The sequence below is a fragment of the Elaeis guineensis genome, chromosome 12, assembly GCF_000442705.2.
Source record: "Elaeis guineensis isolate ETL-2024a chromosome 12, EG11, whole genome shotgun sequence".
In the NCBI taxonomy this organism is placed as follows: Eukaryota; Viridiplantae; Streptophyta; class Magnoliopsida; order Arecales; family Arecaceae; genus Elaeis; species Elaeis guineensis.
In genome coordinates this window covers 53,100,911-53,172,999 of record NC_026004.2, presented here as the reverse complement: position 1 = coordinate 53,172,999, position 72,089 = coordinate 53,100,911, and the positions used below count along the sequence as shown (strand labels likewise).

Genomic DNA, 72,089 nt, shown 5'->3' with positions numbered 1-72,089 from the left:
TAGAATTTTCTCAGAATTGATTTCAGACTTTTATTTTTTTTTAGTGTTGACTTTGTCGGATAATTGTTTTTCTTTTGGACACTGAGTTTGATTTGTTATTTGAACTAAGGTTTGATTTGTTAATAATTTAAAAAATAATTTAACTTTATGTGTAAGATATCATGATGAGATGCCTTGCATGCTTATGAAAAAAGTTTTCTATGAGTATGCGGCGGTTATCATGACCCTCGATTCAAATTTCAGATCGGGGGTGTGACAATTAATATGGTATCAGAGCATAAGTAGATAGATAAAGACATGTAGAATAGAGTGAGCGAGTGATGGGTAGATATTAGGAAATTGAAAGGTTAGTTATGATGATTATGATCTGACATGTCTCAAGTAAGTTTATAACTTTATTAAGGATAAGTTATTATCTCAAATTTATCATAGGTCAATATGCCTCCACGACGAACGAAGAAAACTCAAGGAGTAGTAGGAGGGACATCAAATCCACTTGGCGATAACACTCCCTAATTAAATAGCGGCACAACTCAGCAGGAAGGAATCCTTGATCCTACCGAAAATACTCCGACAGTACAAGAGGAGCCGAATATGACTTAACTAATGCAAACCTTGATCGGAGTAGTTCAAACACAGCAACAGTTACTTCAACAACAACATGCACAGCCACGTCAGTATTTTTCACCGACACCTCGACATGGAGAACACCCGATGTAGAGAAACAATATCGTCGAGTTTAAGAAGCTAGCCCCTTCAGCCTTCAAAGGGACCATCGAGCCACTGGAAGCAGATAATTGGATTATGGAAATGGAGAAGGCATTCACCGTGCAAGAATGCCACGATGAAGAGAAGATCCGCTTCACAGCATATCTATTACAAGGCGAGGCATACAACTGGTGGCGTATACTGGAACAAAAATATGAGCACGATAGGATACCACTCACTTGGGAGAGATTTCGAGATGAATTCTTTGACAAGTACTTTCCTCGAAGTGTCAGAATACAGAAAAAATAGGAGTTCATTCATCTGAAACAGGGAAACAGATCCGTTGCAGAATATGAAGCTAAATTCATGGAGTTAGCTAAGTTTGTTCTAAGATTAGTTGAGATTGAACAAGACAGAGTCTATAAATTTGAAATGGGACTGAAGACAGAAATCAGAAAATAAGTTGTATCCTATGAGCTAACTACTTATGCCTCAGTTGTAAATAAAGCTCTAATAATTAAGAGGGAAGTTAATGAAGCTCATGCGGAGAGAGAAAAAAATCAGAAGAAGAGAAATAAGTTTGGTGAAACTCAAGGACGAAATCAGAACAATAAGGATCCAGCAAAGAAGCCAGCAATTGATAAGAATCGTGAGAATGAGGCAGCTAGATGTTCGAGATGTTGCCGAAGAGAGCATGAGTCTTCTAATTGCCCATGGAATACTAGTTCGTGTTTTAGATGTGGACAGAAAGGACACAAGATTGCAGATTACCCCCAGATGGATGAAAATAGACCCACACAAACAAAGGATGGAGGTCAAAGGCCGAAAACTCAAGGAAGGATCTATGCACTCACACAACAGGATGCTCAGGCCTCTAATACTGTGGTGACAGGTATCATTCCTGTATCTGGTATTCATGCTTCAGTTTTGTTTGATTCTGGTGCTACACACTCCTTTATATCCACTACTTTTATTAGACAACATGATATAGTATGTGAACCTATGAAAACCAAATTATATATTGAGACACCAGTAGGTGGTATTTTGAGTACTGAAAGTGTGTGCAAGTCATGTAATATCAGAATAGGAGAAAGAGAATTACCGACAGATTTGGTGGTCCTGGATATGCATGATTTCGATGTCATTCTAGGAATGGATTGGCTGGCTACTTATCATGCCTCTGTGGATTGTCATGGAAAGAGAGTGAACTTTCACATACTGAAAGAATTAACTTTAAGTTTTGATGGAAGTACAGGAACCACCCCTCCACGTATTATTTCATTTGTGCAAGCTAGACAGATGCTAAGAAAGGGATGTAGAGGTTACTTAGTATCAATAAAAAATAAAGAACATGATGAATTGAAGTTACAGGATATTTCTATCGTAAATGAATTTTCGGATGTATTCATTGATGATTTAACCAGACTACCACCAGATAGAAAAATTGAATTTACCATTGAGTTGGCACCCAATACCAGTCCGATTTCTAAAGCTCCTTACCGAATAGCCCCTATGGAGTTGAAGGAGTTAAAAGATCAATTACAGGATTTGTTGGATAAAGGTTTTATAAGGCCTAGTGTATCTCCTTGGGGAGCTCCAGTCTTATTTGTGAAGAAGAGGATAGTAATATGAGACTTTGTATCGACTATAGAGAGTTGAATAAGAATACTATTAGAAATAAGTATCCTCTACCTCGGATCGATGATTTGTTTGATCAGCTGCAAGGTGCACAAGTCTTTTCTAAAATTGATCTTCGTTCAGGATATCATCAGTTAAAAATCAAAATAGAGGACATACCAAAGACTGCATTTAGAACCCGTTATGGACATTATGAATTTTTAGTGATGCCATTTGGGTTTACCAATGCTCCAGCGGCCTTTATGGATTTAATGAACAGAATATTCAGATCCTATCTTGATAAGTTTGTTATCATATTTATTGACGATATCTTGATATATTCAAGAAGCAAATTGGAGCATGAAGAATATTTATGGTGTGTACTACAAATATTGAGGAAAGAAAAGCTTTATGCCAAATTTATGAAGTGTGAATTTTGGTTGGATAAAATAGTCTTTTTAGGACACATCGTATCTAAAGATGGAATTTCTGTGGATCCATCAAAAGTGAAAGCTGTGATGCAGTGGAACAGACCTACAAATATTTTTGAGATTCGAAGTTTTCTGAGAATGGCAGGATATTACAGACGATTTGTAGAAGGATTCTCCCGCATAGCTGCACCTTTAACTCGTCTTACTCAAAAAGGGGTTAAATTCGAGTGGATCAAAGATTATGAACAGAGTTTTCAAGAGTTAAAATAACGATTAGTTTCAGTCCCTATCCTTACTATACCAACAGGAGATGAAGGATTCACAATATATAGTGATGCATCTAAAAAGGGACTCGGCTGTGTATTGATGTAACATGGTAATGTAGTGACCTACGCCTCAAGGCAATTGAAACCATATGAACAGAATTATCTGACACATGATTTGAAATTAGCTGTAGTGATTTTTGCCCTAAAAATTTAGAGACATCACTTATACGGTGCGCAGTGTGAAGTGTTTACTGATCATAAGAGTTTGAAGTACATTTTTACGCAGAAAGAATTAAACATGAGACAGAGAAGGTGGTTAGAACTGTTGAAAGATTATGATTTAACAATCCATTATCATCCCGAAAAAGCTAATGTTGTTGCTGATGCCCTTAGTAGAAAATCTATGGAAAATTTGACGGTTTTAATCACACATCAAAGTCAATTATTGAAGGATATAAGAAAACTAGAATTAGACATCCGAATATATGACACAACAGTATGATTAGCCAACATGAGGGTTCAGCCAACACTCATTGAAAGAATTACAGTTGCCCAGAATGATGATCCACAACTAATGAAAATAAGAAATTCAGTGGAAGCTGGTGTTCAATCTGAATTTAAGATATATGAAGATGGTTCGTTGAGGTTCGAAAATAGGATTTGCATACCCAATGATTCAGTACTCAAGCATGAAATACTTCAGGAGGCACATCAGACCGGTTATACAGTTCATCCGGGGAGGTACTAAGATGTATAAAAACTTAAAGAAAATATACTGGTGGAATAATATGAAGAGAGAGATCGCTCAATTCGTGGCTCAATGTTTGGTGTGTCAATAAGTTAAAGCTAAACATCAGAGACCTGCGGGACTACTTCAACCTCTTGATATCCCAGTATGGAAGTGGAAACATATCACTATGGATTTTGTAACTGGACTACCTAAGACTTTAAGAAAAATGATGCAGCCTGGGTGATTGTGGACCGATTGACAAAGTCTGCACACTTTCTATCAATTAGAGTTAGATTTATTTTGGAAAGACTAGCAAAGTTATATATGAAAGAAATTGTAAGGCTACATGGAATTCCAGTGACCATCGTATCGGATCGAGACACCAGATTTGTATCACAATTTTGGAAGAGCTTACACAAGGCATTAGGAACAAAATTGAACTTCAGTACAGCTTTTCATCCACAGACTGATGGTCAGTCAGAGAGAACTATTCAGATCTTAGAAGATATGTTGAGAACCTGTATTTTGGATATGAAAAATTCATGGGATGAGCATCTATCTTTGATTGAGTTCGTCTACAATAACAGTTATCAGGCCAGTATTAGTATGGCACCTTATGAAGTATTATATGGTAAAAGATGTCGATCACCGATTCACTGGGATGATGTTGGTGAGCGAAGAATATTGGGTCCCGAACTTGTTCAACAAACAGTCGAAAAGATTCAATTAATTAAAGAATGACTTCGGACAGCACAAAGCAGACAGAAAAGTTATGCAGATAACAGAAGACGGAAATTAGAATTTCAAGTCGGTGATCATGTATTTCTCAAAGTATCTCCTTCAAAAAGAATCTCAAGATTTGACATTCATGGCAAATTGAATCCTAGATATGTGAGTCCGTTTCAAATTTTGAAAAGAATTGGTGAGGTGGCTTATAGACTTGCCTTACCACCTTTACTTGCAGGAGTACATAATGTTTTTCATATTTCTATGTTAAAGAAATATTTACCAGACCCAAGTCACATCGTGGAACTTGAACCAGTGTAAGTCAGAAAAGATCTATCATATGAAGAATATCCGATACGGATCGTGGACCGTAAAGAATGAGTGCTGAGACGTCGCAACATTCCTTATGTCAAGATACAGTGGAGTCGACATTCGGAAAGAGAAGCTACTTAAGAACTAGAGGAAGAAATGAAGCAAAAATATCCCCAGCTCTTCGAGACTCCAGGTATGAAAAATTTTGAGGACGAAATTTTTTTAGGGGTGAAGAATGTTATAGCCCAAAGCCCAAGCCCATCTAGCAAGACCCAATCCCAGGAAAAAAAAAAAGAAGAAACAGGGGATCGGGAAGAAGACTCCCGGTAGGAGTCTTCTTCTCCGATCAAACCTCGGAGATCGGAGTCCTAGGACCTCTCGAAGACCTAGGGCTCTCTATAAAAAGACCCTCTCCCTCCTTAGAAACCGATCACCGGACCGCTACCCCTCTCTTTCTCCCTGATTTCTCGATTGGAGCCGCAGACACTCATCTTGTTCTTGCCGTGATTGCTCGCCGGTGGGGTCACCGGAGGCCGAAGTGAGTTTCCCTTCTCTTCCTCTCTTCTTTACCCTTCTTCCCGTGCCTTTGTGTGTGACTGCTGGCGACAGGTGTCACCGATTCTTGATCGAAAAAGAGACCCCGATTTTGGCCTCTTTTCTTTGGATTTTTCGACACCGGTGATCGCAATCGACCGCCGGTCATGTCTCTCCGTAACCGGGGGAGTGGCCCCCCTCTGCCGTCGGCCTCCACCATGGCGGCCATGGCCTGAACGGCCCGGCCAAGGAAGGGCCCTGCCGTCCCCTGTTTCGGCCTAGAAGGAGCCCGAGAAGAAAACAGAAGAAAAAGAAGAAAAAGAAGAAAAGAAAAAGAAGAAAAAAAAAGAAGAAAAAGAAGAAAAAGAAAAAAAAAAGAGAGAGAAAAAGAAAAGGGAGAGAGAAACTTTCTCTCTCTTAGATTTTTTTAGGATTTATGGAATTAAAAAATATATAATAAATAATAATAATAATATAATAATAATTGTTGGTGCAAAAATCTGCTTGCGCCGGAGAAGCTGGAGTCGAGGAAGCCGCGGTCGCCGTCGGGACCTGCAAGGGAAGTCTAAATCGGAGGTGGGGTTGCTCCGGCAAGATCCTTCGATGCTCAAGTCAGTTCTCTGCCTCAACAAGAATGGAGTGCTCGAACGGAGAATTTAGCAGAGTTTTGAGATAAGAAATGAGCTTAGAGAATAACGTATCTGGATCCCCCTTTTTATAGGCGGAGGAGGTAACGGATTGATGGCGACGTTTGTAACCGTCTGGTAGTGGGCCGCCCATAGTCAGAGAGAATTTATTGCGAAGGGTAGTGGAGCGGAATCGTGGCTATCGCCGTAGCTCGCCACGTGGAATCAGTCGCGAGGAGTGGAGCAGCGTCCGTTGTCGTGACTTGCCAGCGGATAGGAGAATCGCCCGGTATCCATCGTAGGAAGTGGAGCAGGATCGTGGCCGTTATTACGGCCTACCATGGAGTAGTGGAGCTGCACGAAATCCATTGTAGGAAGTGGAGCAGAGCTGCGACTGTTACTGCGGCCCGTCAGGAAGTGATGGAGCTGTGCAGAATCCACCATAGGAAGTGGAGCAGGATCACGGTTGTTATTGTGGCCTGCCAGGGGGTGATGGAGCTGCGCAGAATCCGCCACAAGAAGTGAAGCAGGATCGTGGCCGTTATTGCGGCCTGCCAGGGGGTGTAGATCCATCGGTTGAAGTTCGGCAGCGGTCGGAGTCCGGCCACCGTAGGGGTCCGGACGAAGTCTGCTTGCAGCCGTTGGAGTCGAGGACGAAGCCCGGCTCCCGTAGGAGTCCGGACGGAGTCTTCCTGCAATCAAAGTTAAAGGCGAAGTCCGGCTCCCGTAGGAGTCCGGACAAGGCTTACCGGTAGCTGATGTTGAGGACGGAGCCCGGCTCCCGTAGGAGTCCGGGCGGAGTCTGCTTGCGGTGGGAATTGTCGGTGGAGTCTGGCTCCCGTAGGAGTCCGGACGAAGACTGTCTGCAGCCGTTGGAGTCGACGACGAAGCCCGGCTCCCATAGGAGTCCGGGCGGAGTCTTCCTGCAATTAAAGTTAAAGGCGAAGTCCGGCTCCCGTAGGAGTCCCGACAAGGCTTACCAGCAGTCATCGTTGAGGACGGAGCCCGGCTCCCGTAGGAGTCCGGGCGGAGTCTGCTTGCGGTGGGAATTATCGACGGAGTCCGGCTCCCGTAGGAGTTCGGACGAAGACTGTCTGCAGCCGTTGGAGTCGAGGACGAAGCCCGGCTCCCGTAGGAGTCCGGGCGGAGTCTTCCTGCAATTAAAGTTAAAGGCGAAGTCCGGCTCCCGTAGGAGTCCGGACAAGGCTTACCAGCAGTCGTCGTTGAGGACGGAGCCCGGCTCCCGTAGGAGTCCGGGCGGAGTCTGCTTGCGGTGGGAATTGTCGGCGGAGTCCGGCTCCCGTAGGAGTCCGGACGAAGACTGTCGGCAGCCGTTGGAGTCGAGGACAAAGCCTGGCTCCCGTAGGAGTCCGGGCGGAACTGTCATGTAGTCGATGTTGATGACGGAGCCCGGCTCCCGTAGGAGTCCGGGCGGAGTTGTCATGTAGTCGATTCTGCTGAGGACTTCGGCTGTGGGTATTTTATACCCAACATCAGTCTCCCTACTTTCGAGTTTGAATTTCGAACGAAGGGAGTACAGAGAGATGGGCACAGTCGAAGCCATCCCCTCAAATCCCGCACACTGCCGCCCCAGATATTTTGGGCATTAATTGCGCGCGTGCCGGAGTCTTTTCGAATTGGGGCGGTATGAAGGGACGCTTTAAAATTTCTGCAGGTACACAGGCCTAGGTACGGTGCAATTATAATCCTGCCAACCGTCAGCCGCTTTTAGCCGCCTGCCAGGGGGAGTGGGACACGTGTCGGATGCGGACTGGCCTGGGAGGATTCGCGATCATTATGGCGCCGGATCCCAGGGTCTATTTAAACCCGTCCTCCCACCTTTAGGCGTCCTACTCCGTTCCTGAGTTCTTACCAGCGTCTGCCTTCTCTTCGAGAGCCCTGTTTCAGTGGACGTCTTCTCGAGCCGTAGGCGTCTCCTGTTTTTGTCCCTCAGGTCCCTCAGAGTGATATAGGTTAGTTCCAGCACCGCCAACCTTCTTTTCACCACCTAGGGACTTCTTTTCTGTCATTATCTTTTTGCATCCCTCGGAGTTAGCTTCCTGTGACCTCTCGCTCCCCCTTCTGTCCGTCTTCTTAGGGTCCTTTAGAGACCTCCTTCGAAACTACTCGAAATGTCTTCTGGCTCTTCTGCTCCCTGCAGTTCTGGGAGCTCTTCTACCTCAAACCCCCAGGTCCCCATCTCTGTAGACGAACCTGCGTCTGGGGCTGGGCCCCGCCCGATTTTCGCACCGGACGCTATTCCGTGTTCCTTGACCTCGAAGAAACTCCTTCTGATAAGGGTTCAGTATGGAGTTCCTCCGGAGTACGATTTGGAGCTGCCAGGCCCTTCTGACCGGGCCAGCACTCCTCCTCCCGGTCGCTTTTGTTTGTACCAGGAAGCGTTCCGTGCCGGACTCCGACTTCCGCTTCCTTCCTTTGTCGTTGCCCTCTTCCGTTTCTTGGACATCTCCTTGGCGTCCGTGGCCCCGAATTCTTTTAGATTTTTGATAGGGTTTCTCTCCCTCTGCCACGTAGTCGAGGTCCAGCCGTCCCTCTCCTTGTTTAGGCACTTCTATACCTTTAAGCGCCATCCTTCGACGAAGGACTGGTGGTACTTCTCCCCCCAGTTCGGCAAGAAGGGGTTGCTGAAAGGTGCCCCTTCTTCGATCCACAATTGGAAAAAGAAATACCTCTTCGTCCACTGCCCGACCCTGAAATTGGGCCTGCCCCCTTGGGGCTCTCTGAGGGATTCTGTCCGCCGGGCTCCCAGCCTGGGGGAGGACGACCTCCAGGCCGCCCAGAAGCTTCTAGCTTATTCCGCTCCTTCCCTTCCCAATCTTCTGAGGGAGCAGTTTTTTTTCAACATCGGCCTGAGTCCCCAGGATCCAGCGAGTATTCATCTTTTACCTTATCTTTTGTTTTCATGCCTTCCTCCTCCTCTTCCTTCCCTCTCTCTTTCCCCTCTGTTTCTTTCTTTCTCTCTTCTTTCTTTTCTCTTTTCTTTTTTTTTTTTTTTTTGACTGATTGATTTGCTTCTTTTTCTTCTTTCCTTTTATTTATTATTTTTTTTTTTTAGGAATGGACGCCGAAGCAGTGCGGATGCTCGCCAGGGGCATGAGGGCCCACAAGAGAAAGGGTGCTGCGACCTCCGGATCGGCGAAGAGGGCCAGGGCGGAGGAGACGAGCTTAGCTGCACCCGTCCAGACGGCCCCGGCCATCGACATTCCCTCGGATGCCGAACCAACGGCTCCCCGGGCCTCCTCGAGGAGTCCACCGGTCGGGGCCCCTGTTCCGGGGGTTCGCTCTTCGGAGGCGCCCGCCGCGGGGAAGAGAAAGAAGTCGGTGGCCCGCAGAGCGAGTAGCCGCCGAAATGCCGCGGACGAGTCCCTCTGCTCCGAGGAGGGATCGGAGAATCCCTTCAATGATAGGGATTTGATCAGGCGGCTGATCGACGGCTGCATTCTGTCTGACGTCGTGGAGAGGATCGACCGCGCCGATCCTGAGCAGCGGGCTTGGGACTCTTTGGGGTCCTTCCTTGAGGTAAGTGGATCTTTATCTACACGGCTACTTGGCCTTTGTTCTAATTCCCTAACCGCCCCTGCAGATTGGGCACCAGCTCTTCGCCTATATCGAGGCGGTGAGCCGCATGAGGAGGGACATCCTCCAGGCGGAGGAACGCTGCCAGGCCGAGGTTGCTCACCTCCAAGCGAAGATGGCGGAAGTAGCCACCCTCCAGGAGGCTCTGGAAAGGGAGAAGCAATCCCGGGAGGAGGAGAGGCAGATCTTGGAGGAATCGACGAGGAAGGCGGAGGCTGAGGTCGCCAACTTGGTCGAGCAAACTTCGGTCCTGGTCTCGGAGGCCAGAGCCCTTGCGGTGGAGGAATTCAAGGCCTCCGCAGAGATGAGGGACCTGAATGTCCAGTTCGGCCAGGAAGCATTCATTAAGGGGTTCGAGCTCTGCCAAGAGAAGGTGGCCAGAAAATTCCCAGAGCTCGACCTCGGCTTCCTAGGCGAGGAGTCTGAGGACGAGGCCGGCCCCTCGTCAGCCGCCACTGCTGTCGCAGCCCCCGCGTCGAGTTCTCCACCCCCCGCCCCTGAGGTCTGAGACCTCCGATCTTGTACCTTTACTTCGTCATAATTTTTCTTTTTCATTTGTCTTTAAAAACCATTCAATCAATAAAGTCGAATTCCTTGTTGCGGACGGCTTCTCCTTCCCCCTCCCTCCTTCTCTCTGCTTTTCTTCTTGCAATAAGTCGTGCTTTGACGCTTTTGCCTTCCGATGGCAGTGCCCTGCAGAAGCGCTCCCTCTGCCCCTGGGGGTTCCGCTGAAATCGACGATCCAGCGGTTGAAGAAGAAAGTCCTTCACCTGACAAAGAAGTTGAAGAAGACGGAAGGCGAGCTCCGCAAATCGAGAGAAGGTCACTCTGAAGCCACCGCTGAGGCCACCCACTTTCGGAGTCTCCATGTGAAGGGGATCATGGAGTATAGCCGGAGGAAGGTGAACTTCACAAAGGAACTCGAGGAATGTAAGAAGAGCGCCAGCGATCGAATTTGGGCCCAGGCCGCCAGGATCAGCGCCCTCAAGGTGGAACTGTCAGCTGCGAAGGGGAAGATTGGCCAGCTGGAAGGAAATTCATCCCGGCTCTTGGCCCGGGTCGATGATGAACAGAGGTGGTCGCAGAAGGTCTCTGACCTTCAGCAGCAGCTTCAGGACGCCGAGGTGAGCCACGACGTGCAGCGGGCTAGCTGGCGCAGGCAGGTGGAAGAGTATAAAGGAAGATTCAGGATGGTGACCGACGAAGTCGTCCGTCTCCAGAGGCAGCTGGCTAATAGGGCACAGCTTACTTCCACCTAAGATTCTGAAGAGCTCCAAGCCCTAAGAGGCACCGTTGAGGGGATTTCTGTCTCCCTCGGGGAAAAGACAGCCGAGCTGCAACAAGTGAAGATCCAACTGGCACTCGAGCGGCGAACCGTCGCGGATGCGGAGGCGGAATCCAAGGTCTTGAGGAAGAGGCGTCGAGAGGCGGAGGCTGAGAGCCAGCAACTTCGTCGGGCGCTCCAGGATGCGCTGCGAAAGAGGGAAGAGCTAGAAGAAGAAATTGAGAATCTGAGACAGTCCTGGTTAAGAGACGGAGTAGATAATCCTAGGTCAGAGGGAGCAGGGCCTCCTTAGAGATCTTTTGTCTTTCTATCTTTTCATGTTTTTACTTTCTTTTTGTCGTTTTGCCTTTCTTTCCTTGGCCTTTCGAGCTTTGTAGTGTGTATATCGAAAAAGGAATAAAAAGGGTGTCTTGTGTTACCTCGTCCGCACGTTGCACTAAATTGCTGTCCGCCGAACCTTTCTTGTCGTTTGACTTGTCTGATGTAGATGTCGTCAGGGGGCACCCGGTCGTCGATGCGTTAGCTCGCCTTTCTCGTCGTGCGTGGCCACAAGCCCGAGCTTGGCCGTCCGGGCCCCACATTATTTCGGGGATGTCGTTGTCTTCCTAATCGGTGCCGAAAGTCTTCCTTGGCGTCGTGGACGGAACCCAGCTCCCGTAGGAGTCCGGGTGAAGTCTTCCTTGTGGACGAAACCCGGCTCCCGTAGGAGTCCGGGTGAAGTCCTCCTTTGCGTCGTGGACGGAACCCGGCTCCCGTAGGAGTCCGAGTGAAGTCTTCCTTGGCATCGTGGACGAAACCCGGCTCCCGTAGAAGTCCGGGTGAAGTCTTCCTTGGCATCGTGGATGGAACCCGGCTCCCGTAGGAGTCCGGGTGAAGTCTTCCTTTGCGTCGTGGCCGGAACCCGGCTCCCGTAGGAGTCCGGGCCTTCCATTTTGCTCGAGCCAGTGTGAGGTTCTCCTCCCGTTACCAGCTTGGCTGTGGGGGCGCGTTAGGGCGCTGTAAGGCCTCTCCCCCCATCCGGTCTAAAAGAACCGGGCCTTCGACTTTGCTCATGTCAGGACGAGGTTCTCCTCCTGTTCCTGACATGGCTGTGGGGGCACATTAGGACGTTGTAAGGCCTCTCCCCTCATCCGGTCTAAAAGAACCGGGCCTTTGACTTTGCTCATGTCAGGACGAGGTTCTCCTCCTGTTCCTGATATGGCAGTGGGGGCACATTAGGGCGTTGTAAGGCCTCTCCCCCCATCTGGTCTAAAAGAACCGGGCCTTTGACTTTGCTCATGTCAGGATGAGGTTCTCCTCCTGTTCCTGACATGGCTGTGGGGGCACATTAGGGCGTTGTAAGGCCTCTCCCCCCATCCGGTCTAAAAGAATCGGGCCTTTGACTTTGCTCATGTCAGGATGAGGTTCTCCTCCTGTTCCTGACATGGCTTTATTTTTGGAGGGGTCATATCCAGTCATAATAAATCCACGCTAGGTGGGAAGAGTACGTTAAGTAGAAAGGAATTTAGATTCAAGGTGAAATCATAAGTGATACATTTACAGGTTCCCCGCTCCTCCTTGAGGCCCTCCGGTGATGGAGTCGATGGTCCCGATGGGAGGCCGGTCCCCGGGTTGCTCTTTCCTTCTTGGCGGTTCAGGCTGCGGAAGGGCTCTCGGTCGGTCTCCTCTACCCTCAGGCCTGCGGCGGATGAACCTGTCGAGTCGATCTCGCCGAATGAGCTCCTCGATCTCATCCTGGAGCTGGATGCATTCCTCTGTGTCGTGGCCGTGGTCGCGGTGGTAGAGGCAGAACTTGTTGGGGTTGCGTTCTCGGGGTGTGTGCGCATCCTCTCCGGCCTAGGGAGCTGCTTTCTGACCTCCATCAATACCTGGGCCTTCGAGGCGTTGAGGGGGGCGTAGTTGCGGAATCTCCCTGGTGGGGAACCCCGCCGAACCCTGCGATCCGGGCTTCTCTGCCTGCGCACCCGGGGTGGAGTATGGGTGCGCTTATGCCCGAGAGGGGATCGAGAGCGCAGCTGGGCTTCCTTTGGCCTTTTCTCAACTGCGGGTCTACTCGAGTCTCCCGCTTGCCGCTCCCTCGCCGTCTCTTCATCCTTCATTTTGAAGGCTTCTTCCGCTCGGGCGTATCCTTCAGCTCGAGCCAGTAAATCAGCAAAGTCCCTGAGATACTTCTTCTCTAGGGAGAACAAAAGATCATTCTTCTGAAGGCCGTCTTTCAGGGCGGCCATGGTGACTGATTGGTCCAAGTTCCGGACCTCCAGCGCCGCGATGTTGAAGCGGTTGATGTAGGCCCGTATGGACTCTCCTTCCCTCTGCTTGATGTTGATGAGGGACTCTGAACCCTTCCGGGGGCGCTGGCTGCTGACAAAATGGGCCACAAATTGGTGGCTTATTTGATCGAAGAAAAAGATGGTACCCAGTTTCAAAGTCGAGTACCAGTTCCTTGCCGCTCCCTTCAAGGTAGACGGGAAAGCCCGGCACAAGATGGCGTCAGGAGCATCGTGAAGCAGCATCATTGTCCGGAAGGCCTCCAGATGATCAACCGGGTCCGAAGTCCCGTCGTAGCTTTCGAACTGGGGAAGCTTGAAGTTTGACGGAATCGGTTCCTGCATGATCATTTGGGAGAAGGGAGGGTCAGTACAAATATCCTCACCGTAAGCGGGAGGTGCATGGCGGAGTTCTTCAATCCGCCGGTTCATCTCCTGGAGCCTCCGGTCTAGGAAATCCTCTCGACTTCGAGTCTCGAGGGTCCTCTGGCAAAATGGGGGCAGGGATCTTCCAGGGGTGGAGTCGTGGTCCGATTGAGGGCTCTCTACCCTCGGGTTTGTTTTCCCAGGGAGGACGGGGCGGCTGGCCCAGGTGGCCCGCCCCGCAGCCGGGTTCTGGCATTCCGGAGACGCCCTTTCCGGATGCGCTGACGTCTGCGGCTACTGCTGCTGCATTATTTGCACAGCTTCGACGAGGCCTCTGACCTGCTGTGCCAGCAAGTCAAACTGCTCCGTGTCGATCGCCGCCGTCGGAGGAGGAGGAGGAGGAGGTTGAGAAACAGGAGGGGAGGTCGGAGCCTGAGATCTGGCCGCGGAGGCCGTGGACCATCGCGTGGACGCCTTGCGTGGAGGCATCGAGTGTGGATCCCGCGGGGAAAAATAAGGAGTGGATGTCGAAGAGGCGATCGGAGGTGGCTCCGTTGAACGCTCCTTTAAGAACAAGGGTACTGCGAAGACACAACCCCTTCCTCTAGCGCCAATCCTGTTGGTGCAAAAATCTGCTTGCGCCGGAGAAGCTGGAGTCGAAGAAGCCGCGGTCGCCGCCAGGACCTGCAAGGGAAGTCTAAACCGGAGGTGGGGTTGCTCCGGCAAGACCCTCCGACGCTCAAGTCAGTTCTCTGCCTCAACAAGAATGGAGTGCTCGAACGGAGAATTTAGCAGAGTTTTGAGATAAGAAATGAGCTTAGAGAATAACGTATCTGGGTCCCCCTTTTTATAGACGGAGGAGGTAACGGATTGATGACGATGTTTGTAACCGTCTGGTAGTGGGCCGCCCATAGTCAGAGGAAATTTATTGCGAAGGGTAGTGGAGCGGAATCGTGGCTATCACCGTAGCTCGCCACGTGGAATCAGTCGCGAGGAGTGGAGCAGCGTCCGTTGTCGTGACTTGCCAGCGGATAGGAGAATCATCCGATATCCGTCGTAGGAAGTGGAGCAGGATCGTGGTCGTTATTGCGGCCTGCCATGGAGTAGTGGAGCTGCGTAGAATCCGTTGTAGGAAGTGGAGCAGAGCTACGACTGTTACTGCGGCCCGTCAGGAAGTGATGGAGCTGCGCGGAATCCGCCACAGGAAGTGGAGCAGGATCACGGTTGTTATTGTGGCCTGCCAAGGGGTGATGGAGCTGCGCGGAATCCGCCACAGGAAGTGGAGCAGGATCGTGGCCGTTATTGCGGCCTGTCAGGGGGTGCAGATCCATCGGTTGAAGTTCGACAGCGATCGGAGTCCGGCCACCGTAGGGGTCCGGACGAAGTCTGCTTGCAACTGTTGGAGTCGAGGAGGAAGCCCGGCTCCCGTAGGAGTCCGGGCGGAGTCTTCCTGCAATCAAAGTTAAAGGTGAAGTCCGGCTCCCGTAGGAGTCCGGACAAGGCTTACCGGTAGCTGATGTTGAGGACGGAGCCCGGCTCCCGTAGGAGTCCGGGCGGAGTTTGCTTGCGGTGGGAATTGTCGGCGGAGTCCGGCTCCCGTAGGAGTCCGGACGAAGACTGTCTGCAACTGTTGGAGTCGAGGATGAAGCCCGGCTCCCGTAGGAGTCCGGGTGGAGTCTTCCTGCAATTAAAGTTAAAGGCGAAGTTCGGCTCCCGTAGGAGTTCGGACAAGGCTTACCAGCAGTCGTCGTTGAGGATGGAGCCCGGCTCCCGTAGGAGTTCGGGTGGAGTCTGCTTGCGGTGGGAATTGTCGGTGGAGTCCGACTCCCGTAGGAGTCCGGACGAAGACTGTCTGCAGCCGTTGGAGTCGAGGACGAAGCCCGGCTCCCGTAGGAGTCCGGGCGGAGTCTTCCTGCAATTAAAGTTAAAGGCGAAGTCCGGCTCCCGTAGGAGTCCGGACAAGGCTTACCAGCAGTCGTCGTTGAGGACGGAGCCCGGCTCCCGTAGGAGTCCGGGCGGAGTCTGCTTGCGGTGGGAATTGTCGGCGGAGTCTGGCTCTCGTAGGAGTCCGGACGAAGACTGTCTGCAGCCGTTGGAGTCGAGGACGAAGCCCAGCTCCCGTAGGAGTCCGGGCGGAGCTGTCATGTAGTCGATGTTGATGACGGAGCCCGACTCCCGTAGGAGTCCGGGCGGAGTTGTCATGTAGTCGATTCTGCTGAGGACTTCGGTTGTGGGTATTTTATACCCAACAATAATAATTAAAAGAAATATAAGGAGAATTTTCATGGATTAGTCTGAAAATCCTGGATGCTGTCGTCAAGTTGATTTATGTGGGGACATTAGATTTTAACAAATTTTAATTATTTTTAATTCGATGAAGTTTTGATTAAAAATATGATATTTGACATATCAGGTTCAGAGAAGGATTTTCGAGATTTCTAAAATTCTTAGTTTGAATTTTCTTTTTATTAAATTTATCTGATAAATTATAAATTCTGAATTAAATAAATTTATGCATGCTTGTGATTGAAATTATTTATTGAAATAATTACTGAAATTATTTATGATTAAAGTTAATGGTAGAAATTATTTATGATTGAAGTTATTTATTGAAAAATTATTATGATGATGTATAATCATAAAGAATGATATGATTGATTTGACTCGAATATCATTTATTTATATTATTTTTAAAAATAATATATGAATTGAAAGACAATATGAAATTGACAACCTGACTGTGTTAAGAACCCCGCCAATGGGGGCATATCCATTGGTAATTGACTGTCTTGAGGATTTATGTCGCCAGCGAGACCAGCGACATGTCGCCAGAGAGACCAGCGACAAACCGCCAGCGAGACCAACGATTCCAAAGAACTTGACTGCCAGATGATTCGCAGTCCACCGCAAGTAGATACGCGGTATTATGATCCTGTCACAGGGATAATGTGGTCATAGTCATGGTTGGTAAGAAGAACTTAAGAAATTGATGAATTTAAGATGATAAGCATAATTTGAAATTATGATGAATTGAATTTTATATATGATTGATAGTATGATTATGATTTCATGAAATTACATATTGATTTTGTTATTATCAGTAAATCGATATGTATAGTATTATTTGCCTGGTTTATTCAGTTAAAGGTATACACTACTTACTGGGCTGTTTAGCTCATGATGAGTTTTTATATTTTTCTTACAGATCTAGAAAATTAGCGTGATATGAGATTTCGATTGGGAGAGCGATTAGAAATGGAGTTAGCTCATTGATTTAGGATTTTCTCAGAATTGATTCAAGACTTTTATTTTTTTTAGTGTTGACTTTGTCGGACAATTATTTTTCTTTTGGACACTGAGTTTGATTTGTTATTTGAACTAAGATTTGGTTTGTTAATAATTTAAAAAATGATTTAACTTTGTGTAAGATATCATGATGAGATGCCTTGCATACTTATGGGAAAAGTTTTCTATGAGTATGCGGCGGTTGCCATGACCCTCGATTCAAATTTCAGATCGAGGACGTGACAATACTGCTAGGTGTCACTGATGGATTATGAAAGCTCACTAGGATTGCTTAGGATCGACAATCTTTGATTAGTTAGAGTGGAATCGTTCCGATCCATTGAAAAGAGTTTCACGATACTATAATAGAGATTATTATATATTTCACTACCAGATGAATTAAACCTATGGAGTCACACAATAAAGGAATTAGATCTGGAATAAGTAATTAGACTTATGAAGTCTCAATTGGGTTTAGAGAAATCTTATTGGATTCAAGGTAACCTTGCTAGTACATGGTTGAGCTTAATTTTCTCTTTGTACTTGAATTTCTTATTTAATAAGATTAATTTGAATTAATTATCTACTAATAATCTTAATGAATTAGATTCATTAGGCTCCAATTATTGGTAGCCTAAGATTTTGGATCATATGAATTAAGGGTTCAAATCTTTAATTAATTTTCTGGATTGTTTGCATGAGGCGCCACTTGATTTGATCAAGTTGGGCATGCCCACCTTAAAGAGGGCATGTGGGACCAGCATGGGGCATTCCCTAGGTCCTATGTGGTATGTGAAAAAGTGGGTGCAAAGGCTCCAATAGTTGGTGCCTAATAGATCTCCCAAAGGGGGTCAAATATTTAAGGCAACAAGGATTCTTAATGCAAGTAGGACTTGTATTAAGGGGCTATTTGGTTTTGAATAGGATTCAAACCTTTTATCTATTTAAAGGAGCTTTCTCTAGGGCTCTTATGATCAGATTTTCAGCAGTCCATGCCTCCCATAAGATCTCTCCATGCCTTCCTCTCTTCTTCTCTTTGGATCCAATGCCCAAAGGAGTTGGGCGTCCTCCATCTCCACGTCCGAGAAGAGCTTGGGCATCCCTTTTCTTTACTGATTTTTAGACCTTGGTTTTTTCATAATCAAGAGAAGAAAAGAAAAAAAGATTAGGAAGATGATCAAAGAGTTGATCGCGATTCAGATTTTATTCAGATTCGTAGGGTGATTGTTCTTAGAGAAGAAAGATCAATACCAAGAGGACTGTTCCAGACTGATTTTGAGTGGATACCTATAGAGACTGGATACTTGCACGGCTAAGAAATAAGTGTATGATACGATCACATATTAAATTTCAGCATAAAATTCAGCATGTATTCAATTTCAGCATATGAAGTAGATCCATATATTCTATGTTTTGTGCATGCATGATTTAAATTAAAAGATATTTTAATCTTCTATTTTGCTGCATTGTTTAGAAAAAAAAATTGCAACACACATGCATACTCCGACATGAAAATTATAACACATGACAACAAAATGTTTGATTCGACCTGGTACCCCAAATTATAAAATGACAAAAAACCATCATGTGGACTATGGATAGTATAGGTTTCGATACTATATGAAAAGCCATTGGAAGATCAAAGAAGTGATGAACTTGATCTAAAAGTCAAATAAATAAATAAATAATAATATCATATTATCCAGTTAAGGATTCCACAAAGTTTCAACCAATAGGCTGATATGGATAATAACACTATACTACATATGATGGATTTTATTCTATACATCTTTTATAACTTTTTAGCTTCTTTCACTTTTTTTAGCGAGCTTTAGACACTAGTTTACAAGCTTCTTTAAAAATCATACTTCTTTACTGATGTCGGTTAGCTTTGCATCGAAGGACTTGATCTAGCACTTTTAAACAGTATTGAACATTGTCAACCTGATCTACTACAAAGTAGTCAAACGTTGAAGAATGTTAATGCCTAGGCCATTAATGGAAAGTTTATATTGAAATAGCATGCAAGAAAACATAAAGTTAGAAGGTTATGCTTATTACTCTCAGCTAATACAATTATATAAGTATGAGTATTAGGCTGCTAGGGTTGATACTGTCCGAGTGCTTACTTAACTCCTAATTAAGGCTAATAGATACATCACTAATGTTGGCCTACCAAAGCTTCAAGATAATGTTTTGCCTACTACACTTGATCATCAAATACAATAGAGGTAGGACGAGTATAGTAGGCTAAGGGCTTAGGTGTGGATGTAATTGATAAGAGTAAAAATATGTAAAGATCCACTCTGAGTGGTCCAAAAAAGATGAGTCTCAAGAATAGAGAAGGCTAGTTGGAAAAATGCCAACTTGCCGATTTGAAAGCATTCAACTAAATAGTAAGTTTGTGGTGACGGTATTCCAATCAAGCAACAAAATCCATTATAATGATTCCTTGTAATAGTATTTCAATTAAGTAAACCAATCAGAAGTTGATCGATCAAAATAAATAAGTTATCCCAGTCAATATTTAGTCCCACAATAATAAGTAAAAGAAATTAGAAGGCATAAGGATAGTTAGGAAGAGAAGAATATAGAGCCTATTTATAAAGTGGAAGTATGCATCACCGGAAGATAAATTGAAAACTCCATTAATGCAGAGGATAAAGTTAGATTTCTTCATATGTGGAAGATCTTTTGAGAAATATGTAGACGATTTCGATCCATGGAAGTATTCCATGAAGAGAGAGGGGATAGAAGCATAAGGCTTTAGAAAAACAGAAAAAATATGAGCAGATTACTGAAGTGATACTTTAGTAAAAGAAGAATAATAATTAGTCAGCAAATTGCAATTATAGTTATGTAGATTTTGGGGAATGATGCTGACATTCAGTCAGCCTCTTGATCATCGGCCAATAAGATGTGGGGGTATTGTTTACACCCTATGTTGGCAATCTAGGTGGTGGTTGAAAGTAGATGCCATATGGATCATGTTTGATGGAATCAAATCAAATGAGGATTGCATAATCCTTGTTGAATTAGATAGTGTTTAGCAATAATAAATTTTAGTTAGAAGACATCGAATGAAGGAAGAGGGTTGGATCACGATGTTGATAAGTAGGTTGAAGCATTAGAATTTGGTTGTCGTACAAAACGAATGACTAGGAGTGGGCCAATGTGATTGAATTAGTTTTTGAGACATTCTCAAAGGATAGAAGATCGTATTATCCATTGGAACGAAGAAAGATAGCCAATATAAGATCAATAAATAAACCACGATGGAAAAAACATGATCATTGGTTTGACAGCTGAAGAGTATCAATGCTAACAAATATGCACAGTGAAGAACAACCGATATCAATTATCAAAACTACCAAAAGTGAAGACTGGATGTAGGAGCAACTATTAAAGTATGTAATTATCAAATTTATTAATATAAATTAGTAAAAATTATACTTTGCTGAAGGCACTTTGAGAATCAAACCAATACATTTTATTTTATTTTACTCTACGATAGTTTCTATCTTGGGAGCATGAGCAACTTAGTTTTCTCTATCGTAGGTCAGTGTTATATTTTTAATCTATCTTCCTCAAATGGTGATATAAAGATGGTAAAAATTTTTAAAAGTCAAGATATCCGAATCCATACTATTTTTAATCCTTCTTTTAGTTACTTTCTGGTTAATCCGGTATCAGAGGCCATCTGCATAGGGCAACCCTCTCTATTTTGCTTGTCACCGTTCTTTTTTATCGTATTTGAACGGAACTTTGCGAGCAAGCCTCGTGATACTCACACGGGACGAAAAAGAGCAACAGCAGATGTAAAATCCAAAATCAAATATATTTTTTATCAAATTTCTTTTTTTTTTTCAAATAAGATGGAAAAAATGTTGATACCAAGCACGCCCTTACTCGGCGATTGGCCAGGGCGTTTGTCTGGAGAGCGAGAATCCATTCGGATCAGAACCGGGGATGGAGGATTTCAAGTCGATTGGGCCTCGGTTGCCACGTGGCACTCGCCTAGGCGATTGGGCCTCGCCTGGTCGCTTTGTTTGAATAGACGCTCGCCCACGCCATCCCAAGCGGAGTCGCGTCGAGCCAAATTGGATGGCAAGTCAGGTCGAGTGACTCGGGCCAAACCAGCAAAGGGTGGGGCAGAGAGAGAGAGAGAGAGAGAGCGAGCGAGGGAGGGGAAACAGCCCGTCATCCAACCTAGGGCAGAAGGGAGCATTCTCCATCGCTTACGTCTCGCTCGCGCTCTCCTCCCTCTTTGCTCGATCTCGGGAGACGGTGGCTGGCCGGGCGAGGCTTGCAAGGATTTGGGTCGACAACTCTGCTGATCGACGGTTGATTGAGGTGAACTCCTCCCTTCCTCTCTCGACTCTCTCTCTCTCTCTCCCCCCCTATCCGTACTTTTTTCTTTCCTCTAGCTTCTTGTTGCTATTCCTCTGAGGAGTAGGATCGGTCCAAGCCTCGTTTTACTTCTTATTTCCCTACCCCTTTGTCTGTGAATGAGCTTTGAAGTTTCTTTTATAGCCTATTGTTCCGAAACAGTGTTCTATGCGAATGTTAGGACATAAAAGATTGCTTACGTGCTTTGTATATTCTTAATTTTTGTATTTTTTTTTAATTCAGAATAGTTGTTACAAGTAGTTTGCTATGTTTTACATTCTGAACCTTTTGAACTATTTTTGTCTGTCCTCTAATGGAATTAATGTTTTTACTGTGTTTGTGAGAGCTTAGAATGCTCTGAGGAATACTGTGAAAGCACTGCGATAGTCTACGTTTCTTTTTTTTTATTGAATAAACTTCAATATTATCTTTTGGATTTGAAATCATCTGATTTTTACTCTTGATTTTGTTGTTGTATTATGCTGTAGAAAGAAGAAACTTTGGTTTGCTGTCTTTTAATATGTCTTCAATAGTAGTAAGGTACGAGTGTTACAAGTGTTGTCATACTAGTGAGACACTCTTGTTAACAATAATTTGGATAGTTGCATTTACAATCGTCAATCAAAAGATAAAATTTTAGTTTTGTCATATGTAAAATCATGCATTAATTGTAACAAATGTATCTTTGGGTCATGTGATATGGATAGTTTTTTGAGAAAGATGCCAGCTTTAATCAATAACTGATATATACACATACACATAAACATACATATATATATATACATATATATACATTGTTTGATAAATGATGTAAACATTGTGTACCCTGGGTAATCACCAAATCACTTGGGCTGTCACCTAGGTTAAAAGGAGGGTCCATCTCCTGGAGTCAAGCGAGCAATTTGACAACTATGATATTTGCAGACATATCTATATAATGTGGACCTGTCTGTCTCTGATTTTTTAAAAGATCATGTCTGACTCTTGCATACTTGGACACTGACATCTGTATCAGTTGTCTAGGTAACACTATATTCAAGCTATTGGTCACTTTGTTCTGTTCCACTGATTTTTACTTAGAGGTAAGGGTGAATTGCTGAAGAAACAAACTTTAGTTAGTATGATCATGTCGGGTTTCATTTGCTGACTGATAAACCAAACTGCTTTCATGATTAATCTATATGACAAATTCCTGTTGGAAAAGATACTTTCCTAGTGGTGCATGGCATGATAAAACATATAGAATTCAAGGCCATAGGTAAATATCTTTTTTTCCCTCTTGTTTAGGTCTCATAAAAAGGACACTGACCATCCTTTTTCCACCAATCAAACATAGAGTATCATCAGATTATACCCTGAATAGTTTTTGAAATCAGAAAATGGAAGTCATCATTCCTTAGTTATGGATTATATAACTTGAAGGCAAAGGGGTTCCTTTATAATTTCAAGGGCTTATGATGAAACTATAGACTCTGATGAATCTTTGGTAGAAAGAAGCCAAACCTTGGAAGCTTTGAATATGTCGAAGTGAAGATGGCCTTGATCTTGTTTGGGTCTCCCTTTAGTCCTCTAATGGATATCATGCAATCAAGAATGCTACTAATATATAGATGGTCTCAATACCTTTCATTAGGCATAATCACACCTCTAGCTTATGTGGGCTGTCGGGATAATCTCGTTGCAACAGATGTTATAGTTTCTTAATGCAATCACATAGAGGTGATAATTTCACCGGAAAGGTTAGTATGAGCGGACAAATGAGTAAGTTTCTTGTTGTAGAGGACCATACTGATCTACCAGAAAGAAACAAAGAAGACTGTATAAAGGTTTTGCTCTATGATTTTGCTTCTACACCTGTTATAGATTATATAGGTTAGTTGACAACTGATATTTGGCTTATATCCCATATGGTTTTTCTTGCAGCTTTATTTAACAAATGGGCTAGGAGGGCATGTGTTAAATTTGATCTATGCATTTGTATTTGGAAAATGACGGCCTAATTTTTTGTTGAATGTGAAAAATGTGAAATGAGGGTCTAAATTTTTGTTGATGAATCTTTGATAGAAGAAAACCAAACATTGGAAGCTTTGAATATGTCAAAATGAAGATGGCATTCACCATCCTCAATGACCTTGATATTGTTTGGGTCTCCCTTTAGTCTTCTAATAAATATCATGCAACCAAGAATACGATGAAAATATATATGGTCTCAATACATTTTATTAGGCATAATCACACATCTAGGTTTTGTGGGGTGTCGGGATAATCTCTTTTTAACAGATGTTATAGTTTCTTGATGCAACCACATAGAGGTGATAATTTCATTGTAGAGGATAGTATGAGCATTGGTATGGACAAATGAGTAAGTTTCTGGTTGTAGAGGACCATACTGATCTACCAGAAAGAAAAAAAAAGAAGACTATACGAAGGTTTTGCTCTATGATTTCACTCCTACACTTGTTATAGATTAGAGAGGTTAGTTGACAACTAATATACGGCTTATCTCCTGTGGGGTTTTCTATGCAGCTTTATTTAACAGAAAGGCAAGGAGGGCAGGTGTTAAATTTGATCCATGTGTTTGTATTTGGAAAAGGAGGGTCTAAATTTGTGTTGAATGTAAAAAATGTGAAGTACTTTTTATTTGTATGTTCATTTGCAAACAAGGGTCCATTTAAATTCAGTGGCCAAGATTTAATGAGCAAGTACTTTTTTAATACCAGTTTAAGACAACATCATAGAGCAGGCTGGCTAAAGCAAGGATTTGCTATTGGACTGTTTTTTGACTGCTATGCTTGTGAGATCCAACTGAATTTATTTTACTGTGTGTGCCTTGTGTGTTTCCATGCACATGCATTCACATGTCTGTGTTGCACCTGCATATTTATGTGTAGCAGTTGCATCAACAATTTGTTAGATGTGTTGGAAAAGAAGATGATGTAAAAAACCGGAAAGAATTTTGAGGAAGTCCTGGAAGAGTTTGCGATGTCTTAGAATTATGACTTAAATGGAATGATTCACAAAGAAGGTTTAACAAAGCTAGCTCAGTCGGATGGTCTAGTGCTTCTTTTTTATAATAAGTTAGCATCTTTTGCAGTCCAGCCTGTCACATTATGTCAGGAAATACATTTAGACAGAACTCTTTCAAGTCATGGCTATTATCTATTTCATTAGTCTACATCCTTGAAATTTCTTGTCTTCTTTTTTTGGGATATTCATCTTTTTGAATTTTGCTGGTGATTATTGAGACCATGACATGTTATTTTGACTGTGCAAATGAGACTACTTGCTTTTATGTATATCGCAAATAAGAGTGACTATTATGTTGGGTTGGGTTATGGCATAGGCACTCTCCTTTATACATATATACTAGTCCATAAGCTTGTGTATTGCATGTTAAGTCTTGAAAAGTATAGATTTTATAACAAGTATGCTTATTATGCCTATAGAAATGAAAATAATTATAGATAAAGAAGTTTACATATAAACAAATGAAACTATTAAGAATTCATGGTTGATATTTAAGTGATTTATTTTATAGGAAGTAAATGGGACATGCATTCCACTCACATTACAATAGATAAACATTATTAAATGGATAGTGGTTTTTAAGAAAAGAAGTGGGGTGGGGGGAGGAGCGGTTATGTTGACCATTGTGAGAGTCACCTAAGCCACCCATCTTTAAATTTGAATTTGATTCTTGTCCAATGAGAGAATTACAACTTTTTAACTGTAAATGTGGACAAACGTATATGCGTGTGTATATATGTATGCATGTGTGTGTGTGTGTCTGAATATATATGCATATATGTCTGAAAATATGGCTATGATTTCTTCTTTTTTAAATTCTTGATTGTATCCTATAATGTCTTGACTATCTGAAATTTATATGGGTGTACAAATAGCAATGAAGTCTGCAATGTGGTTTCTGTTAATTGTCAACCTTGTAGACATTCAAGAAAGGTAGCATTTGGGTATTGCCCCTATCAACCCTCTAACTATTATGATTTCTAACTATTATGATTTCATTGTTCATTAACACAACTAAGAGTTGAGGTGATCTAAGCTTTGTAGCTCATGCATATTCCAGGTCTTGTTTCTGTCAATGCTGTTGTGAAGAAATCTAAACAAGGTAAATCAATAGATCTTTTGTGAATTTTATGCATCTTGTAACACACACACTTCCTTTATGATAGATGAATGATGCTGGAAATAGGAGCTTTGCAGCTGTCAGTAGGACTGTAGAGGGGTGGGAGAAGTTTGTGGAGTCGTAGGAATTTTGGTAGAGGTTCTGGCATGTAAATAGGAGCTCTAGTCTGCACCTTGATAAAGTGGATGATCTGTTCAACTTTTTTTTTCAATTATTTATAGCTATGGAGCCTTTTGGTGGATAGGAGCAATGGAGCTGGTGGAGCACCATTCTTGGTTTGGGTCACAGTTTTGACTTTTGTTCATTTTTTAATCATCATGCGGGATCCGTGCTGTTATGCAATGGCAATTGTTAGAATTGGATTGAGTATGAAATGTAGTTTTGTTAAGAGACTATGTTTTTAATAGTTTATCTTTTCTCCTTGTACAGGCTTTACTATCTATTGTGTCAACAATGACTGGTCGTTTAAGTCGTACAATCTATGTTGGCAACCTTCCTATAGATATACGAGAATCAGAAATTGAAGATTTATTTTACAAGGTTTGTATTGGTCATACTTTTCTCAAGAAATTAAATTTTGCTCATACTATGTTCTCATTTAAGTGGTGGATCTCTCCAGATTTACTTTATATAGCTTTTCGATCTTTCATTGGATGCAACTTTGCTAGCTGTGTTAGAATAATGATATCATTGTTGATTGCCTATCATATAAATACCACGTTATGTGGTTATAACCACATGTATGTTTGTGTGATCCTATCTACTTTCATCTATTTATTTGTCTGTGAACAGTATCTGATGAGCAGACTGATAAATTTTAAAAGAGAATGATAGATTTATGAGCCTATTATGCTGAATTCCAAGGGATGACGAAACATCATTATAATTAGGACACTGAAATGTTATAAAGACTAAATAGGATGACTTATTGAAACTTATAAAATTTAGTAGTTAATAGTTTGATCCCAGGATTCAAAATTGTATATAAGTTAGTGTTGTAAAATATTGTGCATTCTGCTGCATATGTGCCAGCATGTGGTCAGTTGATCGCACCTCGTCGCATATGCACAGTTACTATATGCAGTCATATCACAAATGGATTGAAGAGGCGGTTCACTTGGCATGGTGCAGCCACATATGTTGCATGGTTAATATTTATACTACTAATATAGAGCCTGCTTAGCATTCGAAGGCCCATATGTATGGCCCACTCTTATATATGCTTGAGCAGGGGAAGCGGGTTCAGGCTGATGGTTAGATTTGATATTTGTTTCAGGGAGGTTCAGTGCAATTATTAGTAATGTTAATATATCAATTATTTTATACTTGTTGATATTAGGTACTGGGTAATAAGCAATAAGTAGTAACTGTCAGTAATTATTATTATAGAGATTATTGTTGTCCATCTAAAGGATGGGTTTTAATAGTCGTTATTACATCCTCGAGACCACCCAATCTCTTCTTGCTGCTAAACTGTTCCAACCTCGTGTCTCAAAGCAGTTGTTACATTGGCGTATCTTATCAATTATATGCATCCAGAATAACTGCTGGTAGCTCTTTCTTTATCTTCTGTATTCCTAACCTCTTTATTCTCATGTGTGTATTTGGTTGTTAACCTATTTTCTTTTTCTTCCTACAGCTAATTGAACCAAATACATAGCTATGTGCACTATGTACATCTTTCTAGATTAAATCTTGGGCATTCAATCTATCAGTTTGATGCCTATGGAGCATCATTTATGGGTCCTCAATGTGTAGCTTTTGAGCATCTACCCTCTTATGCTATTCTGTCTGCTGTTTCAATTCTCTTTGCATGGATGGTAATATTGTTTTCACCAGTGGCATTTTGACTGACCTTTCTGTTTTCAAGATTTCTAGCTCTTTTTTATTTTATACCAAAAGACTCTGCTTTATCCAGCTAGTTACTGATAAACATGCTGATTCTCAACATCTCCATGGATGCAATCCTGCTTCACTTTCTCTCCCTCATGTATTGCTATCCTACTCATGAGGGCAAGATAGCCAAAGTGGATTTCTGTTACTGATGTATAACTGCACTGTCATGGAGGTATCTTATGGGTACCTTATTGTTGGAGCCTATTGCCAACCCTTTTTGTTCCCTAGATTACCCATTTGAAAAATCATTCCCTCAAAACTTGGAAAATTTAACATATATCTTAAATAAGAATATGATGGTTTGGTGGGGTGATATAATGCTTGATTAATGGTTCACGGCTTCATCAGAAAGTAAAATATGTACTATTAGACGTTTGACCTTGCTGTTTCTAGGATAACTACCATCCGGTTGTTCTTGTTGTGTGATATTCTATGGAGGCCTTTTAGTTATATGTGAAGAATGTGTTTCTTTAGAGTCATCTTCATGATTCTTTGGTGTAGCCTTCTTGTAGTCTTCCCCTTCCAACTAACTAGTTTGCATTTGGGAATTCTTGATACTAAATGAGCTCCTTGGTCTTATTAAAGAAAACTTAGTCCACATGTCTTTATAGTCAGATTTCATTAAGACAAGCATAATCATGCTGCCTTTTGTTTTATTCTTCCCATTTTATCATCTAGATGGATGTCATGATTAATATAGAGAATCACCCACATCATATTAAACTTCTCTAGGAATATCATCAAAATTAATTTGATATGCACTTTGGATTTTGTTGTTAGTTCCTCAGGCTTAAGCTGATCCATAATTTTGAAAATATCTGTTTTGTTAGCATAACTAGATGATTGACATCATTTTCATGCTCACTTTTATAGACGCTTGGGTTTGCTATGGCAATATCGGTGCTTGGGTTGGTCGGCCAATGGTATGGTACGGTGTGTCCCACTATCGTTTCTGTACAGGGCCTGAATCGATCTAGAGAGAGGGCGGAGGGAGAATGAGAGAGGAAGAGAGAGGGGGGAGGAAAGGAGAGGGAGAGAGGGCTTTTAAAGGCTGTCGGAGGGCAGCTGAGTTCGTTGCATTGCTGCTGAGCTTGGTGGAAGCCGGAGGAGGCTGGAGGGAGGGGAAGAGAGGGAGAGGAGGGTGCCTAAGGCCTTCAGAGGGCTAGTGAGGTTGTCGTTGGCTACGGTTGAGGGTGGAGAAGGCTGGAGGAGGGGGTCCACCCTCTCGATCGAAATAGGGACTTCGGCTTCTGTTTTATATTTGTTTGAGATTTATCAGATGAAGTTGATAACTGTTTTGCGGACTCCACTTTTTTTTTTTTTGGGGATTTCGGTTAAGTCAGCAACTTCGGAGGCCTTCAACACCCTCCCCTCTCTCTCCCTCTCCTTCCCTCCTTTCACCCTCCTCTGGCGTCCACTGAGTTCAGCAGTGGCACAGTGAGCTGGGCAGCCTCTGGAGGCCCTCTCTCTTCCTCTCTTTCCTTCTCCCTCTCCTCATTAGTTTCTCGTTTTGAATGTCGGAACTGTTCCGATCGGCCTACGATATGGTTTAGCATGTCTCGAACTGGGCAGTTTGGTGAACCCTGCTTAGATCACTTTTTCATAAAGCTTCATTGAAAGCTTTGGTTTGCAAGGGCAAGTTTCTGTTTTAAATTACACGTTGCAGTTGCTTGTTGACAATGTGAACTGTTTCTCAATCTTTTGCCAAGACATTGCCTAAGCAACATTAGGCAATGCAGTTTGTAATTCTAGTATGAACTACTCACAATGCTTCTGTTTGTAATATCTGCTTTCTATAGCATACGACCACAACAAAGAGTCCGTTTTGTCTTATTTGGTGCTTCAACTTTGAGCCCTTTTTGATGTATGCTAGTTTGATGTTGTACAGTTTGCTTCTCCTTGCTGTCTTCTGTATCTTTCTTGGGCTCTATCCTGTGTCTTGGAACATGAGGAAGGAAGAAGTATGATCCAGGGCTTACACATCCAAGGAATTTGTTTTCCTTCATTGCCTTGACAATGGTGTCTTTTTTGATGCCCCTATTCCTTGTCACTATGACAACTACAGTACTTTCTAGTTTTTTAGCAATTCAATATTTTGATTGGACCAAACACAGTATGATTGTTTTTTTTTTTTTAAACTTTATGTAAACCTTGCTTGAAGTCTTTTCTTACTACTTATATCCTCTATAAATTGTTTTTAGACTCTCTTTGCTAGGCAAGCTTTTGATGTATGATGGTGAATTTGAGGGATAGTTTATAAGTACGTATATAAAAATTGCATGTTCTTTACTTTTCTTCATTTTTCTGTTGTTTTATTTACCAGCTATATATAAAAAACTATCTATTATGTATTGGATTATTTCCCAAATTGAAAATTGTGCAAAGCTTTTGCCTTGTTTTCTTCTCCTTTCTTTTAATGACAATTGCAAGTTAAAGGAGTGGTGAGGATTGAGGACTAATAAGAGGTGGTGGGTCACACAAAAATAGACACAGATTCGATAAAAATTTCTGGATGAGTGAAGGGAAGATAGCTGAAAATAGGCAACCCAACTTGCAAGAGTTCATTGAGAGCTTCTATGTGCTAGTGGTGATGTGTAATACTTTAACTTGGAAAGAGCCTATCCCAGGTTGAAATTGAGTGTTTATCAGCCTCATATTATCTGGTACTTATTATTTGATCCTGAACTGATGGGAATGATGTGAGGCAACTCAAGCTTGTATCATGTTGCGTCACTCATACAAGGCACACTAAGGTGTATTCACTTTGTACCACTCGGTACATTCTTTTTGTCTCATTTATACCAAGGTATGCTGTGGCGTATTGCCCTTGTATCTACCATATTGGCATGACACTACTTCCTGATACTCTGAAACTTCTGGGGTTACCATGGGGTGCATGCCTCGGGGTATCGAGAGGAGTAATGGTTGTGCTGTAGCATGGTCATGGCATGATATTGGAGGGCTCGGGAAGCTTGATATTTGGCATGGTGGTGGACTATCTAGACATGTGGATGCTTGGGGATTCTTCCTAGATTTTAGGAGGGATGGGTGCTTTGGACACATTTTTGACTCTTCCAGGCCTGTATGACACATGCCAGCTATGTCATGATTGCAAGGCAAGGAGGTGTCATGCTCGGAGGGTCTTGTGCAGAGGCATTTGGGATGGTGTTGGTTAGACAAGTTGGCTACATTGTATGGAGGGGATTTGCATGAGGTTGGTCCTTATGGAGTTGTATGGGCTACCTATCCATTCTTGATCTCGGTGGAGTGTAGAAGTGATAGGGAACTAGTCGGGGAATGGTCTGGCCTACCCTGATAGGCCAATCTAGTGAGCATTGTAGGGTGATGTCCTGTAGGGATCCATAGGAGCCGATCAGCCATGGAGTAGTGGAGCATGAGCGTGGCTGAAGGAAAATTAGTTGGATATTGTGCCTTGGAGCTAGGCCAAGGATCAATGACATCCGAGAGGGTTGTGCTGAGGAGAGGATAGTGTGGTGCAAGGATTTGTTGGCCGAATATATTTACCTGATGGGCAGACTTGGATGCTAGTGCTGCAGCAGTGCACAATGTTGTGCGAGCAGATTGTGGCCAAGGAATGTTGGGCGGTATGGTCGTGGACCTTGAGGGGTATGGTAGTGCACAAGGATAAACATGACATGAACATTGTCGAGCGATATGGCTATAGGAAGGGAAGGCATATTGAGGATGCAAGACCATGATTGTGGCATGAGAGCTTGTGGGGAAGCTTCAACAGTGGAATTTGGGACGGCCGGAACGTGCATTATCAATTGTGATTTCAAGCGACCATGGGGCATGTGGACTTAGTGGTTTGGCTGAGTGACACAAGAAGATGGTTTGCCTTAGCCTGATGCATAGTTGTGGCATTGCATGGTTGTGTCATGTGGATTTGGTCCATGTATTCTTGAAGGGAAGCATGGTGGCTTTTTGATTAGGGCCACAGTGGATTTGTCGTGGCATGGAAGAACTTTGGTGGGAAGTAATTGGCTGGTGGGGCAAAGCTGTTGAATTTGCACAAAGGTACCGAGTTGCGAGTGATATTAGGCAAATTGGGTTGTGTCATGTTGTGTCACTCATACAGCGGATGCCATGGTCTATTAATTCTGTCCAACTCAGTACACTTTTTTTTTTTGGCACATTTGTACCAAGGTGTGTTGAGGCATATTGCCGTTGTATCAATAATCGTACCATAGTGGCCTGCCACTGTTGCAGTACCGATCCTTATGATTTAAATCCTTCATATAGACCTTGAATATGGGCCTTACAAATACAAATAAGAAACAAAAACTAGAGCCCAGTAATATTTTAAAAAGGCTTGGAACTGCCTAGTCTTGGACTTGTATGCAGGCTACCTTGTGGGTGCACAAGAGATTCTCTTAGTTCTTGGCTAGCCTGCTTTTTACATTTTTTTTTTTTTTTTTGGTTAGGTTGGTATTACATTTGGTTGGTTAGGGTATTAGGTTGGAATATTATAACGTACACTGTCTTTCATAGACATCGTTGACAGTTTAACATAAATAACCATGAACGACTATTGTAACTCTCACTGTCTTATCTACTCGTCAATGACAGTAACAAAAGTAACCATGGTGCTTCTTCATCACAGTGATTCATTCTATTTGGGCTTTCCTAAAAATAATCGAGTCCGACGATTTGGGGCTTTGATACCATGAAATATGAAAAGTTTGAGTGGTAGATTGTGTTATCTCTCATCAGGGGAGAAGCCAATGCAGAAAGTTGCATAACTCAAGCCAAATGATGTTGGTGCTTAGGTATATAGCCTGTACTGCATAGTTGCTTTATGTGGTGAAGACTTTTGAAGATGTGCTTTAATTCAATCTTTTGAATTTTTAAGTAGATATTCTGTTAGTATGATATGTATAAATGCCAGTAGTCATAAAGGCATGTTCTTCCTTTCTCGGAACATGCAACTTATTAATGTTTGTAGTTCATGGAATTTACTGCTACCTTTGATATCTTGTTATATTCTGATTGCAGTATGGTCGCATAGTGGAAATTGAACTAAAGAATCCACCTCGGCCGCCTGGTTATTGTTTTGTTGAGGTAAACTCTATTACTTAACATTCAGACCTTTCAGCAATTTTCTCTTGTTTCATGTTTAACTTGTTATTCCACAGTTTGAAAGTTCTAGAGATGCTGATGATGCAATCCGGGGTCGTGATGGCTATAATTTTGATGGCCACCGTTTAAGGGTAACTGAGACTATTTTTGGTCTTTGTGATTATAATACCACCGGTGATTTGATTCTTCTTGGGCTCTGCCTGCAGGTTGAGCTAGCCCATGGGGGCAGAGGGCAGTCATCTTCAATTGGACGGAGCAATGGATATGGAAGTGGGAGGGGCAGTAAATATGGAGTTTCCCGCCGTTCTGAATATCGAGGTGCTTGCAAGAAATTGAACTTTATCTTATTTTAATGAAATTCTCATTTCCTGTTATTATAGCTGTATATGCTTTGATAAACACCACAAAATGGCTAGTTGTTATTTTCGTGGAGCTGAATTTTAAACTCTCAACCTTTTTTAACTTTTGCAGTTGTTGTTCGTGGGCTTCCTTCTTCAGCTTCATGGCAAGATTTAAAGGTGTGAGCACCTCCTACTAAGATTATTAATTTTTCCCCCTTTCTGAGCTCGTGGCTTCTAACCCATTTTATTTCTTAGGATCATATGAGAAAGGCTGGGGATGTATGTTTTGCTCAAGTTTTCCGGGATGGTGATGGTAGGCCTTCTACAACTATCACGATTTGTTGTTTTTGGATTAATTCTTAAAGCAGTAAATCTTAAAGCAAGGAATGATGATGATTGGCTTGCGGTAAAGATATTAATGATGCCTAATCATCATATTAACAAGATTAGTCTTGTCCTATGATTCAACAACTATGTGAATGTGTGCCTGTATGCTGGGATTTAAGTTCCAGCAGGACATCCCGTAGGATACTGGGACGAGGTGCCATCCCATGTGTCAGGTCATGACTATCGCACCATCGTCCCAATATCTTGATCAAGACGTCTTTGGACATTTGCTGTCTCAGTGTCGGGATGGGGCGGGAAGATGGCACGTCATGTTCTATGGGAAAACCAAAACAACTCCATCCCACGGGATTTAAAATCTTGCCTGTAAATACACGTGTGTCTGCATTCATTTGCACACATGCATGCACAACTTGTGTGCTGGTGGAGATGATGCTATTCATATGTTTGTACATCTCTTTTTTAGAAGTGACTGCTCATAATGATATGAGTGAAGCTCAAGGCCTTGATTTCTCACCATGATAAGCGTATGTTCTTGAAACTCTTCAGCCATGTCATGGTGAAAGTACTTCACCATGATATGCAAATCCTTGTTTGGCATTACATATTTTTTTGCCTTCTTTTTTAAAATAAAAATATTAAAATTGACTTTGAATACATGTTTGGTACTTATTTCCTATTTTCTATTAAAAAACATTTCTAATGACTTCTGAAAAAGTGGAAGCAAAAGAATCTTGTTTTCATTTTTTTTTTCTTTTTAAAAACAGAGAGCTGAAGTTTCCAAATAGACCCCACAAAAATCCTCTTCAATTCCCTTTCCCCCAAGGCATAGTCACCAGGACTGCTGCTTTTCTCACCGCCACCACTTCCGCTACCACTGCTGCTGCCATCACCACTAGCATGGCCACTGCAGCTGCTGAAGTATGGAAGAGTGATTTTTTTCTTAGTGTTTAGAGAAAAAAATGGTTGACTATATAAAACATCTTTACAATGTCTTAAAATTTTAAATAAAGCAAAAACTAAATTTGTTTTCTATTTTTGAAACTACGAAGTAAAAAAAAAGAAGTGAAAATAATGCACAATGCAACTATAGTTTCTGTATTTTTTTATTCAGGTATTGGATAGTTTTCTCTCCCTCTTGCTGTATGGTCTATAAGTATATAATGATCAATCTACCAAAAGTGATAGCCTTCATGTGCATGGCAACCATTGTTTTAAAATATGGTTTATCAGCTGCATATGCAGATGCAAGCATTTGACTGCACTGTGTTGGGTAAGGGCGGTTTCCATGTGGGGGCAGGTCACGTTGTGGGTCATGGGCATCTTCATCAGCCTAATTATCTTGCATATGTGGCCTGGGCCTTGTGCTAGGATACATATTTTTCTCTTCTCCATTACATTTAATATTTGGTCAAATTGCTTGTTGCGTTAGACTACTTGAAATTTAAGCATAAGGTATAGGGGTTGTTTTTATTTTTATTTTTATTTTGAATCTAACATATCATGCTGTACTGACATAGGCTCCCATATAAGTGTGAAATTTATACTTAATGTCTTCCTTTTTTCTATTCTTCCCTTATTTCTGTCTATCTTAATAAACCTGATTGCTTTTTAATATTTCTTAGATGACAACTATCTATGCGATACACCAACCACCTGAATTCGATTGCTGCTTTTGAAATATCTGATGTGATCCGGAATGTAGCTGTACTTTGATGCTTTAGAAATAAAGCCAGTATTTGATCTCCTCAACCAATTGTAAAATCTTTGTTTGACAATCTCTTTTTTTTTTTTTTGGTGGGGGCTAAAGATGTGTACCTTACATAACACTTTTCTATGTAAGGTTTGAGTTTGATGATTTGTTTAAATTTTATTAACTTTAGACAAGATTTTATAATTTCAATCTCCTATAGGCAAGGTATGCCATACCATAGTGAACCAGATGATACGTGGTGTACCACATCGATACATAGTACAGGGGGTGTACCAACACTCGGTACGCCGAACTAGCCCCTATATCAAGCGTATTGGTAGAGTGACAGGGTGGACCTAATACGGGTTCTGGTATCGAGATGGCGTACCTTGCCTGTGGGTTATATCTTTTCTTTTTTTTTTTCTAGTCCAATATTTGAAAAGAAAAAAAATAAATCATTGAAGGCCCTTTTTTTTTTATAGAGGTTGGTTTTATATACCCATTATGATTTTTAGGGAGCAGATACTGTGTTGACAGAGCTACACCTTAAGTTTTTGGTTCTTCTGAAATTTCTCTTACATTTTTTCTAAAAATTTGATTTTGTCCTGTTAAGCTTATGTTTCATTTATTGATGGCAGTTCATAGTTTGAATTGAAAGAAACCATATCTTTTTTTTTTAATTTTTTTTAAAGATGTTTGGAATGACCTGATTGGTGAGGATTAATGGCCTCATAATAATGGCCTCTGATGGTGATGACCAATTTTTAACTAAGCAGAAATTTTGAAAATATTGAGTATCTATTACGTTCCTTGACCTAAGTCTGCTTAATTTGTTGTTGCTTTTTGGCAGGATCAACTTCTGCAATTATTGAAGCTACCTTCCTGCTTTTCTATAGAGTTGATTATATTTAGATGTTAATTTACCATCCTATGGGAACTGTAGCAGCTAGATCTAGCTTAGCCTTTGGCACCTACACAGTTGAAGTACTTGGAACGATATACATTTTTGTATTAATATGCTAAAATGACCTTCTAAAGTTTGAGGTATTTGAATAGGATTGACAGGTCAGTTTGACTCCATGGACATATCACAATAAAACTGCAAGCTAAGATAGTTTATGCCTAAGCTAAAACTTTGTGACGTTATTGCAAGCTTACATGCCTACAATTGCATTTGTGAAATGATGAGTGACAAGTATAAAAATTGAGTTATTATTCAACCTAATTAATAGAAACTTTCTACTGCAGCTCTCACGCATTTTATTTTCTTATTAGGATGCATTCCCTGATTGCTCCTTTGCTCATTGTTTACTTGCTGAACTATTTCTACTTCTAGACATCATATTCTTATGAAACTTTCTACTGCAATTTTCACGCATTACATGCTCTGCTTGGAATGCTTTCCATGCTTACTGTTTTCCCTGTGGTTCACCTGCTGAATTTATGTTTAATTTTGGACATGCTGACTTAGATTCATGTAACACTTTCCATGCTTACTATTTTCCCTATGGTTCACCTACTGAATTTATATTTCTAATTATAGACATGCTGACTTAGATTTTTTGCTTGCTTTTTTAGGCACTATGGGTTTGGTTGATTATACTAATTATGAGGACATGAAGTATGCTGTAAGCATCAGTCTCTGTTATTTTTACTCCTCTACTTTGCAACTTCTTTTGTGATATGTATGTATTTGTTGATTATCAGATTCGGAAGCTTGATGATTCCGAGTTCCGAAATCCCTTCTCGAGGTCCTATATTCGAGTAAGTTCTCTTAGTACTGTAGATGTGACTTCTTATCGGTAAGTGACATCCATTTTTCTTGTATAAAGCATAACTGAGTATTTATAGTATCTGCAAAAACAAGAAATTGGCTCGGGGGCATGGTTATTATTTCTATATTTTCAAAATCAAGTAGCAAATTGCTGACCGATCTAGGGTTAGGAATATCCAGAACATCGGAGTTCTTCTCTAGTACGAATCTAATTTGCAAGTTCCTCAATCAATCCACATAGTTTGGATCGGTCAACATGGTTTCATGTAGTGAAAATAAAGAAGCCATAATGTAGATTTAAATCTACATAAATAAAGAACAATAGTATAAGCAGACTACTCATGTTTGATATGCATAACTAGATGAGGTCTTTTAACTAGTTATATCTCTCACTATTTTGTCGGATATCATAGTTCTCTCCTATGGTAAACAAGAAACCTTAATTTGGTTTCTTAATGGGGTTGAGATCTTAATCACTCAATGAAATCTTGTGGATATCACAACAAATCTCAATAAGTTCAAAAGTAGAAAAACCTATCCAATTGCATCTCATGCAATTCTCAACATAATTCTTGCCTCTAAAAACACTTAACCTTCTGGATATCACAACAAACTATAATATTTTTTTAGTTAAGTCAGATCCTTCATTTCCATACAGTCATATCTGAAAAATGCTGCCCTTATGGATATCATAACAAAGCAACATATCCAAAATATACCATAAAGCATTTAATATGCACCAAGACAACTCCACATCAATTCTCGTAACAAGTCTTGTGGATATCACAACAAACTTACTATGATCTTTGATAGGGTATTGACTAGGCATGAAAGAAGACATATGTAGTGTTCAAAATACTGAGTAAATTTTATTTAAGATTTGAACTAATCTAATTGGCCAGAAAAGTGTTAAGATTGGTGGGGGTCTCTCCGTTGCTTTTCTTAGACACCAATAAATTGGCTAGGTTAGCAAATGGAACCAATTAAAGAACCACCGCACTTGAAACACTCCTTAGATACCAATTGATTAATCGATTCAAGAAATAAGTCTGCTACCGGTTCACAACACAACGACTTAATAGAATTTTTATGAGGGCTTTAATGGTCTCATGCACATCCTAATTCAATCAATCATAACGATGTACTATTATTGTTGTATCTTTATAAACATAACAACTAATCATGGCATCTAATCATATCTCTTAAGATATGAAATCATAATCATACAACATGATTATAACATAGCAACTTAAGCATATCATATGCATGAGGTACCAATAACATGCATCAATGTAAAACACTCTTTTCACGGTTCTTCTTGGGACATCACAGTGGCACTCCTATACGCCATAAGAGTACCTCATGGAATAGGAAGAGAGGGTCTATGAACCCTACTTGCTCTTATGACCGGACGGTCTGGTGATGAACCCCAATTCGAGTACTAGGCTATTAAGAAAAATTCTATACATCATGATTTAATGTTATGTATCTAAAACATATCTTTAAGACATGCTAGGGTTTGGATGTTCAATTAGGTTCACCCATTGATCCGACTTGAACCAAACCAAAAATCCATGTTTGATCATAATCAAGACAATATTCTAACCTTTGATTATATAAATAAAGGTAGGCTCTGGTATCACTATTGGATTCCGGTGGCGCAGCAGAAGGGCTAGGTGTTTAAAATTTTCATTCAAAATACCTGACGCATCGAAAATCCTAATGCCCATAAATCTTTGACTATAACAATCAAAGTACAATGAAATTAAACTTGGATAAGAAGAATACTTGTAGTGCTAATCCCAATTTTCATGGGGTGTCCAAGTGTCCGCCCTCCAATGATGATCCACACAAAAATTGGATCAAAGACAGCGCTCCTCCTTCACCTTGCTTCAAGAATTCTAGCCCCTAGAACTTGACTAGCCTTGTATCGGTCAGGTTTCTTCAAGAACCTGACTCGATCCTCTTAGAACCTCCTCTGGACTTCTGAATCTTCTTCTTTAGGACCTTTCCAACCCTTGTCTGGACCTGATTAGGCTTTGTCTTAAATTTCAAAGCTTTATCTTAAAATTAAGATAGGTTGTAAGAAAGAAGGGAGAGCAACGGAGATAAATTGGAAAGTAGATTGAATTGCTCTAAACACTCGATGCGCTACCCAATTTATAGCCATCAGAGGGATGCCCAAATGTAAGGACACGCCCCATCCAAAAGGCCTATCTGATCTGAATATCAGAGATAAGAGATCCTTCAAGCAGGACTCTTATCAATGATACGCTGATCAGCACATCCACTCGTGCGCGCGATCAGAGAAGGGATGTTTTCGCGTCCCTTCTCAAATCAGAAAAATTTAGAATTTTTCACGTGGAAAGAAGATTCAATTTTAATTTCAGATCGCCTAATAAGGAGTCAAAAATCCCACGGAAGGATGTGTTCCTCTTGTCTCTTCATGCGAACGCTTATCACCGCACGCGCACACGCATAGAGGTGCTTTTGGCGTCTGATACATCTCCAGATATATTTGAAAAAAATTCAGATAAATCTCCATATAAAAGCTGATTAAAAGAGGAACATTATCTGATAGGTGGTGTTCCTTTTCAATCGCATTTGATCTGCAGGACTCTTCAAAATGTGAGTAGTCACGAGACTTCACCGCGCGCGCTAGATCCTTTCTCCTTTCCAATTTTTCTCCACCCCATAATTTTCAGAAAAATTACATCTCATGCTTTGAGATGTGCACCAGAGGATGGAGGGTTATGTAGGCTGCCACACGCATCTGAATCCCAAGTCAGAAGGACTCTTCCTTTTTTGTGCCAAGAGTCCTCATTCCAAGAGGACTCTTGTAAATTGGTGTTAACTTGAGATGTGACGCCCCTTTTTTGGGCTGCTTCCGGGTGGCACGACCTGATCCAATTGTTCACTAAATTGAGTTAGCAAATTAGCAAGGTATGAGATCAAATTGATCTCCTAAGGAGCTAGGGTTTTCATACGTGCTAGCATGCTTATCGGAAACCTTGATTGAATCTAAAATTTCAATCAACCTTATTAAAAGGGTCCTTGGCCAATTTTTATATATGTGTGTGACCCATTGGGTTTCACATCTAGCCAACAGTAGGTTCGGGTGCAAGTTGATCGAATTTGATTAGATTCCAATCTAATCGATTTAGGTCCAATCGATTTAATTCGAATTCAACAATTAAAATTTTTTCTAATTGACGATCGAATTAAACTCTTTAATTCGATCAAATCTGCAAGTCAAGATTGACGTCTAGCAACATATCATGACTACTCAGAAGATGTGGAATTTGATAAAAATACCAAATATACCCTTTAGTGACAAGTTACTGTGCAATTCAATTATTCGATCATCCCTGCATCCCGAATATGTTCATGAGTATGGAATCATGTCAAACTCAAACACATTCATATCGATTCTCCATTAACCAATGATGACTGCAATGATGAAGCATTAGAAATTTTTTCTAATCTCCTTCCTGTTTTTGGCCAAAAGATTTTTCTAAGTCATCTAGGGATGAGAATATACGGAATGCGATCTCTTACTAGGAGTGATCGATTCCGTGTTGGCCTACTCATAACCTTTATACACTCTACTATATCCAGAACATCTTGTATATGTCTTAATGCCATGCCTAGGTATGAACCAAAATATGGCTTCATGTGCACAAGATTTCATGGTAATCTCAGGTCTAAGGATCACTTGCACAACTCCTACTTAGAGAAATATCTTTGACATGCAAGTAAGACTTCCATAAGATGTTCTCTGTCGTCGAGTCAATTCAGTGAACTCATTTTCAAATAAGCCCCCACATCCTTGTATTAATGTCCCACACAAGTGGCTAGTGAGATCTGTCACCCTCTCCATTGAGCATACATAGGGTGTGCCAGTCTATCCGAAATATTGATCCCCAACTAAATGTTCTTACGATCAGAAATATTTAAGATTAGAATTTTAGGTCTCACTGACATAACTCATTCATGTCTCCTAAAATCATTGTCCTAATCTTTAGGGTTCATCATAATCTTAGACATAATAAGATGCAGCTAAAATGATGAATCAATATCTTATTTTATTATCAAATAATAAATATCATTACATGAGTTAGAAAAATTACAAAGAAGTCTTATTGCAACGCACTTGCGATTGGCTTTTAGGGTACTCTTCTTTTAGCTACTTTCGTATCCTCTACTCGATCATCATTTTTCCAGTTGCTCTAACGTCGATGGCATGCTTGCGCACCTATTTAACCTATTGTCATTTGACTTATTATCCTTTCCATCAATCAATAAGTTCCTTGGTACATCCAGATAGGACAAAAATGGCAAACAAGTTTTGTGGCATATTTGGTGGGATGGTCGCATAGGTGCGATCATACCATTGTGCCCAAAGATTGACAAAGGGTTAAGAGTAAATTGGCCACCATTGCTGAGGCCACTTATAGAGCGCTACATGGTATCTTTGGTTTTAGTACTGGAATAGGTTGAAAGACTTGTTTCTATTGTTGAGAGTCAATACTATTAGCCACAACACTTTCTGACGTACATTGTGGTGGAATTAGCCATTTTTTGTGACAGACAAATCAGTTTATCAATCATTGTATGGAAATATGGGGCCCTTGAGGAACCCAAATTTGAGATTTCGGGTTATCACGGGGAGACACCTAGAGACTATCCTAAGGAATCCTTGGGATTTACAAATGGAGGTAATGTGGAGATATTACAAGCAAGTGTGGGGCTGCAATAGACCGAACCAACAACTGGTACTATGGTTAGTACTTGGATGATGTCTGAAGCCATTAGTTGCAGTCATTTGCAGAAAATTGTGCGTGAAGTTGGTGAATATATGCCAATAGGAACTCTTGATTGTTGGCCTAGGTATAGGGGGCAAAATTACAGTTGCCTTATAGAATCGGCTATTCGCGTCATGAGGGTTGGGGGCAACGTTACCAATGGATGCCTCTAAAGTTTTTCCATGTGATGTGTGTTTCGAGTCTATTCGCTGGGGGGTAGTATGATAATGCACGGGTTGATTCGGCTTTGTACTTGGCGGTGCGAAGTACTGGAGAGCCACATGTGGATTGTGGATGAGATAGTTCTCTACCAAGCATCAATATCCGCAGATGGGTCATCAGATCCATAAGCAGAAATTTTAAATAAAATAAAATAATAGTACAATAAAATCCGCCCAATGATTGCTAAATGATCGTCTATTTCTTTTAAGGCCAAAGTACATCATTGTGCAAAGGTTACAATTTGAAGGGGGTTTACAAACTTCTAGCTATGTCCTTAATGTGCTCCCATTCACGTTGTAACTGCTTGGCTAACTCGTTAGCTTCGGCCACCTTTGGCCAGGAGGGAAGGGAATTAAGACATGCAGTCTTGGAGCTGGGCACATGCTTTGAGTAGAACCTACAACTTCAATTCATGTGCCCTCTACTTGGCCAAATCTATCTTCAACCTGGTAAACATGATGAGAGCATTTGCTAGCTGTGCCTTGAGAGAAGTGATCAACTATTCAGCTGATACAACTTTAGGCTAAAGGTTGTGGTGCGATCATTTGCAGGGAATGGCTTCGTCCTCTAGTGCAGCCACATCAAGCTTGAATTCTTCCTTTTGGGATGTTGCATGATTGATTTCTTTGGCCATTGAAGCAATGGTGTGGTGCATCCAAGAGAAGTTGGATAGCCAGCTCATCAAATTATCCAAGTTGAAAGATGTCCCAGTCTAAAATCAGACTGATGGATGTGATGTCAGATATATCCCATTAACCTCCTGATCGTCGACTGATGGGATGTGGGGGGCATCATTTACACTGTATCCTAATAGCCTGCAATTAAAAGACCGATACACTAAGGGTGGCATAGGCCGAAATATCAAGGGTGCAAGCCAAGTGAATATAGCATACACCAAGGGAGCAAGAGTTGTTGGTCTAAGAAAAAGCCTTAGTGGAGTGGAGTCTAAGAATGATGGTTGGCCATTGGTTACAACTATCCATATATGGGAGGAGTGGTCAAACTACCTATTATATATGGGAATAGTGGCCTATGTGGTACACAACAGTAAAGACAAATGTCCATAGTGAGTAATGGTGCCAACTTTCTGCTACTCATGATGTGAGAGGTGCGGTGGCACCGCCTATCATGTATGGCGATAGTGGGCCATGTGGCATATATAGCGAGGACAAGTGTCTAAAATGAGTAGTAGCACCCATATTATCAGTTTAGAGGAAATACTTGTAAATATCAAATTATAATATGAAGAAAAGGACCTTTTGACATCCAACTTATTAATGAATTGTATTTTATCTTAGCTTACCCAATGAATAGATTTCTATCTTTGGAGTAGTGTTCATCGGATTTCTATTATCATAGCCTAAGCTACACCCCTATCCCTATCTAAATCCATCTTTCTCAAACTATGGTTTGATGGTGGCGAAAGTCTTTATAGGTTAAAGGCATCTGGATCCATACTGCTCTTATAACCTTCCTTTGATCACCATCTTTTTGGCTGCTCTAATGTTAGTAGCACGCCTGCATACCTATCCATCCATTGCCATTTGACTTGTCATCCTTTCTATCATCCAGCAAGTTCCTTGGCATGCTTGGATGGGATAGAAAGGGCAAACATTATTTTTTTTTCTATCAAATCAGCGGGCCTCATGGACAAACCATAGACCGAAAAATATACTAATTGAGCTATTCTAACTAGTCCATTTTTTGATTTTGGATGGTTTTGAATGGAAAGTTAAAGGTAAAGACATACGCCTTAAACTTGATCCAATTGTTCTCATTAAATGTTGTGTTACAATCCATGAATAGATAGTACCAAAAGAGAAGGTATTGTGTTTTGCAAAATCGGGGATTATGACTTTCTATGATGCACTACATTGTAGCTCTTCGGTTTTTTTTTTTTTTTTTTTCAAATTTGAAGATTTATTTCATGTCTATTGTTAGACCTGGAAAACAACATAATTGTTTTTGGGATTGTAACAACTTTTGAATTTACCTTTTACTTTGGGGGATTATAAGAAGAACTTGTAGCTATATTAGGATATTTGTATGATAAAATTTAAATTGCACCTTGTTAGTTCTAAACTAAATAGAACAAGCTTTAAGACAAATAATTGTTTGGATAAGCCTGTAGGGTGCATTTGGCTTGTGACTAGAGTTGGAATCTAAATGGATTGGAATGGTCATGTTTCGTGATGCATTTGGTTTCATGATCAGAATTGGAATCAGAATCAAAATAGATTTGAATAATACTAGGGGATAGTTGGGATTAGGTTCTCGGGGATTGGGGCATTCCCATTCTCCCCTAGAATCGAAATTGGAATGGGACTCCCTCCAACCAAATGGATGGAATGGGAGACTTATTCCTATTCTCATTCTAGAGCCCAACTCCCCCAACCACACGTCTTTAAAATAAAATATTTATCATGAAATTTAGTTCACAAGATGGACTCACTTGGCTTTTTGGCTTATAAGTTGTGCCTTATAATGAGCATAATATTTAATACAGAATCAAGGTCTTTAATATCAGAATGGGTGCTTGTGCTGGTAGGTCGGCGGTATCGTATGATATAATGTCGTGCCATTCAGGGTGTACTGACAAAGGGAAACAGGAGGGAGGAGGAGAGAGGAAAAGAGAGACAAAAGGATGGAGGGAGAGGGAGAGAGGGGGGACTTGGAAACCCTCCTCTCCTTTGTTTATCTGTAGGGGCCATTGGGCAGAGCCCCTGTTTTGAATGAAATAGGGGCTTGATGAAGAGAGAGAGAGAGCGAGGGACGGAGGGAGAGGTAGAGTGAAGATGAGGGAGAGAGATTTTGGGAGAGGGTGAGAGGGGGGCTCGGAAGCCCTCTCCTACTTCGTTTGTCCAAAGGTGGTGTTGGTGGAACCCCTGTTTTGAATGAGACAGGAGCTCTTTTTTTTTTTATTCTTTAAATGAAGTCGGCAAACTCTGAGCCGACTTTACTTAAATTTGTGGTCAAGCTCCTGTTTCATATGAAACAGGGACTCCACCTAGTGCCCCCTACGGACGAGTAGAGGAGAGGAAGGCTTTCGTGCCCCCTTCTCTCTCCCTCTCTCGTGCCGGCTTTTGGATCTGAAGGTTGGAACCATCTCGGTCGGCCTTTGGTATGGATCAATACGCTCCGGATCGGGGGTTTGGGATGGTACCATTGACCTTGTATAGAATCTTATCATCTTTTGTGTGAGACTCTTTCCAACTTATAGAATAACATGGGCATCATGTCACCTTTGACCAAGGAATTTCGTTTCGATCCGAATCGATCGGTACATTCTATACTGTACCGGTAGGGAACCGACATGGTTCGGCTGATGAAACTGGTATACTAGAGGAGGGAGAGGGAAAGAGAGGAAAAGTGAGAAAGAGAGAGAGAGGAGAGGGAGGGAAAGCCCTAGCCGTCGGAGGTCGATGGTGGCCCGCTGCGGCCACCGGAGGGCTTTCGAGGCCCAGTTATTGCCCGATAGGGCTTTTACAAGAGCGAGAAAGAGAGAGAGAGAGTGCTCAGAGGGGGAGCGACGTACTAGAGGATGCACAGTCGGCGAAAGGGCCGTCGGTGTTTGTCGGGTAGCCGCTGTGGCCATCGGACGGCGAAAATTGGGCGGATGGAGTCGTGGCTGTGGAATAGGGGTGACAGCCCCTATTTATCGCTCTTTTTAAAAACGAAGATGAATAGTGAAGTCGGCAACCGCTTTGCTGGCTTCACTTTGGAATTTTTTTAAAAAAAAAGCCAAAACAGTGAAGCCGACAATCGGTTTGTCGCCTTCACTTAAGTGAAGTTGGCAAACTAATTGCCGGCTTCAAGAATTTCAGATTTTTTTTAAAAAAATAACCGTAAAATAGGGGCATCGCACCTGTTTCATTCCTGTGGCACTGCACGCATAGAGTGTGCCGTCCGACGGTCACGGCGGCCAGCCAGAGGTTGTTCGACGGTGTCTCCGATGAGTTCCCCTCTCCTTTTCTTTCTCCCCCCCTCTATTTTTATCTCTTTATTTTTCTCTTTTTCTTCTCCCTTCATTTGCCTTCATCGGTTCGGGCCGGTCCGATATGGTACAGGGTCGTACCATACCGTGCCACCAGTCGATTGAAACGGCCACCGATACCGGCATAGCAAACCTTGCCTTTGATATCGAACCTTGACTTTAGAAAGAAAGAACTTATTTATTTTAGGAAATCATTTGTTGTCTTCTGTTGAATAAGCCACCTCATGGGTTATGTAGTTTAATCTCTCCAATGATACTATTAGTAAAAATTGTCAATCTGGACTATATTATTGATTCATGTGTTTAGCCAATGACATGGAGAGTAGAAAAGAGGACAAGCAACATGGTTGGCTTTAGAAGAAGAGAGCTGGACAACAAGGAAAGAACAAAGAGAAGATCTAAGTCAAAGAGTGGGATTTAGTTGAAATGTCCAGAGTAATCCAAGAACAAATAAGGGAAATTAGAAGAGAGATTATCACAAATTGCTTAAATTCAATCGCATTATTAAAGAAATCTTACTCCAACCAGTTGCTTTCAAATCACAAGCAGGTAATTGCTTCCCTAGCTGAGCTTTTCCTTTAGCAAACTAAGTTTTCTGCCTTGACTCTCACATTTGCTCCACTATTCCACCCACTTCCTAAAACTTCCTCTTCGATGGAGCATCACTTTTTGCCTTCATAATTTACAAAAATCAACGTTAATTCTATCATAGTTTTACCATTCATGATTCTATCAATTTTTAGTACAAGTTTTGTGTTAGGAAATGGAAAGATTGAATAAAGATTTGCATAATCTTATAAGGCATAATATTATTTAATAAAAATTCTTTCTAAATGCTTCCATGTCCCCTTTGTTTGAGGTTGCATTTCCTTCAACCTCCACCAACTCTTGCTTTAGGTAGATAAGAGTTTCCTCCTTATGCAGTCCAACCTTAATCATCACATTGAAAAATGGGTGTAAAAGATGATATGCGGACAAATACGTAGAACCTAGAGCAAGGTGCATAAGAGTCCTGAATTAACATGTAGATCAAGTTTGAGTTTAAAAAGAGCCACGAGGAAAATATTTTTGTGCTCTTTTTTTTTTTTTTTTAAATGAATGAAGGTTTGAGGCCAATATCGGCCATCTTGTTTCCTCTCTCTCTCTCTCCCCCCCCAACTCCTTCCCCTCTCTTTCGTCCTCTCTATAACTTCTTGTCCTAGATTAGAAATATTCAAACTTCAATTTACTGGCCTTGGTAATAGTAAAGAGAAATGATGAGGGCTGCTAAGAAGTCTAGAAGTTGAGAACATGAAAGTTGATAGCGGGAACTTGAGAACATGAAAGATAATTGAACATACTCAGTGCTGATAGCTTTGGAACATTTTTTTTTTACCCTTTCACACTTAATAGCTCAAACCCACCTGCACTCTGGAGCATGTAAGGCCATGACTGCAAGCATTAGGAGTTGCAGTTTTTCAAAAGTTCTCATTTTTATTTGTGAATCTCATGAATTCCATGATTGTAAAACCACCAAACTATTCACAAGATAATTCAAGTGTGGTTTCATTGGTAAATTCCTAGCAAATCTTTGTGGATTGTAAAACCACCAAACTATTCACAAGATAATTCAATTGTGGTTTCATTGGTAAATTCCTAGCAAATCTTTGTGCATTTTTCAAAAAATTTTCCAAATTCTGTTACTATGGTTGCAGGTAGATTTATATTGTTTTCTAATACTTCTGTAACTTCGGCATATGCTTTTAAGGTGCTTGCTTTTTCTTTTTTGTTTGGTAAAAAGTAAATCATCCTACATTTTATCCCGATTTGCAATTACCCCCTTGCATCTTCAATTTTAGCAATGTCAATCCTACACTTGCAGATTGTTGCAATGTCCCCCACCGACCTTCCAAACTAGGGGAAAGCTTGCTGCCAGTGCCACGTGGCATATTATTTGGAGTTAGATAACTGATGTAGCTTTATTGGGTTATCTTAAAATGGAATAGAATCTGATGTGGGCTCAAAATAGTCTAATGACTAAAATACCCAAGTCCTAATTTTAACTTCACCCTTTTCTCCAACCCTCCTAACTTTAACTTCATTCCTTTTCTCAACCCTCCTCTCTACGACGGTCGTACAAACCCCACTAGGGCCACCCCGACCATCGTTGGTGAAGGAAAAGAGAGGAAACATGGAGTTCGTCGAGTGCATCCTCCACTGTTGGGGGAGGACATCCTCGCTAAGCTCCAGAAGCAAGCCTGCAGGAATAAATTGGCACATTCTACATCAAGGGACAGAAGCAATATCACAACCATAAAAATATTAGAGGGAGGGCAGGGTGCTGTTGTACTTAATTTTCCTTGATCTTGATCATCTTATCCTTTTCTTCTCAGAACGATTCTAACCTCATAGATGATCCTTTCATCGAGGAAGTATTAGTTATGCTTCTGCTTCCACCTTTTGATGACTGGGTGTCTGCCCCAGCCGAAGAGTTCCTTAGGCCATTTGAAATAATCGGCGATGGAAACTTCATGTGGGAGAACCTCGGCTTGTAGGTTGGAAGAAGCCCAAAGCTCTGATTATCCTTCACAGAGATTGACCTATATGTAATCAGCTACATTAGGACATTTGTGGCCTTTAGCTTTGGCCCATTGGAGACTAGCACTTCCTCCTCCTTAAGTATCCTAAAGCTATTCATCTTACTAGCATTTGCTTTCATTAAAGACTCCAATGTCTCTATCTTCCCACCATAGGTGGAGGATGCACTCGACGAGGTCGGTGGTGGGTAGATCTCTTAGGATGCGATTCCAAGAGTACCATTTGAAGTAGCTGAAGAAGGAATAATATGGCAATGGCCAAAATTCCACTGCCAATCATTGGGAGGAGAGGAAAAAGAAGAAGAGAGGACGCAGAGAGGAGGATGGGGGTAGCCATAGCTGGGGGGATGGGGTTTTAAGCAAGAAAAGAAAAGCTTATTTCTTCTAGCAAGAAAAGCCTCCATCCCTGCAGCGCCATCACCCCCATCCTCTTATCTTCCTCTCCTAATCTTATTTTCCCTTTCCCTCTCTTTCCTTCGTCAGCGGTGGTCGGGGGTTTATCGGCAAGGGTTGTATAGCCATCATAGGGTGGAGGGTTGGAGAAAGGAATGAAGTTAAGGTTGGGGCTTCGGTATTTTAGTCATTAGACTATTTTAAATTCACATCAGATTCTATTCCATTTTAAAATAATCCAATAAAGTCATATCAATCATTTAAGTCCAAATAATATACCATGTGGTGCTGACAGTAAGCTTTCCCCCAAATTAGAAGGTCGGTGTGGGACATTGCAATTATTTGCAAAGTTTGAGGTTGACATTGCTGAAATTGAAGATGCAGAGGGATATTTGCAAATCAGATTAAAATGCAGGATGTTATTTACTTTTTACCCTTTTTTTTTGTTTGAAAGCTCCACTTCTCACTCTTGCACCCAGTCTTGATGTGGGCAGTTGGGAGTTCATTTTCGTCCCTGCAACCATACATACCACATTGGTTAATGGTTGGAAGAGTTAATACAGAAAATGAAGGGAAAGTATGCTCGGAAGATTTGATCTAATGCAGGAGTCAGCCATATCATTGAAAAACATGCAAAAGCATATGTTTACCATTATGGAACTATAGAGTAACAACTGGAAAGACAGGCACAATTGTATTCTATATTTTTTCCTTTATATATATATATATTCTTAAATATACGTCAACATAGCTTTTTACTATCTTCTACCTAATTTACGTCATTGATATTCATAAGATGTGTTTAAGATATTTGGCAAGTAAAAGAAGTCTTAAAAGATGTATTGACTTGATCTGTTTTCCTTGTCGAAGATATTTGTCAAGTAAAAGAAACCTTAAAAGATGTATTGTCTTGATCTGTTTTCCCTGTTAAATGCTATGTGTGGCAGAAAAATGATTTCTTGGTAGATGAGGGAAGAGTTTGGTTTGCTACCTTATATTCTTAAAGGGGCCAAACAGCATGGGCAATGAGAATGCCATCTCCCTCCAAAAACCACTGTTGTTTTCCATTTCATGTTTTCCTTCCATTCGCAAGCAAACGAAGTGTTTCTTGCTTTCATTCTCATAGTTCTTCCTGGACTAAAATAAGGTTAGCAGGTATATATGAAGCCCATGATACCTAGTTGTATACAAGTTTCTTCATAGATCCAAATGACAACAATATGTTATTGAATTGTTGGATTAAAGTTCTCAACCAGCTTGCCATACAAATTTTTCAATATACTTTTAACTTGTAGAATTGGATAGATCTAGCCCTGTTTTTATTAAACCACCTCAAAATTCTAGAGGCCTGAGCTGTTTTGAGGCAATGTTTTAAAATGTGGTATATACTGCTACTTGTGCACCTAGATATGCATGTGGTCCCTTGACCGCATTGCCTTGTATGCATGCAGTTACTATGCGTTCATATTCCATATGAACTGAAAAGATGGTCCGTTGAGCATCGTGTGGCCACATACATGGTCCCTCCACCACACCACCCCCACCCCGGGGGCATTTTGGAGGCACATATAAAGCCTACTCTTATGTTGATCCATGCTGGTGAAGCTGGTTCAAGCTGATGGTTGGGTTCGATGTGGGTTTTTAGTGAGACTGACATAGGTATTAGGAATGCGGATTATGATTATGTTATATTATTGTTATTAGGTATTAGGTATTAAATAATAAGCACTAATGGTTAGTTGTTAGTGTTATTAATATTGTTATTATCCATCCAGAAAGGTATTGCTGTCATTATTATCATTATTATTGTATTTAACATGTTATATTTATTTTTAACTAGTTAAAAAATAATAATTGCATATGCACTGGCATATGTGTTCCACATTCCTCATATGCGCTATGTGCCCATGACTGCCCACATACCACGGCTCCCTTCTAAAACACTACTTTGAAGTGAATTCCATGAATCACTGTCCAAAATTTCAAATTGCTAATATGACAATGCATTGCTTCGAGAAATGGTCTGTGTATTAGTTGGCTATTGATATTCTACTATTTTGCTATTAATATATATTTCGAACTCAACATATTATTTTAGCTACTGCTCTTTCCCTGGTCATGCTTCTGCACCAGGATTACGTTTTGCAATTACCCACCTATTTGCTATGATCCTGATTTCTCATTCACGTAAGATTAATTTCCTTTTAGAAGCAAGCTCATTGACTCAGCCCCTCAAGAACCTGCTGTGTTATATATACCAATATAATAATTGGTGTTTTTTGTGGATTTATTTCAGTTATATCCATTATCTTGAACAACAGATACCAATGAAAATTTAGTCTTGATTGCTAGCGAAATCAACGGTAATGATATCATAATGCCCTAGAATGTAAGTGCATGTTAAAGTTACAAGCAACATTTACTTTGGTACTCCTGAACTGGGAAGGCTGAGCTCCACATGAAATTTATCATTTATAGTTTTATACATTTTGCCACACATTTTGTCGCTCCTTCTCACCAGGAGTTCAATGTGCCATCTGTATTTTCTATTTCATGTTTGCTTTTGCAACTTTTTGGCGTTGATTGCTGTTGCATAGAAGAACTTTTTTGCTTTAAAAGGTACAAAAATACTCTTTTTAGGCAACAACAAACATGTCATAAATCAGACCATGAGACCTAAAATCAAATTGCCCGGTGTGATGTTATTTTGATCTTAAAACTTGATTTGTTTTAGGTAAGAAGCTATGAAGGAAGCATGTCGAGGAGTCGAAGCCAAAGCAGGAGCCTTAGTAGGAGCAGAAGCCCTAGACGGAGTAAGAGGTGAATTCTTACTTTTGCATATCTGCATAGCTATAAATCCTCTTTTCATTTAAAATTTATTTCATTCTTTTTCTCGACAGCAAGTCAATGGAAAGACCTGTCTCTAGATCGCCATCAAAATCTGTTTCTCCAAGATCTAGATCTGTTTCTCCTCCCAGATTTTCAAGGTAGTTGCTAGTACATATGATAGGTTGTATAAATTTTGACATCGAATCTTCTGTCATTTATTATCAATCAATCTCGCTAATCCCTTCTTTTGTTTCAAAAAATTGAATTTGAAGATCAAGATCTAGGTCGAGGTCAGGCTGATTGTGTGAGGTAATCTCTTCATATTGCAGTTTTTATAGGCTTATCGACCCTTAATAATATTGCAAAATTTGTGCTATGAGAGTATATTTTTGGATGCCTTTCACTTATTGAAGCTTTAAAGCAAAACCCAGTCAAACAGTCCTTTCATAATATAAAGAGTCGCATCACACTAGCGATAATAGAGATTATGATGACTACGATTTATGTTTAGACAGTATGTTGGATTGGATACAATTGTGTTGTCTAAGCAAAAATGTAAAATAGGTTTTGTTTGACATTATTTAGATAATAGAGCATTTATCAGTAGAGCTATTGGCAACAAAGCTTTCACTAATAAAGCTTTTGATAAAAAGCTGTTTGTTGTTTGGTAACGGAATTGGGATAGTACTTTTATTATTAGGAAATAATAATAAAGGACATTGCATCGTGCATTCAATTATCCAATTGTTGATACTATCAAAAACTATTATTATATTAATTTATAATTTTTTATTTTGATATCATACTTTCAATAATAAATAATAATTTTTATTATTTATTATAATATAATAATATTATAATAATAACATGATATTATTATATTATAATAGCAGTGATGATAATATAATAATATGATATGATTATTATTTATATTATATTATATTTTATTGTTATTATATCATACTATAATATTGTTGATTATTTTTTATCAAGTTATAAATAATATTGTAATAGCAAAAAATGATAGTTTTGATTCTAGTAGCAATATAAATGTTTGACTTTGTTCACCTAGATACAAAAGGCGATAAAATTGTTCATATATCCACAATTTAATAGAAACATAAATGTTCACAGATATTTCTCAATATTCATGTTACAAGCATAGATAAACAAGTTAACGATTCATAAGAAGAGTCATAATATGATTATGCAAAACATTCAACTTATGGTTATCCTATCTCGAAACAATCTTGAAGGAGGTGATCCTCATTATCATAAGGTTAAACTCAAAATCCTTAATTGCATGGTTATTGCAATAAAATGATACTAACTTACATAATTATGGCAATATAAAAGTATTTTAAATTAATTTTTTAAAAATTCCATTGCTGGGACTCGAACTTGGTCTCTAAGGTGAGCTTTTGCTCCAAAAAATAGCTTCTGATTTATCTCAAGGAAATCTTTCACCCGAAAGCTCCAAATTTGGAGCTTTCCTAGTAGAGCTTTTTGTGCTTTAGGACCGAGAAAGCTATTTCAAAATTTTTACCATATACCTCAAAATCTCCATAAGTGCTTTTGGCACTCCAAGAAGTGTTTTTTGGCTCCGTAAAAACAATGCCTAACAAGGTCATAAAGTGAATAATCTCATGATTGATTGCTATTTTTTTTGTATTTTTGCCCCACTCTCGGGGGCAGAAAAATGAAAAACAAACTTGTTTTAGACATGCAACTAGATTTGTTCTTGGTTCTAAGTTACTAGTTATGATTTAATAGTGGCTCTATCTTTTCATCGTGTTACTCTTCATTTATTGGTTCATTGATTCAATTATGCATGCATTTTCTTATATTTGCACAACAAATTTACTCTGTTTGATCTCTTTAATGCAAGAAAAGAGAAAAATTATAATAATCTTAAGAAGAATATTAATCTTAACAAATAAACTGATATTCCAGATCTATAAAGGCCATCATGCTCCACAAGGTTTTACCATGAGCATCACCCTCAGCATATTAGATCCTCAAATCCATCATCACTATACACTGTGAATATATGACCTTGAAGAAGTCCTTAACCCTTTTCTTTATTTTATTTTTTAAATTTAATAATGGATTCTACAGATATAACATGCGAACCGACTTGGATCTGACTTGGTTAGGACATGCGCACCCTATTTGTTAGTGACGAGTTTCATTGGAAATTTCTATGAATGGTGAGTTCGCAGGAACCCAGGCAACTATGTCCAAGAACTCCCATATAATGTTGTTATGCCTTATGATCCTACCTCATGTGTAAATTGATGGGCATGAATCATAGGAGCTGATGGATGCCCATATAATGGTAGTGGGTTATTCTGGTTTGTGGACTGGTAAGGTGAGTTGTGCCAATTTTTTAGATCAGTGGGTCTGGCCTATATCTGATAAATTAACTGATTTAAAAATTGGATTGGATATGGGCCTTATTTTTTCCTACTCGACCCTTGCCATGTGTTGGAGCACGATCCCGGCTCCTCCCACGGATCTTGGGTGCAGCGGAACCAGCAATGAACAAATCTGGAGACTTCTGGACTCGATCAAAGGCTCTTGACGAAATCAGTCTGGTTGCTGTCTTCTTCGTCAGCCTTTTGTTCCAGATGAAGAACGCCTATGAAATCACCTCTAAAAAATTCAAGATCTGGTACCCAACCAGATCAGACCAGGACCGAGGTCTTCCAATTCGTAGATCTCGAATCGGGGCGTTCTAGATAGGGAAGAAGATAGATGGAGACAGACCTTGCAGATCTGTCTTGCTGCAGTCTTTCTTGTAGATCTGTTGATGGAGATCTCATCCGCACCTCAAACGATCTCAGATCAACTGCAGATCTGAGAGGAACTTGTACCAACCTCTTCTCAAGAGATTCCAGATCCTGGACCTGATGTTTGGGCGGCTGCAAGAGAGGGAGAAGAGAGAGAGTCGGCGGCTGCAAGGGGGAAGGGGCTAGCGCCTCCTTGCTTCTCCTGCCTTTTTGGGACCTGGCGGCAAAAAACCCTAGGGTTTCTTGCTCCTGGGGCGTGGAGAATGGCTGGAGAGAGAGGGAGAAGAGAGAGAGAGACTTGGGAGAAAGAGTTTCGTATTTCTTGGCTTAATCAAACCTATACAGTACATGTATATATAAACACAGGGTCAAGTGACCCAAACCTAAAACTCCCTTGACCAACTCTATGGGAGATTAGGTTAACCCAAGCCCATGTACACCCATGACTCGACCTAATCTCACCTATCCTTGGCCCATAAAGAGTTGGTCCCTTGAGGCCCACATAACCTAAACCTCAAGAACCCGAAAGGCCCACAGCCTTTCAACCTAGGGCCTAACTAGCCCTAGAGCCTCCATGAAGCCCTCATGAATGGACCTTGGCCTTAGTCTTGGTCCCCTGAGCCTTGGGCACACCACCTGGATCACAACAATCTCCACCTTGGTGTCCCAAGGCCTCAACCAGCTCCATTCTGTCCATCAGTCGAATCAGCTCAACACATCTCTGAAAGCTGTCTCGTGGAAGTACCTTCGTAAGTGCATCAGCTGGGTTCTCCTTGGTGTGTACCTTTACCAGCTCCACCTCGCCATCCTCCACAAGCTCCCTGATCCGATGATACCGAATGTCGATGTGCTTTGTCCTTGCATGATAGACTGAGTTTTGTGCTAATAGAAGTGCACTCTGGCTGTCACAGTGCACTCTAATGGCCTCCTGAGTAAGGCTCATCTCCGTCAACAAACCCTTCAGCCAAAGTGCCTCTTTAGCTGCTTCTGTCAGTCCGATGTACTCCGCCTCTGTAGTGGATAGGGCCGTGATAGGCTGCAGACTCGATCTCCAAGAAATAGGACCTCCATACAGGCTAAAGATGAAGCCTGTCGTAGACCTCCGGGTATCCACATCTCCATCGAAGTCTGCATCTACATAATCGCCAATCAGCCCCTGAGTCTCCCTGGACATGTCAGAGTATCCCACTGCACCTCCTCGCTGTCCGTAGCAGATGCCAACTCCAACTAAACCCGTCAGGTATCTGAATATCCACTTCAGAGCTCTCCAGTGCTCCCTGCCAGGCTGCACCATGAACCTGCTAACCTGACTCACTGCATGAGCGATGTCTGGCCTACAACAGACCATCGCATACATCAAGCTCCCAACTCCTGAAGCATAAGGAACCGTCTCCATCTTCTGAGCCTCCACTTCAGTCTGTGGCGCTATGGTCTTCGAGAGTCTGAAGTGACCGGCAAGTGGCAGCTCCGCCGGCTTTGCTCCCTTCATCCCGAACCTCTCTAAGACCTTCTGTATGTAGCCCCCCTGAGATAGATACAGCATCTTCCGGGGTTGGTCTCTGAAAATCTCCATGCCTAGAATTTTCTTTGCAGGGCCCAAATCCTTCATCTCAAACTCCCGAGATAAGGATGCCTTCAGATCCTGCACAATCTTCCTACTCTTGCATGCTATAAGCATGTCATCCACATACAAGAGTAGGAACACCCTAGAACCATCCTCAAGAGACTGAACATAAACACAGGGATCAAACTCGCACCTGAAAAGTCCAATGCTGCGCACATAGGAGTCGAACCGCTTGTACCATTGCCTTGGCGACTGCTTCAACCCGTACAGCGACTTCTGCAACAAACAAACCTTTCCCTCTAATCCTGGATCCCTGAAATCGGATGGCTGCTCCATGTAAATCCTCTCCTCCAAATGCCCATTGAGGGACGCCGTCTTGACATCCATCTGCTCCAGCTCTAAATTCTGAGCTGCTACAATGCTCAGCAACATTCTGATGGAAGTATGTCTGATGACGGGAGAGAAGACCTCACTGAAGTCGATGCCTTCTTTCTGGGAGTATCCCTTGGCCACTAACCTCGCTTTGAATATGATACCTCCCTGCTCTGAAGGCCCTTCCTTGCGATTGTAGACCCATTTGCAGCCAATGGGCCTCTTCCCCTGTGGTAACTGCACCAATCGCCACGTCTGGTTCTGGTGGAGAGACTGCATCTCCTCGGACATCGTCTGGACCCACCGCTCTCTGTCCTGGCTCTCAATAGCCTCCTGATACGTATATGGGTCTCCATTCGCTGTCACCAGGGCATATGACAGCATCTCCTCGAAGCCATATCGGTCCGGTTGCCTGATGGTCCTCTTGGGCTTGTGTAGGGCAACACCGATATCAGTCCTCGGTCCAGCTCGCTCTTGCTGGACCTCTCTGCCTCGATCATCCGTCCGAGTCTTCTCCACCTGTGGAGACACCTTAGGTAGGTGCTCCATCTGAATGTCATGTCCTCCAGTAGTACCTGTAAGAGGCAAAATCAAAGAGGTAAGCTGTCCAGCAGCGCCCTGCTGGACCTCCTCCTGCTCCTGCTGCTCCTCCATGCCTGCTCGCCTCTGTAGGACTGACTCCTCATCAAAAGTCACATCCCGACTAATGATGACCTTCTTTTCCAAGGGATCCCACAGCCTGTATCCCTTAACTCCTCGCGGATAGCCTAGAAACACCGTCTTGCGTGATCTGGCGTCTAGCTTGCTCCGCTCACCAGCTCCAATGTGCACATAGGCCGTGCACCCAAATATCCGTAGATGGCCCAACCCAACTGTCCTCCCAGACCACACCTCCTCTGGAAGCCTGCCATCCAACTTAGTGTGAGGTGACCGATTGATCAAGTAACCCGCTGCGTCAACTGTATCAACCCAGAACTCCTTTGAAAGTCCTGTCTGCAGCCTCATGCATCGTGCTTTTTCTAAAAGTGTTCTGTTCATCCTCTCGGCCACCCCATTCTGCTGTGGAGTCCCCTTGACTGAGAAGTGTCTCCTGATCCCACACTCCTCACAGTAATCCTGGAACTCTCTGCTGGTGTACTCCCCGCCATTGTCTGACCTCAGACACTTCACGCTCCTCCCCTGCTCCACCTCAGCTCTCCAGATCTTGAACTTGGTGAAGACCTCAGACTTCTCTCTCATGAAGTATCTGGCCCCATTCCAAGCTGAAACTGGGGCTGGTCCCCACACATCCGTGTGTACTAACTCCAGAGGGGCTGCACTGCGGGCTGTACTGATGTTGAACTGAACTCTCCTCTGCTTTCCCATCTGGCAAGGCTCACAGATCTCCCCTGTAGCACTATCCTCCAGATCAGAGATGAGTCCTCTCCTGCTCAACTCCCTCAGCCCCTCGTCACCCATGTGGCCTAGGCGGTAGTGCCATATCCTGTAAGCCCCCTATTGGTCCTGTGCTGCAGCTGCTGCATCAGACTCTCCGGTCACCATAGGTCCCTCCATGCGATAGAGGTTATTGTCCAACCTCCTGTCTCTCATCACTACCATAGCTCCATTGGAGATGTTCAGTACTCCGCTTCTAGTCCTACTGCTGAAGCTGTATCCACTGCGCTCCAAGTAGCCTAGTGACACCAGATTCTTTTCCGGCTCCGGAACGTGCTTTACATTTGTCAATGTCCTCACAATTTCATCAAACATCCTCACCCTGACTGTCCCTATCCCAGCCACCTTGCAAGGATGATTGTCGCCTAGAGTCACTGATCCCTCATCTGTCTTGGTGTATGTCGCAAACCAAGACCTGTGTGGTGTAGTGATGTGAGCACGCAGAGTCTAGTGTCCACTCCTCTGTGTAATGCCTGTGACCATCTGATACCATAAGTAGATCATCCTCCACCTGCTGTCCAGCAACTGCACTCACTGATTCTGAGCCACTTCTTTCTCCCTTCTTGCTCTTCCATAGTGGACATTGTCGCTTGAAGTGCCCGAACTCATTGCACTTGAAGCATTTCATCTCTTTCCTTTCCTAGACTTGGACCGCCCCCTGGACTTGCTTCTGCCTCTGCCTCTACCTGTCCTCTCTCCTACTGCCAAAACCCTCCTGGGGAGCTCGATCTCTGGTCAACTTTTTTCTTTGCTCATTAGACCTCAGCACCGAGACCATGTCCTCATATTCCAGAGTCTCCTTGCCGTAGAGCAGTGTAGTCACCAAAGAGTCATATGATCCTGGTTGTGAACACAAAAGCAACAGGGACTTGTCCTCCTCATCCAGCTTCACCCCGATATTCATCAACTCCGTGCACAACTGGTCGAACCTCTGAATGTGGCCAATCACATCAGATCCCCCTGCATCCGAAGACTGTACAACCTCTTCTTCAGCATCAGCTTGTTGCACATATTCTTCCCCATATACATGGTGTGCAACTTCGATCAAAAGCCCTTTGGGGTCTTTTCTTCCAGCACCGAATACAACGCCGCATCCGCCAAACATCCTTTGATCACCGAGCATGCTTTCTTCTCCAACGATGCCCACTGTCTATCTGTCATTCCCTCAGGCTTCTCATCCAAAGTCTGATCCAGATCTGCTTGCACCAGAAGATCCTCCACCCAGATTTTCCACATGGAAAAATTTTTCTTGCCATCAAACTTCTCAAATTCGACCTTCATATTGCTGCCCATGACTGGATTCAAGCCAAACAAGCAATATAAAATCAAGAAGTGTAGAATATACCTTGATGGTATCTTGCTGAAAATTTTCAGCACTTGGGATCTTCAACTTCTTGCGCTTGGAACCGCTTCTTCACCACTGTGGCTCTGATACCAACTGTTGGAGCACGATCCCGGCTCCTCCCACGGACCTTGGGTGCAGCGGAACCAGCAACGAACAATTCTGGAGACTTCTGGACTCGATCGAAGGCCCTTGACGAAATCAGCCTGGTTGCTGTCTTCTTTGTCAGCCTTTTGTTCCAGATGAAGAATGCCCCTGAAATCACCTCTAAAAAATCCAAGATCTGGTACCCAAACCAGATCAGACTTGGACCGAGGTCTTCCAATTCGTAGATCTCGAATCGGGGCATTCTAGATAGGGAAGAAGATAGATGGAGACAGACCTTGCAGATCTGTCCTGCTGCAGCCTTTCCTGTAGATCTGTTGATGGAGATCTCATCCGTGCCTCAAACGACCTCAGATCAACTCCAAATCTGAGAGGAACTTGTACCAACCTCTTCTCAAGAGATTTCAGGTCCTGGACCTGATGTTTGGGCGGCTGCAAGAGAGGGAGAAGAGAGAGAGTCAGCGGCTGCAAGGGGGAAGGGGCTAGTGCCTCCTTGCTTCTCCTGCCTTTTTGGGACCTGGCGGTAAGAAACCCTAGGGTTTCTTGCTCCTGGGGCGTGGAGAATGGCTGGAGAGAGAGGGAGAAGAGAGAGAGAGACTTGGGAGAAAGAGTTTCGTATTCCTTGGCTTAATCAAACCTATATAGTACATGTATATATAAACACAGGGTCAAGTGACCCAAACCCAAAACTCCCTTGACTAACTCTATGGGAGATTAGGTTAACCCAAGCCTATGTACACCCATGACTCGACCTAATCTCACCTATCCTGGGCCTAGACCTGGCCCATAAAGAGTTGGTCTCTTGAGGCCCACATAACCTAGACTTCAAGAACCCGAAAGGCCCACAGCCTTTCAACCTAGGGCCCAACTAGCCCTAGAGCCTCCATGAAGCCCTCATGAATGATGGACCTTGGCCTTAGCCTTGGTCCCCTGGGCCTTGGGCACACCACCTGGATCACAACACCATGTACTAACCTGGTCTAAACCGGTTAAACCCTAAATGACCTTATCCTGGGCAATTTTACCTCATCCTAGTCTTGCCTAAAACCCATTGCCATTGTTAATGTTTCTGTCGACAGTGTTAGTGGAAGCAACCTTGATTGACACTCTTACAGTTACAGCTCTCTCTGCTTGGTATATATATCAGTATTTTTTTTTCTATCATACAATGGATTAGGTACTTATCTTTATCTTGCATTGGAAGAATCTACCTGTTTCACCTGTTTTGAATGCATTGGTTTTGGGACTGGGTCATGTTGGACTCTCTCTGGCCTGAATGATCGATCCAACAGAAAAATGGATTGGGCTTCCCCCATTCTGGACCCTTCTAGGTTGTAGGTCTTGATGTAATCATCCATCCCTTTTTTTGTGTCTTGATGCGGTGCATGAAATAGACTGTAACTAGACAGATAATGGAATATTTGCAAAGTTGAAGTTGGGCATTATCATTAGATTCGTAGGTGAGAATTAGTCAGCACTATCAAGTTATTATAGTATATAGAAGAAATTATAAACATCGTGAGGGAAAACGAAAATGGTATGCTGCAACTGTGACATGCAATTTGGTTTTCCATATTTGTGAAGATGAATCGAAAGCAGGGTTAGTTTTTCATGCAAAATAAGGTAGGAACATATAAAAGGCAATCCCAATGCATGAGACTAGCTGAATATTAAGGGAAGGAAAATGGAATGCTATGCCTTTGACATGCAATTTGGTTTTTCTTATTTGTGAAGAGGAATTGAAAGCATGCATGGCTTTTCTTGATTTGCAAAATATAGTAAGAACATTATAAAAGAGCTTCCCAGTGTATGAGGCTCTCTTCATTGTGCGGTCTGCGAAGGGTCGGATGTATGCAGCCTTTCCCATGTGCAGAGAGGTTTCCATGTTTCAAACCCAGGACACCTAGCTCGTAATGGGGTGACCTTGCACTTGTGCCAAGGCCTGCCCTTAATAAGGTATGAAAGTAAGATCCTAAAGATAAATAGTGTGATAATGATTGAGAATGCTATTGGTCCTGTCCAATTGGGCTGCATAAATGGTCAAAATTTGTGCCATTCTCATGTGAAAATGATCTCAGTAAGATTCTGCAGATGTCGTTGTTTAGCCAAGTTATTAAGTCTCAAGGTGCACCAAGATGCCAAGTTCTCTTGTAGCCTAGGTTCAAGGTGCAAGCGAGGCGCCTGATTTAGTGAAGTAAGATGCCAAATACAGAAAAAGAAGAAAGGGAAAATGCAACAAGGAACTTATAATGTGAGCATATTTGATAATAAAAATAACATAAACGACACAGTCATTGACATGTGTTCAATGCATATAGAAACACCTAGATAATTTACTAATTTTAGCCACACCCACTTGAAGTTGGACAATTACATACCATAGAGACAGTCATTGTATGAGCACATGCCCAGTTCACAACAACAGTCATAAGCTGAAACAGATGCACAAATGCACATTACACAATACATACTATTCAGAGCAGTTACTCATTGATAAAACACAAAACTTATTTTTATAATTTGTTTTAGTTAGATATTTTTGTTTCCCCCCAACTTTGGACAATTTTATGTTTACAATTTTTCAGCTGCAAATACCAAAATTGGAGCTGAAACCGCTAAAGCTTTCAAATTTCAAACTTGTTTGGCCCGTTAAAATGCAAAATGAAACCAAAGCTTTGATCTTGAATCCTTTGCCTACCTAAAATTACATGGAGAAAATCTTGTTAGGCTTTTGGAATCTTGGCATCTCAGCACTCTTTCACATTGGACACCCTATGAACACATGTTTTGAACCCTCTTTTTTAATCTCGGTTATAGGTAAATGAGTTTTTTTGGTTCAGGCCTAACAAAGATTAATCTCAAGAGCTGCTGTGGTACTCCTATGTTGAATTCCCATCCTTGGCAAGATTTTGTCCTGATGGGATGGGGGGTGTCTTGGCCGTTTCGTACCATTTCTATGAGAAAATGGGATCCGAATGAGCTTGGGACTCCGAAACTCATCCACGTAGGGAGAGAAGAAGAAAGAAGGAAAGGAAGGATGAAGAAATGGAAGAAAAAAATGAAAAAAATAAAGGGAGAAGAAAAAGAAAGAAAATGGGAAGAGAAAAAAAAGAGGAGAAGAAAGAAAGAAAAAAAGTAAGAAAAGAAGTGGAGAAAGATGGAGGATATTCCATCGGGATGATGATCGAGACTGCTGTTGGGATGGGATGGGATAACGGAGCATCCTGTTTCATAGAAAGACTGAGACATCTTTGCCCCACAGGATTTAAAACCTTATCTTTGGTTTATTTAAGGTTGTCTCTCATCAATTTCGATTTTAAGAACAAAATAACTAATTTTCTTTTTTCAAACATCTGTTCATATGATGGATAGTGTTTGCTAAATAGAATACACTAAGATAGATCAACTCAACATACTAAATAAAATCACTATAAGTCTGCTTGCTTCTCTTTGCAAGTCCATGTTAGAAACCTGATACACTATGGCTGTACCCCACCCTCTATTTTTTTTCATGTACCTCACCATCCTCTATTTGAAGTAACTGGTAAGTAATTTTGGTTGAAGGAAGTAAATTGATATTGTTGTGCAGGATCCGGTACCATGCATTGGAGCAGGAAGAAAGAAGAAATAAAATAAGAAACACAATCAAATACGTGGATCAGCCAAAAGGCTCGCCTTCACGGGGCATGCAAGCTTCACTATGAGAAAAAAAATTTTACAAGAGGAGATCACACCCTCAACCCTCGCACATCAAGTTCTCTTTCAACAAGAAGCTCTCCCTCACAAAAGCTCTCTTTAGGAGACCCCTTGAACCTTTGAAACGATCGCTGTCCGCTGCCTGACAGTCTGCCTGAAGCTCTTCTGCTCTCTGTAGGTGCCTCTCCAGGGTCTGTTGCCTGTTACCATTGTCGAACTCCCTCTGCTGCGTCTCACAGTTATGCCGAACACGCCACACCACCGCTTCAGGCCTCGGTTGCCCACAGGTCTTCTTAAAGGCTTCAAATCGAGTACAAAGTGTGTACTACCCATCTCTAGACTCCATTTGGGCTGCTCTTGAGCTCGTTGGACTCCGTTCGTCATCCTGGATCTCGTTTTGGACTTATTGTGGATCGAATCTCGAGATTTTTTTTTTCAACAATCTTCATCTCGACTCGATATTCGATCTCTTCCTGATTCAGAGCTGGATCTTTTTGTCCCCATGTCCTGGGACAAATGCCTGTTGATCATGGATGGACAAATATAGGAGTCAAGCCAGGCTGCTCTATCCCATCTCCATCGTATGTCATGCTCCTGACCTGAGACCTGCTTGGGGTAGTCTCCTGTGGCAATAAGAATCTCACATTGCGATATCGCCTCATCCTTTCGAATATTGCATCTCGTGCCTGATTCACCTCCATCTGGAGCTCCGTCTCGCTCTGGGCTCCTCCTGGCTTCTAAAGCTCCATCTCGCACTGGGCTCTTCATCAGGTAGTAATGTCCTATTGTCCTCTTCTTTCTCTCCAATATCACCCTATCGTCGTGCAAAATCTTCAGGATTCTCTATCAGCTCTCCATTTGCAGCCGATCGAATTCAGTCTGCTCAGTAAGATAAGATTTCGTCTGAAATCGGGTATGTATTGGATCTTCAATCTCCTCACTGCACCATATATCTTTCAGCTGACTATCCCGATGCCTTTGATCGCATAGCTCGATCCATTTGGCAGATGGACAGTGCTCTCACTGCTCTTTATGAAGTCAAACAGCTCCTCTGCAACATACATGATAGGTGCATGCAGAATCTAAAATTCACTGTTGGAAAGAACTAGATACCTCGTTAGATATCATCAGGACATCATCCTCTGACTTCGCTACTGGCTATCACTATAGTAGCCCTCGTTCAATCTCTTTGTTGTGGACAATCCAATTTGTTGCATCGGTAACATTTGATCTTGCTCAAGTCCCTTGTTCTGGACTTGGACCGCTTTCGTCACGATCTTCTATTGCTCCGTTTGCTATCACCTGCTCTTCCAAAAACCATCAAAGCTAAGCTGTCGTTGTTTGAGTTCGAAGCTGGGTTCTCTCTCCTGAGAATCTCATTTTGGAGAATCGCCATGGTGATCTCGTCCATCTTAATAGTTCTCTTTCTTATTAGAAGAGCAGTCATCAAGGACTCATACGAAGGGTAGCAAGACGAACGCCCTGATTTTCTCCTTAACTTTCTCACCAACATTGAGGAAGTCGGTGAAGATCTTCTGAAAAGTGGTTGAGATGCTCCTGCACGCTGTCTCTCAGTCATCCGCAGTTTGTAGAACTGCCTCCAGAGAAAGTGTTGGTGAGGGACTTCGTCATGTATAACTCGAGCTTCGACCACAGCATCATGGGAGAAGTCTCGCCAAGTACATGAATCATCACCTCATCCGTTAGGTATAAGCAGATCGTACTCACCGTCCGCATCTGGAGCCGCCTCCAATCCTGCACTTCCATGATAGTCGGCTTCTCCTCGCACAAGAGAGTATCGATCAATCCTTGCTGGATGAGCACGTCCTTCATCCTCGCTTGCCACAAGGAGAAATTATTTTTTCCATTAAACCTATTGATCTTCACCTTAATTGAGCCTGTCTTCTCTATCTTCAATCTTGATCACCACCGTCGCAACCGACATCCTGGTACTGTTTAGCTCTGATACCACTTATTATGCAGGATCGGATACCATGCGTTGCAGCAGGAAGAAAGAAGAAATAAAACAAGAAATACAATCAAATACGTGGATCAGCCAAAAGGGTCGTCTCCATGGGGCATGCAAGCTTCACTATGAGAAGAGAAAATTTTACAAGAGGATATCTTCAATCCTCATACACCAATCCTTCTTTCTCAACAAGAAGCTCTTCTTCACAAAAGTTCTTTCTTTAGGAGACCTTTAGAACCCCTGAAATGACCGCTGTCCGCTGCCTAACAGTCTGCCCGAAGCCTTTGCTTTTGCTCTCTATAGATGCCTTTTTAGGGTCTGCTGCCTACTATCACTGCTGAACTCTCTCTGGTGTGTCTTAGGGTTCTGTCGAACACGCCACACCACGGCTTTAGGCCTTGGTTGCCCACAGGCCTTCTTAAAGGCTTCAAACCGAGTACAAAGCGTGTCTTACCCATCTTTGGATTCCATTTGCGCTATTCTTAAGCTCATTGGATTCCATTTGCTCTGATCTTCTGACCAAAAAAATCTATCAATATATATTTATCAAATCAATTAGTACATGTGTTTATCCTTTTAAGCTTTGACTGATCTCACAAATATCTAATCCAAGCTTGTTAACACCACTAACGATCTTGTGGTTTTTGGTTTTCCTGGTTTCATGATGCAGGAAATTGTTCTTGGGACTCATGTTCTTGGGGTCTTGTGGTCAGGCACCATGCAGTTTTTGGGACTCATTTGTTTTGTGTTATTCTACTTGAAAATTATAGGTGGTTGCAATTGCGTCATGGCAGCCATGTTGTTGTATGGAAGTGGCACTTAGTTTTCTGGTTATCAGTGTTTGGGTGGATCTACTTTCTGAAACTGTCTTTCATTACAGGAGTTAGCTTTTGATAACTTTGATCTTGAGATACTAATCTATCACAGTTATGTCCTTCTTAACTCTTATATTCTGTGAATTTCCTCAACTAAGTGATCAGCATATCCAAATGATGTATTATTGAATGATCGATGGGTTAGAATGCATTATTTTGCTAGTTAGGTTACTCTTCTGGATGGTATGGTCTATTCAATAGCCTGAGGTCCATTTGAATGGATGTTACTGAAGGGGTTTTATAAGGTATGTGGAAGCAGCTCTCGTGACATGGAGTGTCAATGGGTATTCATGAGTATTAACACCCAGAGTAAATTATAGCAATGTGGCCATCATATCTGATGATTGTGCTACCAGGAGACTCAAAATTTGAAACTTCCTATCGAAGAATTCGGACATTGGTTGTCCATGATGTTTCACAAACCGATCTTTGTCAAGATCATGGTATTATGAAATGATCAGTCATCACACGGACAAAATGGATATGTTAGTGTCATACTCTTGCTTCTTTTTTTTTTTTTTTTTTTTTTCAATGTTGGAACTGAAGGATGATTCCAACCACTCTGACACTATTTTGGACTGCTGGGTTAATGTATTTCCAGACTGGTTGTTGGGTTCTGATAGATTTCTAATAGACTGTTTGGTTCTGTATCTTATGACTTCTATATTCAGCCGTCACCATATACAGCGCTTCATTTTCTATAGAAGGCTGTATTTTGTGTGTTCAACATGTAGAAGTCTCTCTCTATAAATCTCCTTCTCCTTTTTTGTATTTTCGGATCTCTTTTAAAATTCTTTTATTAAGTTTCATTTCTTTGCTCATATTTTTACTTTGTTATTATGTTTTTATAAATCAACAGGTTATTGTAGGCTCTTGGAGTAAGACTGGGTAGTTTATTTGCATATATAATGTGGTGAAAATCCTGTCTTTAGATTAGTTCTATACTTGTCATGTCTTGCTCATTTTATTCTAATTCCTTTCATTGCTATCTTCATGTTTCTTTTCATTTTTTTCTGTATTTCGCCCATTTCAACACCTCGTGCTACTTATTGGGATTGAGGCACAAGGTTAGGTATATGGTTTGAGAAAAGGAAGTTGAAGAGCATGAAAAGAAGTGTTAGAAGGATTGAAGATGAAGAGAGCTTCAGCCTACTAGATGTGCCTGGGATGACATAAACATTACAGGCGGAATGCATGGAGAGGGGACTACGATCAACAAGATCTAAAATCTTTGACGGAAAACTTGTAATTGTTTTATTCTAAGTGCAAGTCATCCTCACTTGGTTGTATTACTAGAACAAGAGACGGCATTTGGAAAATCTTAGCTCGTCCTAATATTGAAAAGCGAGGGTTTGGAAATTTAGTTGCTCCATCCGTAGAAAACGCACCTCCTTCCTAATGAGCACGGTAAATCTGAAATTAATTCTTTTGGAGTGGTCATGGCTTTGCAATATCTTGTTAGAGGAGTAAAGGCAAAAGCTTATTTGTTGATGTAAATAAATAAACCATTCCTACCTGGATATCTAGAACTTTGTTAGAATTCTCACATCAATAAATGTTGGATGGGCACGCGTAGCCGAGCTTCTAGATTTACATTAGATGGAGTTCAAATGATCAAACCTAGTCAATTGCGATCTGAGGTTGTATGGTGTTACCATGCAGTGTGAACGGATCTTCCACAGATATGGCGATCAAACTATGACTGAGTGGAGTCAATTAATCCAATTGAAATACCTATGAATAGCCACTAAAAGTTACGACTCCCATTTGAAGCCAATAAAATTTCTATTATTCAGTTCCAATAGTTTTAGGAGTTGTTGACCTTATATTTAGTTTTGATGAATATCAAAATGTTTGAGTGTATGATTGATATTAGTGAGTTATTTAATATTTAAAGAGAGTTTTTAGGAAGTTAGAATTTTATTTCAAAGATGTTCAAGATTTTCGTTTTAAAGATTTAAAGAAGAAAGATTTAAGAGGTCAAGTCATTTTCAAGTGAAGAAGATTTAGAGTTGGCTCTTGAAGGAGTAGTTGGTTCTGGCATAATTTCAATATTTAACACAGGTTTTGATTCGGTTCAAGCAAACCTCGAGTTAACTTTGATATGCAGTGGTATTGGTACAAATCTCGAGTCGACTCCTGCACATCTTGAGTCGGTTTTTTCAGAAAAGATAGATAGGATGTTTTTTGTATACAGTGTTTGAGTTGACTTTCGATCGGCTTGAGTTGATTCTTCTATAACTGATAGCTCTAATGGTTAGTTTTCAGAAAGCTGTAGAATTATTTAAAAGCTCTAAAATGGTTCTTTCTCATGTTTCAATGGCTATAAATTTATTTTTAATGATGTTAACAGGATTTTATGGATGTCTAAGTCTTCATTAAAGCAATAGAACTTAAGAAAATCATTAGAACATAAGAGGGAATATTAATACACTTCCAAAATTCAGTTAAGTATTAAGTGATCAACCAAGTAGAGACTTTCAACTCCAACTATCAGTCTTTTTGTGCATTCAAGTGTTCCTCAAGAAGAAGAAAAGAGCATTCATTATAAGAGCTTTCCAACTTCTTAGATTATATTTCAACGGTACATCATCTACTCATTAAGGAGCTTGAGTTTGTGTTAAATTTTTAGTATTCAAATTTTTGTGCATTGCAAGTTTTAATTGGGATTAAAATTTGGGAGATGGGCTTATCCAAGTTTTGCAATTAGATTTGTATAATCCTAGGAGTGGCTTGAGGATAGGTTTTGATTGGTGAGTCCGTAAGACTAATTGGGTTAAGATTGTGAATCCAGAAAAATCAGGTGATTATAGTGAAATCTCCACGGGAGCTGTTAGGGGAGTGGATGTAGGTGTTGAGCTTAATACCAAACTACTATTAAATTGATTGTTTGTATGTGTGAATTTGTCTTTCATTTTCTTGTATTATTGCTTTAAATATTTGCTCATCAATTCATTGCTTCCATTGCATATACACTTAACTTATGCAAGTAGTAAAGCAAGAGAACTACCCGCGCAAATGTGAAGATCTGATCTTTTTCTTTTAATTTTAATCTTAATAACTATGTGAGATCTGAGATTGATCGAGATAAGATCTCGCATTAATTAATCTAAAAATAATCTTATTTTTCTACTGCATGATTAATTAAAATTTTATTTTATCCTTGCATTATGCATATCAATCAATCCCTAGTTTCTAATAATAGAACTCTCATGATGCTCCAGAGTGCTTCAGACGCCCTCTTGTGTTTCACCTTTATTACCACCCTCAGGATGTCGGTATGGGCATGGTACCCTAGGCTTTGATCAGGATCCATTCATTCATTCAAGTAGCTCAGCAGGCTACTCGTTACTCACTTTAGTAGTTACCGACCCCAATTGAGAAATTCAGACAGTCTCTTCTCTCTTTGATAGGAAGAAGGTGGGTCACTGTGAGACTATGTCATGTGCTTCAATGCTGCCATACTCAAGATGTGGGATCTTGATCAGTCGATAGCAATGTCAGTGCTCAAGTTAGGCTTACAGAATGGGCGCCTTGCTTTCTCCCTTGATAAAAATATTTCCAAAGGATAATGCTAACTTACTTGTTTGAGCCTAAAAGTACGTCTAAATAGAAGAAGCTCGAGAGCTCTACAGGCAGGCGAAAGAAAAGAAGATTTTCAATAAGAAGAGGGATCGGAAAGATCTCTGGCTGGCTTAGACTGAAAGAAAATCTTTATTAGAAAATCGGATAGGCAGCATGTGTAGATTTCAAAATTTTTGAAAAATGCAGTGAAAAATAAAACGGGTTAAACCCTTTAACCTCACATGCAAAAGATCAAATCTAATCCTACCCAAGCCCAGAAGAAAATACATATATACAATCTAGAGTTTAGAAACAAATATGAGATCAGATCTTATTACCATGGTGCGGGTAGATATTCACCACTGTCGATGATCATGGATTCGTAGATGCTCGAGCTGCACACGTGTCTGGCTTCTACGGATATCATAGATTCTTGAACTTAGCTTCTCAAATTTCATAGGACTATTCCTTTCTACGAAAGTTGATAGATCTCATCTTGATGCACATCCTACTCCTACAGTAGACCAACTGTCGTCAATATCCACTATAAGAGCTCATTGAGATCCATGTTTATGTATCAATCAAACTCCAGCAGCCTCACTACGAGCAGCAGTACCATCTAAGATCAAAGGATCAGTTACATAACTACAGAATCGTGATGATCACTGATGATCGAGTAAAAATCCAAGTGATCTCTCGTATGGTCATGCTCAGTACTAGTTGTTCTCTAACAATTATCCGCACTCATCATCCAATATCTCTACACTGTAGATTAGAGACTCATCTATCCTGAAGAAAGCGATCTGTGCGTCAGTCTATCCGAATCGATCACCGTCCTTATGATGATCCTATGATCGAGAGTATTTAGGAATTAAATATATGTATCTAATTCTCAACACTTTGAGATAATGTATCGAAAACTAATTCCATAGACGATTCAAGGACACATCATGCTTGAATGAAAAATAAATTTATCCTTTTATTGATCAAATCAATATATTAAGTATAAAATTGTGTCTTAGAGTTATTATAATGTGTCAATCATATTGACTTCTAGGACATACATCTAACAATCTCCTATTTGGACAAAATTAATTGGTCATAAATCTAAGTCCCATCTTCTCAAGGTGGACTTTCATTTTCGGTTGGCTTAACTGCTTTGTCAGCAGATCTGCCACGTTGTCCGTGGAGTCTACTCTTTCCATCTCGACATATTTTTTTCGAGGTAGTTGCATATGATGTGATACCGTCGCTCGATGTGCTTTGATTTCTGATGAAAGCTTGGCTCCTTAGCAAGTGCTATGGCTCCATTATTGTTGCAGTAGAGCAGTATGGTATCCGATGTCAAAACCCCAAGTTCTGCGATGAACTTCTTGAACTAGAAGCCTTCTTTTGCAGTATCTGAAGCAGCGACATACTCAGCCTCTGTGGTCGAATCCGCTATGATGGATTGCTTGAAACTCTTCCAGCTAACTGCACCACGAACACATATCCTGACGTAGACTTCCTATCATCAGGATCAGACATGAAGTCTGAGTCAGTATACCCCTCGACTCATAACTCAAAATATCCTCCAAAGATCAAAAATAAATCCTTAGTCCTTCTTAAGTACTTAAGGATGTTTTTCACAGCTATCCAGTGCTCTTCGTCTGGATTCGACTGATGTCTGTTTGTGATACTCACAGCAAGGATAATATCAGGTCGAGTACATAGCATGGCATACATGAGATTTTCTATGGTCGAGGCATAAGGAATCCTACTCATGCGCTGCACCTCCTCAGATGTGGTCGGGCACATCGTCTTGGAGAGATTAATACCATGCCTAAGAGGCAAAAGTCCTCTTTTGAAGTTTTTCATACTGAATTTTTTTAACACTTTCTCTATGTACAGCTTTTGTGACAGGCCTAGCATCCATTTAGATCTATCCCTATAGACCTTTATTCTAAGAATATAGGATGCTTCTCCTAAGTCTTTCATGAAGAATTCTTTGGACAACCATCTTTTGACCGTGGTTAGCATGGGAACATCATTCCCAATAAGGAGAATATCATCTACGTACAATATGAGAAATATTATCGTACTCTCACTGATCCTTTTATATACACATGATTCTTTTTCATTTTTGATGAAATCAAATGATTTGATTGCTTCATCAAAATGATGATTCCAAATATGAGAAGCTTGCTTTAATCCGTATATGGATTTTTGCAGCTTGCAGACTCTGTGATCACCATCACCAGATATAAAATCCATAGGCTGCTCCATATAGATATCTTCCTCAAGATATCCATTTAGGAAAGTAGTTTTCATGTCCATCTGTCAGATTTCATAATCATAGTAAGCTGCAACAGTAAGCAGAGTGTGGATGGATTTCAGCATGGCTACGGATGAGAAAGTTTTCTGATAGTCAATACCCTCATGATGACTATAATCTTTAGTCACAAGCCTAACTTTATAGGTCTACCTTATCATCGGCACCTATCTTCCTTTTATAGATCCATTTATACCCAATGGGTACAATACCCTCAGATGGATCCACTACGGTCCAAACTTGGTTCGAGTGCATCGAGTCAATTTATGATTTTATAGCATCTAACCATTTTTCGGAATCGATGTCAGACATCATCTCATCAAAGGTATTAGGATCATCATCATGACCTTTATCTCCCATAAGGAACAATTTCTTTACTTCCTTCATAAGCATATCCATGTACCTTTCAGGAGGTTGGAAGACCCTCCTAGATCTACGAGGTGGTTAAGGAACATCTACTACTGGCTCATGGACAACAGGTTCTTGAGGATCTATAGCTCTTAGCTCTTCGGAGATTTTCTCTTTGAGCTCAACTAACTTCCCACTGCCACCATCCTGGATAAACTGTTTTTCTAGGAATATGGCATTCTGACTCACAATCACATTATGGTCTTGTAAAAAGTAGTAGTATCCGATGGATTCTTTTGGATACCCTATAAAATGAGCTATTACAGATATATCCTCTAGTTTATCAGCCATCTGTCTCTTGACATAAATCGGACATCCTCAAGTCTTAAGATAACCTAGACTCGACTTCTTACCGAACTATATCTCATACGATGTGGTAGGAACAGATTTTGATGGAACCCTA

The 72,089-nt window shown here is 41.5% G+C and overlaps 1 protein-coding gene across 14 annotated transcripts; it reads left to right on the top strand.

Annotated features, from left to right (window-relative positions):
- Positions 1–20,881: 20,881 nt before the first annotated feature.
- On the top strand, positions 20,882–66,925 carry LOC105032660 (serine/arginine-rich splicing factor SR34A). Of its 14 annotated transcripts, none has more exons than XM_029261093.2 (16): positions 20,894–21,103; positions 25,042–25,110; positions 25,227–25,268; positions 25,508–25,561; positions 25,716–25,826; positions 32,199–32,264; positions 32,339–32,413; positions 32,489–32,600; positions 32,754–32,800; positions 32,879–32,936; positions 36,240–36,289; positions 36,369–36,425; positions 51,160–51,238; positions 51,326–51,412; positions 51,527–51,563; positions 62,453–64,786. In XM_029261093.2, the coding sequence occupies exons 5-16, from the start codon at positions 25,740–25,742 to the stop codon at positions 62,565–62,567; spliced, it is 870 nt and encodes a 289-aa protein (XP_029116926.1). In that variant the 5' UTR covers positions 20,894–21,103; positions 25,042–25,110; positions 25,227–25,268; positions 25,508–25,561; positions 25,716–25,739; the 3' UTR covers positions 62,568–64,786. The 14 variants fall into 14 exon arrangements, with proteins under 14 accessions (XP_029116928.1, XP_073103132.1, XP_073103130.1 ...); XM_073247028.1 differs by having other exon boundaries at positions 25,508–25,567; XM_073247031.1 differs by lacking the exons at positions 25,042–25,110; positions 62,453–64,786 and adding an exon at positions 66,476–66,925 and having other exon boundaries at positions 20,892–21,103.
- Positions 66,926–72,089: the final 5,164 nt, after the last annotated feature.

What these genes read in the sequence shown, in the direction of transcription:
- LOC105032660 (XM_029261095.2), top strand. Translation starts at nt 25,740, where the DNA reads ATGACTGGTCGTTTAAGTCGTACAATCTATGTTGGCAACCTTCCTATA. An exon ending in ATGAGGACATGAAGTATGCT is followed by an intron (nt 36,290 to 36,368) that starts GTAAGCATCAGT and finishes GTTGATTATCAG; the next exon opens with ATTCGGAAGCTTGATGATTC. An exon ending in TCTCGAGGTCCTATATTCGA is followed by an intron (nt 36,426 to 51,159) that starts GTAAGTTCTCTT and finishes GATTTGTTTTAG; the next exon opens with GTAAGAAGCTATGAAGGAAG.